The following is a 72089-nucleotide window of genomic DNA, read 5'->3' on the forward strand; positions in this document are numbered from 1 at the left end:
GGAGAGAAGCCTCAGCTGTGATCAGTGTGACCAGAGATAATCTGATAAAATACCTCTGATCAAACATCAGAAAATACATACATGAAGGAGTTGTTTCATGATATCAATGAATTAATGTCACAATGTAGAATGTTTTAACAATGTACGAAAAGTATTTTAACGATGTCACAATGTAGAATTTTTAAACATTTTAATAATGTCACAGTGTAGAACTCTAAACGTTTGCCCCCTGTTCTATTGATTTCAACTTGATAGGGATATTAGCCTCACGGAAAAATACAGGCTTTGAATTGAAAGAGTTACTATTTATGTACTATATATGTGATTTAACAAAAATTGACTAACAAAAAAAGAGTTGTGTTACAGTTACCACGTTGGTGACCCACTTGAATCAATATACAACACATCGAAATGTAGCAAGCTTTTTTCTACAAATTGTCCTCTAACCAGGGATGTACACATTATTCCCAGATTCCGTGTGGTTTTTGAGCTGTTAGTTTTAACAGGACATGCAACCTCATCTCCCTCCTCTCGCACAAATGATTTTAGCGATGAGTTATGACAAATAAGTGTTGTGTTCCTTTGTTTAGCGACCCCTACATTTAAATGCATCACTCCAAAATGTAGCTGACTGTCTTCTGCAGGTTGTCCTTTAATCTCCCATTTCCATGTGTTTTTTTAGTTGTGTTAGTTTCAACAGCACGTACAACCTGATTTCCCCCCTAATCGATATCAATGATTTATTGCCACTTGTCAAAACAACAGTGTTTCTGGTGCTCGTACAGTTTATCAGGAGCTTGTTTAAACAATACAAGTAATATGATTATTGTGGCAGATGTTTGTGTATATAGCCCATTTTATGTTTAGGTTTTCAATTTATCCCAAACTGTTTCTGCATATTGGTTATTGATTTGTACACGTTAAAACTGTGTTTTGACATTGGGGATATCTCACCTAGCAAAATGTAATTGAAAAGATGTTGAAAATAAGACTACGCAACCAGATATTTCATATTTACATTTCATGTAACATTTAGTAATCATAATTATTTATGTAACCAACTGACATTTTTTTTTTACATTGTTACAATTATAATATAATTGTTGCAGTTATATTGACATTGTTGCCCTGCTTTTAGAATATCAGGATTCATTCTCAGATGTGCCAACCCAAATGTACTAGAGCATGTGGTAAGGACAACTTGGTTGCTGATTGTCTCAAGGGTGGGCAGTCAAAATATTTGTGTTGTGCATTTAACCAGTGTTTTTAACCAGTGTGTTATCATGGATCACAATTAATTTTTTTCCGTGTTGGAGATGAGTTTTATCTCTTATTCTTATCCGTGTTTAAAAAAAACCTGAACTGTTGGTTAGGGGCTCATAAGTAAGCATTTCACTGTTAGGTCTACACATGTATTCTGCGCATGTGACTAATACAATTTGATTTGAGTTTTGTTTGGGCTCGTACCAAGGGGACGAGAGTTCTCGAAGCTAGTGAGTTTTAGGAAGATGAGAGAAATGTAAAGAGATGGGGTGAATGAGTGGGGAAAGTACATTTGACAGAAATTACCTTCATAATAACAAAGAACAAATGTGTGTCTGAGGGGAATTAACTTTCATACAGCTGATAGGGGTGAGAAATTACACCAATATCAGTGGTCAATTTGCACAAATGTAAATAAACATAGATGATGGAACATATTACCTCTTGCTGATGTGATGAAGCGCTAAGGGGACATAAATATTTACCATCTAAACCATGTGTGACCTCTCACCTCTCTGGCTATAGAAGTGCTCTTCCTAACCAGTCCCTCAACAGCTTTCTGACTGAGCTCCACCCTCACTGGGTCTTCAGAGGAGAGGAAGGCTGAGGAGGGATGGAAGGATGAATGGATCAGTCAGTCAATAAAGTGTAGAGCTGCTGTCTATGCTGTCTGACAAAATCACAATTTTAGTAGTTCATTCAAGTAATTAAGGCTCAATGACTGCTGAATACCAACTATCAATTACTTAGATCATGTATTTTCAGGTAGAGATACATCCTTGGGACGTCCCTAGCCCGTTGAAGTTGACATTTAAAATGGCTACGGTTAGGGTTTAGGGTAGGGATGTCCCAAGGAACCCAGATAGCTGGTGTCCCAAGGAACCCTGGTGTGCACCAGCTCATGTTTTTTAAGGGTAGGTAACAACACGCTGATCCCCACGCTGATCCTCAACGAAGGCACGACTCCAACACCATCATTAAGTTTGCCGATGACGCAACAGTGGTAGGCCTGATCACCAACAATGACAAGACAGCCTATAGGGAGGAGGTCAGAGATCTGGCCGTGTGGTGCCAGGAAAACAACCTCTCCCTCAATGTGATTAAGACAAAGGAGATGATTGTGGACTACAGGAAAAGGAAGACCGAGCACGCCCACATTCTCATCGACAGGGCTGTAGTGGAGCAGGTTGAGAGCTTCAAGTTCCTTGGTGTCCACATCACTAACAAACTATCATGGTCCAAGCACCAAGACAGTCATGAAGAGGGCATGACAAAACATATTCCCCCTCAGGAGACTAAAAAGATTTAGCATGGGTCCTCGGATCCTCAAAAGGTTCTACAGCTGCACCATCGAGAGCATCCTGACTGGTTGCATCACTTTCTGGTATAGCAACAGCTTGGCCTCCAACCACAAGGCACTACAGAGGGTAGTGCGTACAGCCCAGTACATCACTGGGGCCAAGCTTCCTGCCATCCAGGACCTATATAATAGGCGGTGTCAGAGGAAGCCCCCTCACTCTCTGTTATCATCTATGCATTGTCACTTTAATAACTCTACCTAAATGAACATATTACCTCAATTACCTCCGCTAACCGGTGCCCCCGCACATTGACTCTGTACCGGTACACCCTGTATATGGTCAAGATATTATTTAACTTCTGCTCTTTAATTACTTGTTCCTTTTATTTTCTATTCTTATTTGTACTTAAAAAAAACTGTATTGATTGTTGGTTAGGGGCTTGTAAGTAAGCATTTCCCTGTAAGATAACATTTGATTTGAATTGTTAGACTCATCGTACAGAATGAATGACTGACTGCCCAGTTCAACATCAGTTCACCGTCTCACCTCATACTGTATTGGAGCAGCAGCAGCTGACTGCCCAGTTCAACATCAGTTCACCGTCTCACCTCATGCTGTATTGGAGCAACAGCAGCTGACTGCCCTGTTCAACATCAGTTCACCGTCTTACCTCATACTGTATTGGAACAGCAGCAGCTGACTTGATCGTTGATGCTAATCAGCATGTTTTGAATCTGAGAGTAAATAGAGCCGACTACAACTATAAAAATGAAGGGTTCAACTGGAGTTGTTCTCAGATCCCTAAGAACCGTAGGGTTCTTGGTCAATGAAAAACAGCCCCAAAACTTGTTAGAAGGTGGGTGACAAGTTTGGATGCGACAACAGTTATTAAAAAGGTTAAGTTGGGTTGATGTTTGGCTCTGAATATGTCTAGAAATAATTTATTATAATAATATAACATACTAATAATGAATAACGAAGACAATGATGGTTTTCTGAGAATATCTTCCAAAACGTTACTATAGTTAATTACCGTAAATATTAGAAAGCCGGGTTTGACCGTCGGCATTGTATGAGCTACAGTACAGTAATCTAGCTAGATAACGTTATGTCCTAACTAGGCACAACTAGGTTTGGATTATTTCCCTGAACTATATTCTTTCCTATATATTGTATATCGTTTCCATAAAGCCAACTTGGCTTTACACTCATTAACGTAAGTTTCCAATCTAGAGCAGTTCTCACTTTTGTGATAATGAACTAGCTAACGTTAACTAACTAACTAACGAAGGACGGTGACCTGTCCAGACGAGATGTTACAACGAATTGAATCGTCAATGGAGGTCTTCCTCTTTATATAGCCTGCTACAGCATGCAATACTATTAACTCACAAGGGGGCATAACGTTACATGTACAATACTATCCCATTTTGGAAACGTTGCATGTACAATACTATCCCATTTTGGAAACGTTACATGGACAATACTATCCCATTTTGGAAACGTTACATGTACAATACTATCCCATTTTGGAAACGTTACATGGACAATACTATCCCATTTTGGAAATGTTACATGGACAATAACTATCCCATTTTGGAAACATTACATGTACAATACTATCCCATTTTAGAAACGTTACATGGACAATACTATCCCATTTTGGAAACGTTATGTAGTGTCTTAACACTTAGTACTTATTTATGTAATAAGAAAGGCTCTGAATACAAGCAATTGAACTGGAGTTTCACATTTACTCAAACGAGTTAGTACCAGAATAACATAGAACAACATTGCGCATGACCAAGGGTGCTCCATCCTTAAAGGCGACATCAGTAATTAACAGAACATAACATTCGTTCTCTTATACAATCAGAGTTACTTTTACCAAACCACAACTGAAACATTTCCCAGAACTTGTTGTAGTTATTTTGCATCTTATAATTTGAACTTGAACAGTTTGTTTATGTTTGTTTGTTTATAAGTCTAGTCTGTCTGGTGGATGGTGCCTTCGTTCTGGGTAGCGCCTCGGATTGTCTGGAGGCTCCTGAACATCCTCAGTGTGTGCTTGTTCCATTATAGCTTCTGCTATAGCAGCACCTTCATCAACACATTCCCTTCTTTCAGCCTGGGGTCTCTTTACTGCCCCACCGTCCTCTACAGTTCCCTGTGTGTCACTCTCAGGATCTCTCTGTGCCTGTTCTCTCTCGATTGTTGTGCTGTTTTCCATGGAATGCCTTTGGTTAATGTGACGCCGCCACATTATGTCTGGGCTCACTTGAACCTGGTAAGTTCTGGGTCCCGTTTGTGTGTGTACGGTCCCTCTTGTCCATTTCACTCCTCTTCTGTAGTCTCACATCATCACTTCCTGTCCTGTTTGGAGATGGCGCTCCCGGCCACCGGAGAGCATCTTGGCTTGTTTGTTCAGCACTTCATTACGCCTGTTTGGCTTCATGATGTCCAGCTGTGTGCGGAGAGGCCTCCCGAACATCAGTGCGGCTGGGCTTTCATTTGTCGTGGCATGTGGGGTGTTTCGGTAGGAGGCCAGGAACTTGGCCAGTTTTGTTTGCAAAGTCCCTTCGTCTCGTTTTGCTGCACGGAGTCCTTGCTTTAGGGTTGGCACAAAGCGTTCTGCCAGCCCATTGGTGGCAGGGTGGTACGGAGCTGAGGTTGAGTGTTTGATTCCATTTACTGACATGAATCTTGTAAACTCGTCACTTACAAAAGCTTGCGCGTTGTCTCTTACCAGCTGCAGTGGCAAACCGAAGCGTGCAAACGTTGTTCTGAGAAACTCTATCGTCTGAGCTGAGGTAGAGGAGTCAGTGCAAAACACCTCTGGCCATTTGGAATGGGCATCAACTATAACCAGAAACATGTGCTTTTCAAAGGGACCGGCGTAGTCTACATGAATTCTCTGCCATGGCTCAGCGGGCCATTCCCATGGGTGGACTGGGACAGGAGCAGGCATGTGAAGGGTTTCCAAACATCCGCTACAGTTCTTTGCCATATTTTCTATCTGTTGGTCCACACCTGGCCACCAGAAGTGGCTCCTTGCGAGCAGCTTCATTTTGACAATTCCAACATGACCTTCATGTAGTTGCTGCAAGACTAGATGTTGGCATTTCTGGGGTATCATGACTCTCATTCCCCAGATCAAACATCCTTGGTACGTTGTAATTTCGTTTTTCCGCTGGAAATACGGAGTCAGCTCCTTTCTGCCAGTAGCTGGCCATCCTGACATGGTGTAGGTGTACACTTTTCACAAGGTCACATCTTTCCCTGTCTCATGTTTGATAACTGTGCTTGTGACCGGTAGTGCCTCGAGCTGAGCGGTATGGAACATGTCCACTGCATCCACCCTCCTTTGTCTTTCTCTTGTACACTGCAGTCTGAATAATCCATCTGCATTTGTGTGGAGGGATGACGGCTTAAACTCAATGTCATACATATGACTGGCAAGGAACAGGGCATATCGCTGTAACCTGGCTGCTGTCATTGCCGGAATGCCTTTCTTTGGACTGAAAATGGAAAGCAACGGCTGGTGATCTGTAACCAGTGTGAAACGGTTGCCATATAGGTATGCGTGGAATTTCTTGACGCCCCACACTAGCTCCAGTGCTTCTTTGTCGATTTGTTAGTAGTTTTTCTCTGCATCATTCAATGTTCGTGACGCAAATGCAACTGGCCTCTCTGACCCATCTTTCAGTGTGTGTGAAAGGACTGCCCCTAATCCATAAGGGGACGCATCTCAAGCCAACTTCACTGGCATTTCAGGGTCGTAATGCATCAGGACCTGTTCAGATGTTATGAGCCGTTTTGCCTCCAGAAATGCATTTTCACACTGCTCTGTCCACCGCCATGTCCTATTATTTTCCAGGAGCTGATTTAGAGGCTGGAGTACTGCTGAAAGGTTTGGAAGGAATCTTCTGTAGTAATTGATCAGTCCCGTGAAAGATCTCACTTCTGTGATATCTTGTGGTCGTGGTGCCTGTACCACTGCCTCGATTTTGTCCTGTGTTTTGTGCAATCCATTGCAGTCAATCTCATGTCCACAGAAGACAATCTTGTCTTTGAAGAACTCACACTTCTGTAAGTTTGCCTGTAGACCATACTCTTTCAGTCTTTTCAGGACCTCTTCCAGGTTAGCCAGGTGCTCTTTGTTGGTGCATCCTGTTATGATCATGTCATCCAGGATACACTGGGTTCCTGGGATTCCTTGCCAAATCTGGTCAATAGTTCGTTGCCAAATGGCTGGGGCTGATGCAATGCCAAAAACCAGGCAGTTATACCTGTATAGACCTTTGTGTGTGTTTTATTGTCAGGTACTGTTTGGAACTCTCTTCAACCGGTAGCTGCAGGTAAGCCTGTTTCAGATCGATTTTACTGAAGTGTTTCCCACCAGCTAGTGCAGCAAAGATGTCATCCAGATGTGGTAGGGGGTATTGGTCCACATGCAACATTGAATTCACAGTTACCTTGAAGTCCCCACACATTCTAACAGACCCGTCTTGTCGTGGAAATTTCCTCTATTTACCAAATCATGGGAGCAAACCACACACACAAGTCAGAGCTTATAAAAGTCCATCTCTAATTATATAAGCTCTATAGCATTTTGACTTTCAACAGTTCAGTATCTCTAATGAAAAGTTGAGAGTCCCCCCACAATGGCAAAATGGGATCCTTTATAGCAAAGATCACATATAGTCAGACAGCATAGACATAATTCATCGTTCAGCTTTGTCTCCTTTCCCAAACCCCAAACCCCAGAACCATAAACAAATCCTCCAAATCAACAGGCATATATCAAATTGTCATTTAGATACAACCAACTCAAAATACAACCTCCTGGACAAACTCACGGAGAGGAGAATGAGGCTATAGGTTAAGATAGAAACAACATTAGAGGGAGCAGAGAATTATTCCAGACACTGCCACCCTTCTTTCCCCACTAGAAAAAGGTAGGGAGTAAAAGATATGTTTACACATGATGACACTTTGACCTCTCCCCTCTCAGCGGCCCATGCAACTTAGTCTTGACATAGAACAGATAACTGCAACCTCGCCACAGTATTATACAAAAATACAATTCTGATGAGAATTAACTTACACACATTTGATGAATATTAAACATCTTAAATATGTTACCAACAAATTCTGAATCTTCCCTAACATTCCCCTCTCAAGGGACTCAGTCCCTTTTGAAGAATCAGAATATTAATTACATACTCAATATTTTAAAATTCAAATCCCCCCCAATGTCAAATACCTTAACTTATATGTAAGCTTTCTCCCTTCTGAAACTAAGTTTACAACCTTTATTCTACAAGACAAACTTGCACATGTTTAATAACACAGAATAATCCATTTGAGGAAAAATAAAAACATAACATATAAATGCTCTTTAAATTACATGAGAATCAGTATCTAAACACAGGCCTCCTCACAACATATAGGACAGACATCCCTCTAAGTCCTCATGCTCAGAAATATACTCAGGAATAGAGAATAGGTCAGGGAAATCATTCATATTCCAAATCATAACTAACAACCCAACTATTTATCCAACATTCCTCAGTGATTCAAATGGGTCATTATCACAAAAACCTCAATTTAACACACATCAATATTAGCAGATGTACATACAGTATAATTATCCCATAATTCTACTACTAACTTTTTTAATCATGATTTTAATACAGATCAGTATCTCAATGCATTCTTAATCTAAATTACTACAATTTACATGGTGTAGACCTCTACAATCAATCTGATACCACAAAAGTATAAACAATTTTAATGGCACAGTTTGATTAAACCCCCCTTACACAGGCACGGCATCTTCTGGCATCTTCGTTTTTCTTCAGATAGCTTTACAGTTCAAAATGGACGGCCCATGATAATGTCCCAATTTCAATGTCTCATCTTTACCACTCATGTCTTGTCCATTCGTCAACCAATATACCAGCATCATAAGAAAATGTTAGAACAGATCTTTCTCCATGATCACTTCAAGTGGACTCATCACAGTATGACAGAACCATGAAAGAAAAGCAGTTGATAGCTTAGATCTGATACTGTACATCAATTTCTGGCTTGGTTCTTTTCTCTCGGTAGAAGTGGTTTGGAAAGCCTCCTTCAATGCCTTTGTCTCTCTTCTTCAGCCAGGTAGAGGGGGTTTTGAGGTACACACACCATTCGGTCCAAATTATCTCTTCCATGCATTAAAATACCGTCTGATGTCACTTTTCATGATAACCTCGAAAGAACAGATCAGAACAACAGTTTAGTTCAGTTCATTAACTACATGATAAATGATTACTTTTACCAATTATTCTTAATACACATATCTAAACATATTTCACAGAGAATATCAAAACATTCTATGGAAACTATTCTTTCAAATTGGTTTATACTCCCCATCTCACTGTCAACTCCATCGTAGAGCCAAGGATCAAGAAATTAGACCTACGGTGCCTTGCGAAAGTATTCGGCCCCCTTGAACTTTGCAACCTTTTGCCACATTTCAGGCTTCAAACATAAAGATATAAAACTGTATTTTTTTGTGAAGAATCAACAACAAGTGGGACACAATCATGAAGTGGAAGGACATTTATTGGATATTTCAAACTTTTTTAACAAATCAAAAACTGAAAAATTTGGCGTGCAAAATTATTCAGCCCCTTTACTTTCAGTGCAGCAAACTCTCTCCAGAAGTTCAGTGAGGATCTCTGAATGATCCAATGTTGACCTAAATGACTAATGATGATAAATACAATCCACCTGTGTGTAATCAAGTCTCCGTATAAATGCACCTGCACTGTGATAGTCTCAGAGGTCCGTTAAAAGCGCAGAGAGCATCATGAAGAACAAGGAACACACCAGGCGGGTCCGAGATACTGTTGTGAAGAAGTTTAAAGCCGGATTTGGATACAAAAAGATTTCCCAAGCTTTAAACATCCCAAGGAGCACTGTGCAAGCGATAATATTGAAATGGAAGGAGTATCAGACCACTGCAAATCTACCAAGACCTGGCCGTCCCTCTAAACTTTCAGCTCATACAAGGAGAAGACTGATCAGAGATGCAGCCAAGAGGCCCATGATCACTCTGGATGAACTGCAGAGATCTACAGCTGAGGTGGGAGACTCTGACCATAGGACAACAATCAGTCGTATATTGCACAAATCTGGCCTTTATGGAAGAGTGGCAAGAAGAAAGCCATTTCTTAAAGATATCCATAAAAAGTGTTGTTTAAAGTTTGCCACAAGCCACCTGGGAGACACACCAAACATGTGGAAGAAGGTGCTCTGGTCAGATGAAACCAAAATTGAACTTTTTGGCAACAATGCAAAACGTTATGTTTGGCGTAAAAGCAACACAGCTCATCACCCTGAACATACCATCCCCACTGTCAAACATGGTGGTGGCAGCATCATGGTTTGGGCCTGCTTTTCTTCAGCAGGGACAGGGAAGATGGTTAAAATTGATGGGAAGATGGATGGAGCCAAATACAGGACCATTCTGGAAGAAAACCTGATGGAGTCTGCAAAAGACCTGAGACTGGGACGGAGATTTGTCTTCCAACAAGACAATGATCCAAAACATAAAGCAAAATCTACAATGGAATGGTTCAAAAATAAACATATCCAGGTGTTAGAATGGCCAAGTAAAAGTCCAGACCTGAATCCAATCGAGAATCTGTGGAAAGAACTGAAAACTGCTGTTCACAAATGCTCTCCATCCAACCTCACTGAGCTCGAGCTGTTTTGCAAGGAGGAATGGGGAAAAAAATCAGTCTCTCGATGTGCAAAACTGATAGAGACATACCCCAAGCGACTTACAGCTGTAATCGCAGCAAAAGGTGGCGCTACAAAGTATTAACTTAAGGGGGCTGAATAATTTTGCACGCCCAATTTTTCAGTTTTTCATTTGTTAAAAAAGTTTGAAATATCCAATAAATGTCGTTCCACTTCATGATTGTGTCCCACTTGTTGTTGATTCCTCACAAAAAAATACAGTTTTATATCTTTATGTTTGAAGCCTGAAATGTGGCAAAAGGTCGCAAAGTTCAAGGGGGCCGAATACTTTCGCAAGGCACTGTATATCTCTCGGGAATAGAACAAAACAAACGCAACAATACAATACACTCAACAATACAATACACTCAACACATATCACTTAAGTTGTATAACTTCAATTCAAACCCTCAAAAAACTGAATCCTCCCCCATGTTTTACACACATCTCTCCGTATGAGAGTAATGTAAAACAAAACTGAAAACGAATATAAAACAACATTTCAGCTAATCCTAATCAAATTAAAATCACTAAACTGCAATTCTGATCTGTTCTTTCGAGGTACTTATTTTCGCTCGAAGTCTCGCAGTTTTATCTGGTAAAGCGAATGATTAGAGGTCTTGGGGCCGAAACGATCTCAACCTATTCTCAAACTTTAAATGGGTAAGAAGCCCGGCTCGCTGGCTTGGAGCCGGGCGTGGAATGCGAGCCGCCTAGTGGGCCACTTTTGGTAAGCAGAACTGGCGCTGCGGGATGAACCGAACGAACCGAAAATGTCTTATTTTCTTTCGAAATACTTATTTTCCACCATAATTTTCAAATAAATTCATAAAAAATCCTACAATGTGATTTTCTGGATTTTTTTTCTCATTTTGTCTGTCATAGTTGAAGTGTACCTATGATGAAAATTACAGGCCTCTCTCATCTTTTTAAGTGGGAGAACTTGCACAATTGGTGGCTGACTAAATACTTTTTTGCCCCACTGTATATAGTATATTCTAGAATTGCCAGTGTAGATTTCCTGTGGGGGTCAAATTATTAGAGCTGTTGATAAGTCATTGTATAATATTTTTTTTTAAATTCATGCCGTTACAGGCAAGACATACCTAGATTCAATTACATTCATGAATTGGTTTGAAACATTTGTTTTAAACCATTCTCAAAGTTGGTGCCTTGGCGGATTTGTAAAAAAATGGTTTGTCATGAATCACTATTTTTTATTTAATTTAAATGTAACCTTTATTTAACTAGGCAAGTCAGTTAAACACAAATTCTTATTTACAATGACTGCCTACCCCGGCCAAACCCTGTTGGTCTGGTTGTGTGGCGCCCTATGATACTCACCAATCACTGCCTGTTATGATACAGCCTGGATTTGAACCAGGGTCTGTAGTGACGCCTCCAGTACTGAGATGCAGTGCCCTAGACCGCTGCGCCGCTTGTGTGATAAAGGTATGGGATTCTGGGTAATCCACAGCAGATTTATGGAGAACTTGAACATTTAGTGGTCCTGGGATAGAAATGTATAAAATTGACATTACATCATAAAATCCACGTTTTAGATCATACATTAGCAATTTATGTTTAGTAACTACTGTTGTTGGTTTGGTGTCAAGTTAGCCTCTCTTTATATGTTATTTGCCAAATCTCAGTTTTCCATGTGGGTTTTATGCTAAAGATTCCTCTTTCAATTTGGTATCTAACTGGAAAATGCATCTTCTTTAGGACTGCTATTTTTACCCTGTCGACTACTGATCGTTCATCCACACTGTGTTTCTCATCAATGCAGCTAATTTATGACAAATGTATAAAGTATATGTTTTATAAAATCATGAACACCAGCCGGTTTATTAGCCCGGTATTGTTAGTTTAGGTGTATTGTACTTCTTCGCCACCAGAGGGGGACATTGAATAAATTTCCAGATTAATTTGATATATTTTTGATACTAAAATGGATGACAGGTTATTCTGATGTAGTGAATATGAGACACGTGGAAACAATGTATTTATTTTTATTATAGTAAATTAGGAATTAGTAGGAATTGTTAAATCCACTATACGATCACACTAACTTTGATAGACATTATAACTGTTTTTTTTGTTCGTATATTTATAGGGCAGATTGATTTAGAATTGCTGTGTGTGTCCCATCATTGCAGCTTTGAAATAAATTAACTATCCATCCATTGCACCTTCCCGTGTTGACTCACTAACTTGAGAGACGGGACCAGGAAGGTCACACTAGGTCGATATCTAGCTCAAGCTTGCAAACGTTAAACACACCTCCATCTCCATTAACTTCATCACACCTGCCCAGAACCACGAGAACACACCTCCATTCCCATTAACTACATCACACCTGCACAGACCCACTAGAACACACCTCCATCTCCATTAACAACATCACACCTGCCCAGACCCACTAGAATACACCCCCATCTCCATTAACTACATCAAACCTGCCCATACCCACTAGAACACAGCCCCATCTCCATGAACTACATCACACCTGCACAGACCCACTAGAACACACCTCCATCTCCATTAACTTCATCACACCTGCCCAGAACCACGAGAACACACCTCCATTCCCATTAACTACATCACACCTGCACAGAGCCACTAGAACACACCTCCATCTCCATTAACTACATCACACCTGCCCAGACCCACTAGAACACACCTCCATCTCCAGCGCCCGCATCAGCACCATTTTATTTCTCTCCGTCGCCCACTCACTTTCAACTTTTAGATAATAAAGCATTTTACCATTCTATTGAATTAACAACAGAGGATTGGCTGATTTCCAGGTTTTAACTATAATATTTAAGATGATTGATTAGAAAAGTATCATCCAACCATCGGGTATCTCATTGCATCCTCATATGCCATGTTTTGAAATATACAGACAGACGGATTAAAAGTAATTTTACATTGTATAACTGTACTTCTGACAGCCAACTTTCTAACTCCTCCCATAACCTTATGATGTCATAACATTCCCAGAAGGATTATTGAGTCATTGTTAGTTTTACACTTAAGACATGACTCTGCCGTAGTGCTGTAGAATTTGTGAATTTTGTCTCTTGTATAATAAGGGACTATCATTTGTCCCAACATCACAGGCCACAGACATTGATACAGTTAAAGACTTCCAAAAGTGTTTTAATGGGGGTTCTCCCTGTGCACCTGCCAATTTAAATCCATTAAATGAGACAAGTTACCAGACAGGACATATTGCTGATGCTCTTCTCATTGATAACCTGAATGACAATTAACTTGTGGTCGTGACGACGGCCTATTCGATGACGTCGTCCATCTGGATTCCCCCCCAAAAAGAAGACGCTCTGGATTGATCACTGGAGTCAGATGTGAAGGAGGAGGTTGATCAATCAGGAGACAGATGTGAAGGAGGTTGATCATCAGTAGTCAGAAGTGAAGAAGGAGGTTGATCATCAGGAGTCAGATGTGAAGGAGGAGGTTGATCATCAGGAGTCAGATGTGAAGGAGGAGGTTGATCATCAGGAGTCAGATGTGAAGGGGGAGGTTGATCATCAGGAGTCAGATGTGAAGGAGGAGGTTGATCATCAGGAGTCAGATGTGAAGGAGGAGGTTGATCATCAGTGAACCTCTAGGATTGTGGCTGGGCTGGCGTTTCCACTTCCAGCTTGGTCATATATTTTGAATGTTGATATTTTGAACCTATGTTATATATTTGTACCTCCTGTTTCATGAAGTGATGTCACTGAGTACTGCCCTTATATATACAGTGTATTCGGAAAGTATTCAGAACCCTTCACTCTTTCTACATTTTGTTACGTTACAGCCTTATTCTGACATGGATTAAATAATTTTTCCCCCCTCATCAATCTACACACAATACCCAATAATGACATGACAATACCCCACAATGACATCACAATACCCAATAATGACATCACAATACCCCATAATGACATCACAATACCCCATAATGAAAAAGCAAAGGTTTTTATAAATGATTTTATAAATGATAAATGAAAAAAATACGATTTTCTTTCAAAAACAAGGACATTTCTAAGTGACCCCAAACTTTTGAACGGTAGTGTACCTCTACATGATGTATTGTTACACCATGTAGGAGCAGTATAGACCTAGTCTGTTCATTATATACATCTACATGATGTATTGGTACACCATGTAGGAGTAGTATAGACCTAGTCTGTTCATTATATACATCTACATGATGTATTGGTACACCATGTAGGAGCAGTATAGACCTAGTCTGTTCATTATATACATCTACATGATGTATTGTTAAACCATGTAGGAGCAGTATAGAGGTAGTGGGGGACACCCTTGATAAAGATGAGATAAACAACTCTATAAAATAAAGAATTCAAATACTGAGCTATATTGTATGTAAAAAAATAAATAAGGGGGAATGATCTATGTTTACTGATACAATTGCTCAGAGGAAGAGATTACGTTTAACATGTAATTCTCAAAAGGTAGTGTTGATATAATATTCTTATTTAATGGGGAGGGAAAAAACGTTTCCCTAAACTGCTTTATAATATTATAATTCAATGAAGAAGAGAAATAGTTTTCCCTCCTCAACTGCGTTTCCCCCCTCCAGACAGCAGATGGCGATATGTTTATTTCAGGCGATGTTTCTACTGTGATGTATAATCTAGTGGACGGAACGCCTCTTCAACAACTGCAGCCACATCGGTAGCTCGCTAGACAACAAAGTCGGAACATTCACGTTCTTTAGGACAATTTAGTGGTTTATTTGCCACTATGATTTAAACATACGTATGTGGAAACAAGTAGCTACCCCATTTAATTTAATATTTACGTTGTAAATCAACTAGCTGGCTGGTTAAGTTAGCACTAGCCTAGTCGCTAATGCTAACTAGCTATTATCTCTGACCATGAGTTCAATAAGCTACTCTCCTACTGCTGAAGAAGATATGGTCTGCTGGACGGAGAAGGAAGCTCTCGTCAAAGAGGAGGCGGAAGAGAAAGATGTTACAATACAAAAACAAGTAGAGGGTGAGGCTGTTACCGTGAAAGAAGAGGAAGACGCCTTCAGAGTGAAAGAGGAGGAGGATGTTACTGTAAAAGAAAAGGAGGAAGATGCAGTTTTTAGAGTGGAGGATGAAGTGAAAGAAGATGAAGACGTTTTTGGAATGAAGGCTGAAGAGGGGGAGATTACTGTCACATTAGAGGAGGACGAAGAAGAGAAGACTGGAGAACTGATTAACAACAGTAAATACAGTGAGTACTATCTTATAAAACAGGGACATTGATCTGATTAACACCAGTAAATACCGTGAGTACTATCTTATAAAACAGGGACATTGATCTGATTAACACCAGTAAATACAGTGAGTACTATCTTATAAAACAGGGACATTGATCTGATTAACACCAGTAAATACAGTGAGTACTATCTTACAAAACAGGGACACAAAACTCTGCAATTGTTAAACTAATGTGTGATTTTTAAAAGGGCACTACACTTGAATATGTTTTTGTACTGTCGGAATTGTTGATGACGTCCTCCAGTGATTTAAAAAAACGTTTCCTGTTGAAAAGTGATATATAAAATACAGTAAAGTAAAAACACACTAAAGGCAAAGAAATAAATGTTGTGTTTTTTGAGAGAACTGCTAACTAGAAGGAGTGAGTGATGTCATGGTAATGCATTCAAGGAGTTGGCTTGATGGGAAGTCGTGATGTCAACCAAATAGAGACCGATCTTTATGTGAATATTCATTATTATTTTTAAAAACCTTCTTGTTCTGTCAAGTTGGTTGTTGATCATTGCTAGAAAGCTATTTTTAAATCCTTGCTATAGACTTTCAAGACAATTTATGTCCAAACTGTAAATAGGCCACTCAGGAACATTCAATGTCATCTTGGTAAGCTCCTCCAGTGTAGATTTGACCTTCTGGTTTAGGTTATTGTCCTATTTGTACAGTTTTTTTTGTATTCAGATCTCTGAAATGCACTCTACCTACGTAACATTTAGTGCCTCCTTATATTACACTGGGAAAACAGTTTTCATGGGTACAGAAATCCTAAATAATTTCAGAGTATGCAAAATCCAATGGTTCTAACCGAGAGTCACCTTAACTTTATTGACATCACCCAAATCGATACTGTCATTAACATGGTTCTTCAATAATGACATATAATGACTGTTTAGATACAGTCACATGTTCAACTATCATCAGCTGATCCAGGAAATCCTTTTGGAGAACTGTTCCTTGATGGATAGGGTATTGTATAACACACAGAGCTATTTTCCTTTATTCAGGACATTTAGAATGACAACACATTACAGAGTAGCCTAGTGGGATTATTCACAAAATTATCTGGTGATCAGGTTATGAAATGTCATGACAAAGACATTTTAGATTCCATGTTTCACCTGAAATATTAAATGATTTATAGTCCTACATCTAGGTAGGCCTATGTTGTTGTTATGTGACGTTATGGGCCTACATTAGGTGTATGTTATTGTTAGGTGAAGTTAGGGGTCCTACAGTCGGTCTATGTTGTTGTTAGGTGAAGTTATGGGTACTACAGTAGGTCTATGTTATTGTTAGGTGAAGTTGTGGGTCATACAGTAGGTCTGTGTTGTTGTTAGGGGAAGTTAAAAACAGTGTACAAACCCTCATTGTCCGGCTGATGGCAAAGCTATCTTAAAGAGAATTTTACTGGTTGAAGTGTTTTTTAAGTGTAAAGCAGTTAATTTGCGACAATAACACAAACATATTAAGCAGGACATTCAAACAAGCCTTACAATTATAATCCAAAAGTAATGTGAAATTCACTCATATTCAACCTTGAAATGGAGGCAATTTTTGCTCTCAGCCTATGAGTTTTCCCCCACGTTGGTGAATTAGTGAATAGACACAGAGCTTTATGTGATCTTGCGCTGTAATATTCAGAATACATTGTGAAAAACTAAAATGTTTGCTCACCATTTTTGTTCCAGGCAGATATACTACATCCATAACTAGTGGTTTCCTCATTACCAGATATACTACATCCATAACTAGCGGTTTCCTCATTACCAGATATACTACATCCATAACTAGTGGTTTCCTCATTAGCAGGGAGGAGTTTCTGCAATCAAATTGTATGCGCTTTGCCCTCGTGTCGCAATTTGAGCAAACACAGAAAGGAGCCTATATTTCTGGTTACTACTAATGTGAAAACAAGACAAATATGATTGTTGCTCACTTGACTGTCTTAATTGTCAAATAATTGAACAGGCGTCAATCATTGTACAACTTCATGGGTATGCTCTGGGCATCACCTTTTACCTCAAAAGAACAGTGGATTTCTGCTGTTGTGGGCCTTAAGGGCCTTAACCGTCTGTCTGAATTTGTCATTCACACAGGAGAGAGACGGGACAATCGTGGATCCTTTGTGGAGCCTCAACATGTTGCTGATGAGGCAGAGAAAAGTCTCTCCGCATCAGAACAACTCAAGAAACACCAGCAGAGACCTACCGGGAAGAAATCTCACTGCTGCTCTGACTGTGGGAAAATATTAAACTCTTCAGTAAAACTTAAAATACATCAAAGAATTCACACTGGAGAGAAACCATTTGGCTGTACTCAATGTGGGAAGAGTTTTTTTCGGCTACAAACCCTGAAATCACACCAGAGAATACACACTGGGGAGAAACCTTATAGCTGTGATCAATGTGGGAAGAGTTTTACTCAGCTAAACAGCCTGATTGTACACCAGCGGACACACACAGGAGAAAAATCTTATAGCTGTAGTCAATGTGGTAAGAGTTTTTCTACATCTAGCTATCTAACCATACACCAGAGAACACACACAGGAGAGAAACCATATAGCTGTAATCAATGTAGGAAGAGTTTTACTCAGCTAAACAGCCTGGTAGTACACAAGCGGACACACACAGGAGAGAAACCTTTTGGCTGTGATCAATGTGGAAAGAGTTTTGGTACATCTGGCTGCCTGAATACACACCAGAGAACACACACAGGAGAGAAACCTTATACCTGTGATCAATGTGGGAAGAGTTTTGGTACATCTGGCTCCCTGAATACACACCAGAGAACACACACAGGAGAGAAATCGTATAGCTGTATTCAGTGTGGGAAGAGTTTTACTCAGCTAAACAGCCTGATAGTACACCAGCGGACACACACAGGAGAGAAACCTTATAGCTGTGAACAATGTGGGAAGGGTTTTACTACATCTAGCCAGCTGACTTTACACCAGAGAATACATACAGGAGAGAAACCTTATAGCTGTGATCAATGTGGGAAGAGTTTTACGACATCTAGCCAGCTAACTATACACCAGAGAACACACACAGGACATACTCTTTATAGCTGTACTCAATGTGGGAAGAGTTTTTCTACATCTAGTTATCTAACTATACACCAGAGAACACACACAGGAGAGAAACCATTTAGCTGTAATCAATGTGGGAGGAATTTTACTTGGCTCAACAGCCTGGTATCACACCAGAGAACACACACAGGAGAAAAACCTCATAGCTGTAATCAATGTGGGAAGAGATACTCTGATAAGAGATCTCTGACTAAACATCAGAAAATACATGTTGTTTCATGATATCAATTAAATGATGTCACAATGTAGAATGTTTTAACATTGTAGGAGCAGTATTTTAATGAATGTCAGAATATAGAACCGTTAACATTTGCCCCCTGGGTTCAATGATTTTAGCTCTGAATTGAAGCTAAAATCAATGATTCAAGCTCTGAATTGAAAGAGTACTAAATATGAGATTTGACAAAAAGTGACTAACAAAGAAAGAGTTGTGTTACACTTACCACGTTGGTGACCCACTTGAACCAAAATGCAACACTTCAAAATGTTGCTAGCTGTTTTCTACAAATTGTCCTCTAACCAGTGATGTACACATTACTTCCAGATTCCGTGTGGGTTCTAAGCTGTTAGTTTTAACAGGATGTGCAACCTCATCTCCCTCCTGTCAAACAATTGATTTCAACATGATATCGATGAGTGATGACAAATAAGTGTTGTGTTCCTTTGTTTAGCGACCCCTACATTTAAATGCATCACTCCAAAATGTAGCTGACTGTCTTCTGCAAGTTGTCCTCTAATCAGCGAGGTAAAATATATCTTCCATTTCCATATGTTTTTTTAGCTGTGTTAGTTTCAACATCACGTACAACCTGATCCCCCCCCCCCCACCCCCCTAATCGATATCAGTGATTTATTGCTACTTGTCAAAACAACAGCGTTTTTGGTGCTTGTGCAGTTTATAAGGAGCTTGTTGAACAATATTTAATTATAAGCTGATTGTTTAAAAAAAATACAAGTAATGTATTATTGCAGATGTTTGTGTATATAGCACATTTTATGTCTAGGATTTCAATTAATAACACACTTCTTCTGCATGTTATTGATTTGGACACGTTAAAACTGTGACATTGGGGATATCCTACCCAGCAAAATGTCACTGAAAATAAGACTATGCCCAATATAAGTTTGGTTTTGGTTGAAAGTTGAAAATAAATGTTTTTTTATTTCAACATACTTGAATCCTATACAAATGGACGCAGTATAATAAATTGGTCTATAATCAATTTTATTAACAATCGTCATAAATTGAGTCATAAATGTAGGATATATTTGTTGTCCTAAGGGGAAGGTGTTACAGGCTTTGGTTTTTCCATTTATGTTGAGGTTGGACTTTAGCACGTAGGACGCACTGATTGGTGTCACCTCGTTAGTCAGTATGTGTTACACCTGTGCTGGCTTGTCCATCTCGTTAGTGGGAAGGTGTTTCACCTGAGCTGGTCCAGGTTCTATTTAAGAGTGTCTGGCCCATTGCTAAAATTGTCTTGATAGATGTGGAGAGTCAACACCTTTAGTTGCGCCACCTTTTTGGATTTTTTTCCTGTTTATAAGTTTGAGGTGGTGGGACGGGTGCGCCATCGTCCGTGAGGAGATGGCGCAAAGTACATCTGGTCAGTCGGTTCCGGGGATTGGACTGGCCAACACGGTGCGCTTTTCTTGGCGGGAAAAAGAGATGGAGCCTTGGGGGAGAGAAACCTTCGGGAGGAACATCATAATGGGGCACCTAAAATTGAAGGTTAAAGATGTTCTCTGCCTTCAGGGGAACCCAATGGAGAAGGGGTTTGATGTAACCCTATATTTGGAAGAAAAACACAATGAGATTATGAAGACGGTGACGGAAGGGAAAGAAGATGGTCCCCTGTGTCTTTACACGGTGACCAGCCTGGCAAGAAACAACTTAAGGGTGGTCACCGTAACCATGTACAATCCGCACGTGAAGGACGAAGAAGTGAGGGCCTTTCTGGGGAGGTACATGGACAATGTCTCCTCAGCGAGGTACCTCAGGGACTCCCTGGGTTTCTGGAATGGGAAGAGAGGCTTCCAGGCGTTACTCAGGGAGTCCCCGAAGAGTGTGGATGGCTACCTCCATCCTCCGGCAATGTTCTCCCTGGGGGCTGACAGGGGAACCCTATACTATGCACGTCAGCCCCCGTTCTGCAGGCGTTGTATGGCCTACGGCCATACCCTGGCCTCGTGCAGTAACAAGAAATGTCGCTTTTGTGGGTCGGAAGAGCACGAGGCCAGGGAGTGTGACGAGCCCAAGGCTTGCCACGGGTGTGGCTCCAGAGAACACCTGTGGCGTGATTGCCCGGATCGTCACAGGTCATACGCGTCTGCAGCTGGGGTGGGGAGCGGGGGATGGGGGGAGGAAAGAAAGGACGTGTGCGGATTGTACGGATGGCACAGGGGAAAAGAAGGCAAGAGAAGAGGATGGAAAGAAGGAAGAAATGAGAAGAAAGAGGCGGGAAGAAGGAAAGAGTGGAAAAGAAGAGGAGAAGGAAAAGAAGGCAGAAGAACATAAAGGAGCGGTGCAGGGGACAGTGGTGCGAGAAGGAGTGGAAGAGGGAACAGGGACAGTGACGGAGAAGGAGGGAGGAGGGAGGTGGAGGGGGGGGTGGGAGGGGGGAGATGGGGGGAAGGAGTGGGGGGACAGCCTGCCAGGCTTCCTCGAGGTCGAAATGAGGGATTTGGTGGAGGAGTTAGCGGGGATGGGACGTTGTGTCTCCCCGCTACCTCCTTCACCAAAGAAGAAAGGGATGAAGAGGGGGAGCTTGGCAGGAAGTGAGAGGGAGGGGGTGTGGAGGGGGAGGGGGAGGCTAAGAGAGTGGCGGGGGATGGTAATTTGTCCTCCCGGTTTGCCTCAGCCCCTTGCATTTTAGTGGATGACTCCAGTGAGGGGTCGGTGGGCTGTTTGCTAGAGGGATCCCAACTCCTGTTTGAGGAGGTGGGGTCCCCTACATGCAGCCCCGAGGCAAACAGGGAGGGGGGGATGGTGGGTGGGGAGGGAGGACCCAACACACTGCCTGGGTCATGGGTTGGGATGGAGGACGGGGGGGCGTCAGGAGAGGAGAGGACGTCCCCGCCGGTGGAGATGGACCAGGGGAGCATCGGGTGAGTCTCCTGTTTTTTCTTTGTTTTTTTTATTTTTTATTTGTTGTTAATAATTAAATGAATAGTTCTGTTTCTTTTTTTAGTCTAAATGTTAGGGGGTTAAGGAATAATGTTAAAAGGAGGGCGGTTTTTTGTTATTTAGAGGGGGTGGGGTTTGATTTCTGTTTTTTACAGGAGGTTCACCTGAGGGATGGTGGGGATGTGTGTAGATTTAAGAGGGAGTGGGATAAGGGGGAATCTTTTTGGGGCATAGGAGTGGTGCACTCAACAGGAGTAGGGATTTTGTGTGGGCATAGAGAGGTTAAAATAGAGAACACTTTTGTAATAATGCAGGGTAGAGTTTTGGGGATAGATGTTAAGTTTAGAGAAGCTAGATATAGGTTAATTGGGGTGTATGGGCCACAGGTGGCGGCAGACAGGAGGGAGATGGTGGACTGTCTGGCGCCCCTGTGTGTTACAAACAGGCACTTGGTGATAGGAGGAGACTTTAATATAGATTTAGGGGTAGGCGGTGATAGCAGTGCAGGTGCCATCTCTGGGCTAATGGCTTGCCATGGTCTGGTTGATGGTGGCCTGCACACTACTCCGGCAATGGTCGGTCCTACATGGCGCAGCGTTGCGCGGAGGCTCGACTACATTTTTTTATCCAGGTCTTTGGGTCAGTTGTCTGGGCGGCTGTTGCTTGTTTTCTTCACCGATCACGACGGGGTGTTCCTGCAGGTGGGGTCGCCAGTCTGCCTCTTTGGTAGGGGGTACTGGAAGTTAGATCGGGATATACTGGAGGAGCAGGCTTTCGTTGACGCATTTTTTTGTTTCTTTCGGAGGCTTGACGGCCTCCGGTCCATGTGCGAGGGGGTGTTAGAGTGGTGGGATTTAGTTAAGGTGAGGATTAGGGCTTTTATAATAGGATATTGTAGAAGGAAAAAAAGGGAGGAAAGGAGGGAGGTGGATCGTATCCAAAGGTTAATTGAACTCGAGTACGAGGCAGGCAACCTCGGAGTGTCGATTGACTGGGAGAGATTCGCAGCCCTAAAGGCGCAGCTCAGGGAGCTGCAGGAGCAGAAGGCTCGAGCTTTCCTGGAGCGTGCGCATGGTGGCTTTCTAGAACATAATGAGACTTGTTCCGCTATGTTCTTTAAGTCTGTTAGGGCCAGGCAGAGTAGGAAGGTAATGCATGGAGTTAGGGAAGAAAATGGTAGTATAGTAAGTAAACCAGAGGAAATGGTCAGGGTGACAACTGATCATTTCCAAGGTTTATTTAAGGAAAGGGAAATAGATGTAGAGCAGGGAAACGTGTTTTTTAGAACACTTGTCCCGGCGGTTGCCAGAGGACATTAGAGACGTGATGGAGGCCCAGATCTCACTAGAAGAGGTTGAGAGCGCTCTTAGGAGGATGGGAAAAGGGAAGGTGCCTGGGATGGATGGGCTGCCGGCTGAGTTTTACCTCAAGTTTTGGGGTATACTTGGACCAGTGGTTCTCGAAGTCTTGAAGGCCATCCTTGAGACAGGGGTCCCGGGGGGATCAATGGCTGTTGGTGTGCTGTCACTTCTTTATAAGAAGGGGGAAGCAACTGACCTTGGCAACTGGCGGCCATTGACCATGCTGTGCGTAGATTACAAGATTCTTGCAAAGGTTTTAGCAGACCGGTTGCGCAGACAGCCCTTCCCCTACGTCGTCCACGAGGATCAGACGTGCGGGGTAGAGGGCCGCTCTATAAGATGGAACCTACAGTTGATCAGGGATTCCATCGCTTGGGTTGAAGATAGAGGGCTGCCTTTAATGGTAGCAGCTAGATCAGGCGAAAGCTTTTGATCGCGTGAATAGATCTTTTCTATTCAGGGTGTTAGGTAGATTAGGATTTGGGGAGAAGTTTATAGGATGGATCCGTACTTTATATGTCGGAGCGGGGTGTCGAGTTAGTGTAAATAGTCACTTAGGTGACGTTTTTGACCTCTCGTCTGGGGTCAGGCAGGGATGCCCACTCTCGCTCTCCTCTTCGTTCTGTACATGGAGCCTCTGGGGGCTGCCATTAGGGCAGACACAGGGGTGGAAGGCTTGTTGATCCCTGGAAGTGGTGGGCTGCGTGTTAAGATGACGCAGTACGCCGACGACACTTCCTTGCTGTTGTGCAAGGACTCATGCCTGACAAGGTCCCTTGCCATCTTTGGGGATTTCACCCGAGCGTCGGGAGCAGTTCTGAACCATGCAAAGTCTTCCGTCATGTTTTTCGGAAGATGGCGCGGTAGAACGGATGTGCCTGGGGGGTTATCTCTCTGTGAAGGGGCCCTGAGGATTCTCGGGGTTCATTTTGAGACCTCCGGCTCAGCGACGCTAAACTGGAACATGCGTATCGCAGTGGTACAGAGGAAGCTAGCAATGTGGAAGGCTAGGTATTTGTCTTTTATGGGCAAAGTCCTGGTCCTAAAGGTGGATGTGTTGCCGTCTCTTTTGTATTTGGCGTACATCTACCCATTGCCGGCTTGTCTGAGGAGGCCTCTAGTGAGGCTTGTGTTTCAGTTTATGTGGAGTGGCAGGTGCGAGTGGGTCGCCAGGGCACGCATGATCTGTCCCATCGGGGAGGGAGGTAGGGGGGTACCACATTTCCCCCTCAAGCTGGACTCAATTTTTGTTTCTTTCTTGTTAGCGGAGCTTGCTCAGCCAGTGATACACCCGTCCGGTTACCTCCTGCGGGTGTTCTTCTCGTATCAGGCGAGAAGCGTAATGGTGTGGTCTAACACGGGTTCTCGGGCGGAACAGCTGCCGTGGCACTTTGGTCGTGCGGCCAAGTGGCTGAGTGCGCACCCCGAGGTTGAAGTTGCCCGAGTAGGTTTAGACCACAGGCACCTGTACGAGGAGGTCAGGCAGGCAGGGAGTCCTGCGCCCGTAGCGGGCATCTCGTCAGTGGTCTGGGAGGGAGTGCAGGCGCGGGGCCTGGACAACGGGCTCAAGGACCTGAATTGGTTGAGCCTTCATAAGCGTTTGCCGGTACTTTCCATCTTGTACCGGTATAGTGTGGTGCGATCCCCCACCTGTCCAAGATCCTCTTGTGGCAGGGAGGAGACTGTGCGCCATGCCTTCTGGGACTGTGCCTTTGCCGGACTAGTCTGGGCTAGGGCACGGGTGATGCTAGGTGTGGTTAGGAGTGATTTTGTTTTGACATGGGCTAGGCTAGAGAGAGGCGTAGGGAGAGCAAAGGGAACGGATAGGGACAGGTTTCTGCTCTGGCTTCTCATGAGTCTCTTTAAAAAGGGACTGTGGGAAGCCAGGAAGAATTTTGTCAAGACAGGGAGAGATTGGGGGGTGGAAGGGATAGTGAGAAGGGTGGAAGGTGATTTGAGGGGGAGGATGAAGAGGGAGGAGAGGAAGTGGGGGAAGCATGCGGCACGGGAGAGGTGGAAAGGGGGTTTAGGGCTGGGAGTGTTAGAGTGAGTTTGGTAAGGGGATAGATTAGGGAAGGGGAGATAGGGAAAGGGTTAGGTATTGGTTAGGTATGACGGGGGAGGGACGATGCTCCCCTGAGGTTTGTTTTTGTTTGGTGTTTGGTGATTTGGTTTTGTAAATATAAGTAATTAAGAATGAATGAGAGATATGATTTTGTAAAGTGTGAATGGTATTGATTGTAAATAAATTATTTTAACCACCACCTTTTTGGTTTTGCTTCCTGTCTTTTACTTTGTTATGGGTTTTTCTTTTGATTGCATGTTCTTGGGCAGATTTAGTGGGTCTCATGGTGGGTGTCTTTTTTGTCCCAGTTGTTGTTACTAGTCAACTTCCAGTGGACACCCCTATAGTGTCTTTCAGAGCCCCTCCTAAAAAAACAAGCTTATATTTTGGGTTGGATATTGCATCCAATTAATATTTTAATCAATGGAATTATCTTAGAATGTTCATTAGTCTTTCAGTTGTTAGTCTTCTGTTTGTTGTGTACTAAATATTTCTGTTTTCATTTTTTTCTTCTTCTGTGAAGCCATTGTGTTGCATCCATGTCTGAAATGTGCTGTATAAATAAAGCTTGATTTGATTTCAACAAATGAGCCCAATCAACAGACTCTTGGTCCCTCTTAGTATGAAAAACAGTATCATTTTTCTGGAGTGGTAAACACCACCCCCGGCTCTACCAGGGGCTTGAGGTAGTCTCCAACAGCTCTGCTTATGTCATGTTCTGTGGCCTTGCTGTTCCATTTGTTGACTGCCCCTGCAACACAGAAAGAAACACATTTAGTCATATATAAAACACTCAAAGTAATGGATATGGAGCATCTACAGCTTCAGTTACACCTGGCACCTAAATGTGACGTATGCCATCCGATCACGCCAAGCTGCATTAGGTTCAGATCTACCAGGATGGGCCTTTGACATAGTCTGGACAGTCAGGACACTGAATATAAAAAGGCAATGTAAAGAGGTGGGGTGAATGAGTGGGGAAAGTACATTCTACACAAATGACCTTCATAATAGCAAAGAACAAATGTGTGTCTGAGGGGAAAATAACTGTCATACAGGTGGAAGGGGTGATAAATTACACCAATATCAGTGGCCAATTTGCACTAATGTAAATAAACATAGATGATGGACCATATTCCCTTTAGCTGACGTGATGAACCACTAAGGAGAAGAGAGAATAAAGTAGACGGCACGGGTCAAAATGTTGATTTATGACCCTGTGTCCATGATGACGTATACATGTCCAAATATGGGCCTTCGGCCAGGACATCCTGTTCCTGTGGTCACGTGTTAGAGGTGTGTTATTTTATATCTATATTGCATCCTTTGAAGTTGTCATGCTGATTGATGTCTAGGGACCTGGTTGAACTGGGGGTGTTCTGTGTTTGAACTTTTGAAAGAGTATGGCCCCACACCCCCCAGTTTTATTGTCCTTGTGGTTGCTATCTATGAAGCAGAGGTAGGTGTGTGTGTGTGCGCGCGTGCGTGTGTGTGTGTGTTAGAAACAAGGTCCCTTGGCATTGTGTCCATTTCAAGCTTTCAACAACAATTAAACAGCCATCTAAATAATGTTTCTCAGCCTAACACACTGTTGAGTTCCCTATTTAGTTATGTTTATATGTACATGCACAGAGCTAAGCGACTTTGCGATGGTGAATTTGAAACGGATAATGGTCAGGGCTATCCGGACCCTTTATCTGTAAGAAATAGTAAAAATGTTGAATTATAACGTGTGTTAAAATGTATGTACTAAATATTTTGAATTAAATCTTTGGTTTTAAAAATGTATCTCACCCTTTAACGAAAGGGGAAGCTGTCTTTTCTCTCACGCCAGGGTCTGTCGCAGAGAAATGTCATGTCTGAAAAAAACGTATTATTTTATAATATAGAATGCAGAGGTGTGTACTGAACATGTACCCTTTATAAAACAAAATGGTCTACGGTCAAATGCATCTATAGTTTTTAATGAAGTGGTCGTTGCATTCATTTAGATTATTTCAACATAGTCTAGAACCAGTAAGAACATAGATTGAATGATCTGCTTTGTGCTATTGAGCAAGAGGCCTGACCCATTTATATGTAAGAAGCCACACTTTTATATTCATATCCATTAGGAGGGAGGGCTTCCTAATGTTATCTGTCCTGGGACTGCTGCCTGGTGTCTTACGAAGTTGTTCAGAGTGCACACTTTTCGTTTTTTAAGAAATAAATATTCTTGGGTATGTGATTATTTGGATTTACGTCGAAAATTGTGTGATCGCGAAGGGCTACGTAAAGGACAGGGTGCAGTTTGCTTCTGAGAATCCCCGTCTAACAGTCGCTTCCCAATCACTTATGTCCAGTAGCCTTCAGAAATATCCATTAGGAGGGATTCAGAATATATTTTTTAATCTGTCCTGGCAGCTAAATATTCTGGGCCTGTGGGTTTGCGCTAAAGCTGTGTTAACATAGTGTTAAAGTATATGCTCCACTAGACTCGTTCCGCGTTCTGTCCCTAACTAGCGAAAGTACGGAATGAGTTTACAGGGCCGTGGTGCCATTTTTTCGGGAAATATCATATATGCAACACCCTGTATATTTGGGTTAGAGAACAAATGCGGTGAATTCAAACAGCAGGAGGGGATGTCGAGACATTTTGTCTACAACCAGGGTGGGGGGCACCGGGCACTGATTGGAGATATCAATGTTTAACCCCGGAGGGGGGCTGCTCGGCAGATATCTGGACATGCCGTATGCATGATAGTACAAACCTTGGTTTCAAACGATTCTCTACAGAGATAAAGTGCATATGCCTGGGCCCCTGTTGAACACACACCCGCCCCTTTTTGTTTTTGAAACGCACACACACTCCTGCTGCTCCGTCACACGCACACTCACCCTGATTTTCCGTGTCTTTTTCCTTCGCGACAGACCGGGGTGATGGATGGAAAGGACATTTTCCTGTCGTTAAAGGGTGAGATATTGTGTATTCTATAATAATTTAAGGTCCATAAATATTTTATGCAAAATAATGAAAGCATAATGTAGTTCAGATAGAGCACGATCATCAGGGCGGGCGATAGAGTACACACTGTATCAACGGCTTGAATTTCTGACAAAATAATATTGTCAATGTATACAATATATTTGTTTATTAGACCTACCAACATATAACACAATATTGAGATAGTAAAAAATGTATATGCAACATTTTCTTAAATGTCATCCCCGTGCTTTTTGCTTTATAGGTATGCTCTGATAGTCCTAAATCCAGACATAATCCACACATATGTGATTGTTATAACTGTTCTACGTTGTGGGGGAACAAATTTATGTTTTCCTGGAAGGGTGAGCTTTCATAAATGGGGTCAAAATAAAATATGCTAGAAGCGATAGAAACAAGGATGTATTAGATAGAAACTAATAGTGTATATCATGGGTAACTCCCGTTATCATGGTTAATTGATAGGTGTTCCATTCTGTGGACTGATCTAGACTATGTTGAAATAATCTAAATGAATGCAGCGACCACTTCATTAAAAACTATAGATGCATTTGACCATAGACCATTTTGTTTTATAAAGGGTACATGTTCAGTACACACCTCTGCATTCTATATTATAAAGTAGGCTGTTGGTCTTTGAGGTCAGTTATGTCAATTTGCCTTTCTACATCTCATTGACCTACTGTCAACTCCCTCAGTTGTAAACATCTACAATAATCATTAGTGTTTTATGTAAAAACATTGGGAGGCCTGCAGTTGGAGGCCTACAATGTTTATAACATACCATTGTAGGAAAGACTATAAAATAATACATGTTTTTTTCAGACATTACATTTCTCTGCGACAGACCCTGGCGTGAGAGAAAAGACAGCTTCCCCTTTCGTTAAAGGGTGAGATACATTTTTAAAACCAATGATTTAATTCAAAATATTTAGTACATACATTTTAACACACATTATAATTCAACATTGTTACTATTTCTTACAGATAAAGGGTCCGGTTAGCCCTGACCATTATCCGTTTCCAATTCACCATCGCCAAAAGTCGCTTGCCCGCTCCATTGAAGTCCGGACGTTTTCACTCCAGGGAAATATCCTCCTTCGGCCTTGTGAGTCCTGGGTATGCCCACAGCATTAATTAATAAGCTTGGTAGAAACTGTTTTAGCCATAAGTAAAGGCCTTTCATGAAGAGGCTGTCTTCATTGACTGTGACACATATTTAACACGTATTGCTTGTTACCTAAGGCTCTCTATCACTGTACATATTGTGAAATGTGGTTTCTCTAAAGTTATTACACCCTAAACCTGAATCTGAAATTACCTTTAGGATCTTTTCTTTGGGGGGTTCTAATCTCCCCGGTGTACATGCACCGAACATCCATAGGCTGGAGCCATCTGGAAGCTCTGTGCATGTACATATAAAGATAACTAAATAAGGAACTCAACAGTGTGTTAGGCTGAGAAACATTATTTAGATGGCTGTTTAATTGTTGATGAAAGCTTGAAATGGACACAATGCCAAGGTACCTTGTTTCTAACACACACACACACACACACACACACACACACACACACACACACACACACACACACACACACACACACACACACAACAATATAACAAATAATGAGCTCTGGTTCCTTCAGAAATGTCCTGTTCCTCGGGCCTAAAAGAGTCTAGCCCGGTAAAGGAGTTCGGGGAACTCAAGTGACCTTTGTCACGCAAAGTTTGTCCGTTCATTCAAGTGCAGTGTAAACCCAGTATTAATCATACAATCAAAATAACAGTTATTTTACCACACAACTATAAAGCATATCAAATACTAATACGTCCTCACTTACAGCTAACTACATAAATCATCACGGTCTACATCACATCAAAAACAGATGAAATACCGTATACAAAAAGGTGGTTGTCAGTCCGTCAGACAATCCGCCAACAGATCTCCAGCGGGGAAAGGCCACGAAGAACAACGGAGAGGTGTAGTCCACGGACGCCCAGAGTGGATCCGATCCTGGTAAAACTCTATTTGGCTACTGTTACAGGAATTAAATTCCTCTATGTTTTAATACCCAATTAAAATTAAACACTCTGTCAATTCATAAGAATTTGTAAGACTCTTATTTGTATAAAATGGACAGAGACCGGTCTTTAAAATCAACCAGCAGCGTTTATTCTCGAGAGTACTGCCCATGATACATTTTACCACAGGTTATAAGCTGAAAATGACGTCAGCGTTTTCTAACTGTTCCGTCTCTTCTTGACACTGGTACAAAGGCTGTATAGTTCTCAAGCCATCCCACATCGTCTAGAGCCAAGGCCAGCCTGTGTAGATAAGCATTCTAGCCAGTCTGGCTATAAGTTCATTAATTTCTACCAAGGAACAGACAGTCATTATTCTAATTCTTGATTATATTTACACACATTATATTCAGGACAAGGATTATAAAGAAAATTCATACATCTATACAGTAACATAATAGTATTCTGATTAGTCAGTCCTGATTGAAATGTATACATAATTAGTCATTATTGATAAAAAAATTCCCTTAACAGCTACCAAACACACTTTTTAAAGGCAACAAAACAAACGGAATAGAGATGCTTCGGAACTGAGGGTTGAACACATCCTCATTCACGTCTCCATCACAACCCCCTTTTTGCACAGTTGATGCTGGCAATTTAATTGGGAATTAAAGGGGAAGCGCCCTATTGGAAGGAGAAGCACTGAGACAGTTCAGAAAAATTCAGGGCCGTCACAATATATATATATGAGATGAGTAATACATAGACTAAGATACAGTAGAATAGGATATAATACAGCATATACATATGAGATGAGTAATGCATAGACTAAGATACAGTAGAATAGGATAGAATACAGTATATACATATGAGATGAGTAATACATAGACTAAGATACAGTGGAATAGGATAGGATACAGTATATTCATATGAGATGAGTAATGCATAGACTAAGATACAGTAGAATAGGATAGAATACAGTATATACATATGAGATGAGTAATACATAGACTAAGATACAGTAGAGTAGGATAGAACCTAGTCTGTTCATTATATACATCTACATGATGTATTGTTACACCATCTAGGAGCAGTATAGACCTAGTCTGCTCATTATATACATCTACATGATGTATTGTTACACCACGTAGGAGCAGTATAGACCTAGTATGTTCATTATAGACATCTACATGATGTATTGTTACACCACGTAGGAGCAGTATAGACCTAGTCTGTTCATTATATACATCTACATGGTGTATTGTTACACCACGTAGGAGCAGTATAGACCTAGTCTGTTCATTATATACATCTACATGGTGTAACAATACATCATGTAGGAACAGTATAGACCTAGTCTGTTCTGGCGCCGACAGAGATTGCCGCATCGCTTCGCGTTCCTAGGAAACTATGCAGTTTTTTGTTTTTTTTACGTGTTATTTCTTACATTAGTACCCCAGGTCATCTTAGGTTTCATTACATACAGTCGAGAAGAACTACTGAATATAAGAGCAGCGTCAACTCACCATCAGTACGACCAAGAATATGACTTTCGCGAAGCGGATCCTGTGTTCTGCCTTTCACCCAGGACAACGGAATGGATCCCAGCCGGCGACCCAAAAAAACGACTTCGTAAAAGAGGGAAACGTAGCGGTCTTCTGGTCAGACTCCGGAGACGGGCTCATCGTGCACCACTCCCCAGTATCCTTCTCGCCAATGTCCAGTCTCTTGACAACAAGGTTGATGAAATCCGAGCAAGGGTAGCATTCCAGAGGGACATCAGAGACTGTCACGTTCTTTGCTTCACGGAAACATGGCTCACTGGAGAGACGCTATCGGAGTCGGTGCAGCCAGCTGGTTTCTCCACGCATCGCGCCGACAGAAACAAACATCATTCTGGTAAGAAGAGGGGCGGGGGCGTATGCCTTATGGCTAACGAGACGTGGTGTGGTCACAAAAGCATACAGGAACTCAAGTCCTTCTGTTCACCTGATTTAGAATTCCTCACAATCAAATGTCGACCGCATTATCTACCAAGGGAATTCCCTTCGATTATAATCACAGCCGTATCTATTCCCCCCCAAGCAGACACATCGATGGCTCTGAACAAACTTTATTTGACTCGTTGCAAACTGGAATCCATACATCCTGAGGCTGCATTCATTGTAGCTGGGGATTTTAACAAGGCTAATCTGAAAACAAGACTCCCTAAATTGTATCAGCATATCGATTGCGCAACCAGAGCTGGCAAAACCTTGGATCACTGCTATTCTAACTTCCGCAACGCATATAAGGCCCTGCCCCGCCCTCCTTTCGGAAAAGCTGACCACGACTCCATTTTGTTGATCCCTGCCTACAGACAGAAACTAAAACAAGAAGCTCCCACGCTGAGGTCTGTTCAACGCTGGTCCGACCAATCTGATTCCACACTCCAAGACTGCTTCCATCACGTGGACTGGGATATGTTTCGTATTGCGTCAGACAACAACATTGACGAATATGCTGATTCGGTGTGCGAGTTCATTAGAACGTGCGTTGAAGATGTCGTTCCCATAGCAACGATTAAAACATTCCCAAACCAGAAACCGTGGATTGATGGCAGCATTCGCGTGAAACTGAAAGCGCGAACCACTGCTTTTAATCAGGGCAAGGTGACCGGAAATATGACCGAATACAAACAGTGTAGCTATTCCCTCCGCAAGGCAATCAAACAAGCTAAGCGTCAGTATAGAGACAAAGTAGAATCTCAATTCAACGGCTCAGACACAAGAGGTATGTGGCAGGGTCTACAGTCAATCACGGATTACAAAATGAAAATCAGCCCCGTCACGGACCAGGATGTCTTGCTCCCAGGCAGACTAAATAACTTTTTTGCCCGCTTTGAGGACAATACAGTGCCACTGACATGGCCTGCAACCAAAACATGCGGCCTCTCCTTCACTGCAGCCGAGGTGAGTAAAACATTTAAACGTGTTAACCCTCGCAAGGCTGCAGGCCCAGACGGCATCCCCAGCCGCGCCCTCAGAGCATGCGCAGACCAGCTGGCTGGTGTGTTTACGGACATATTCAATCAATCCCTATCCCAGTCTGCTGTTCCCACATGCTTCAAGAGGGCCACCATTGTTCCTGTTCCCAAGAACGCTAAGGTAACTGAGCTAAACGACTACCGCCCCGTAGCACTCACTTCCGTCATCATGAAGTGCTTTGAGAGACTAGTCAAGGACCATATCACCTCCACCCTACCTGACACCCTAGACCCACTCCAATTTGCTTACCGCCCAAATAGGTCCACAGACGATGCAATCTCAACCACACTGCACACTGCCCTAACCCATCTGGACAAGAGGAATACCTATGTGAGAATGCTGTTCATCGACTACAGCTCGGCATTTAACACCATAGTACCCTCCAAGCTCGTCATCAAGCTCGAGACCCTGGGTCTCGACCCCGCCCTGTGCAACTGGGTACTGGACTTCCTGACGGGCCGCCCCCAGGTGGTGAGGGTAGGCAACAACATCTCCACCCCGCTGATCCTCAACACTGGGGCCCCACAAGGGTGCGTTCTGAGCCCTCTGCTGTACTCCCTGTTCACCCACGACTGCGTGGCCACGCACGCCTCCAACTCAATCATCAAGTTTGCGGACGACACAACAGTGGTAGGCTTGATTACCAACAACGACGAGACGGCCTACAGGGAGGAGGTGAGGGCCCTCGAAGTGTGGTGTCAGGAAAATAACCTCACACTCAACGTCAACAAAACTAAGGAGATGATTGTGGACTTCAGGAAACAGCAGAGGGAACACCCCCCTATCCACATCGATGGAACAGTAGTGGAGAGGGTAGCAAGTTATAAGTTCCTCGGCATACACATCACAGACAAACTGAATTGGTCCACCCACACAGACAGCATCGTGAAGAAGGCGCAGCAGCGCCTCTTCAACCTCAGGAGGCTGAAGAAATTCGACTTGTCACCAAAATAACTCACAAACTTCTACAGATGCACAATCGAGAGCATCCTGGCGGGCTGTATCACCGCCTGGTACGGCAACTGCTCCGCCCACAACCGTAAGGCTCTCCAGAGGGTAGTGAGGTCTGCACAACGCATCACCGGGGGCAAACTACCTGCCCTCCAGGACACCTACACCACCCGATGTTACAGGAAGCCCATAAAGATCATCAAGGACAACAACCACCCGAGCCACTGCCTGTCCACCCCGCTATCATCCAGAAGGCGAGGTCAGTACAGGTGCATCAAAGCTGGGACCGAGAGACTGAAAAACAGCTTCTATCTCAAGGCCATCAGACTGTTAAACAGCCACCACTAACATTGAGTGGCTGCTGCCAACACACTGACTCAACTCCAGCCACTTTAATAATGGGAATTGATGGAAAATGATGTAAAATATATCACTAGCCACTTTAAACAATGCTACCTAATATAATGTTTACATACCCTACATTATTCATCTCATATGTATACGTATATACTGTACTCTATATCATCTACTGCATCTTTATGTAATACATGTATCACTAGCCACTTTAACTATGCCACTTTGTTTACATACTCATCTCATATGTATATACTGTACTCGATACCATCTACTGCATCTTGCCTATGCCGCTCTGTACCATCACTCATTCATATATCTTTATGTACATATTCTTTATCCCCTTACACTTGTGTGTATAAGACAGTAGTTTTGGAATTGTTATTTAGATTACTTGTTGGTTATTACTGCATTGTCGGAACTAGAAGCACAAGCATTTCGCTACACTCACATTAACATCTGCTAACCATGTGTATGTGACAAATAAAATTGGATTTGATTTGATATACATCTACATGATGTATTGTTACATTGTCACACAAAAGGGAAAAAAATAAATGTTTTGAGCAAAATAGTTTTTTTTTTAGACAACTGTAAACTTGAAGGAGTGAGTGATGTCATTGTAAGGCCTTCAAGGAGTTGGCTTCATGGGAAGTCGTGATGTCATCCAATAGGCGACTGATCTTCATGTGAATATTCATTATTCTTTTTCAAATCCTTCCTGTTCTGTCACGTTGGTTGTTGATCATTGCCAGAAAGCCATTTTCAATTCTTTCCATAGACTTTCAAGATGATTTAAGTCCAAACTGTAACTAGGCCACTCAGGAACATTCATGTCATCTTGGTAAGCTCCTCCAGTGTAGATTTGGCCTTGTGGTTTAGGTTATTGTCTTGTTAGTACAGTTTTTTGTATTCAGATCTCTGAAATGCACTCTAACTACGTAACATTTAGTTTCCTTATATTACGCTGGGAAAACAGTTTTCATGGGCACAGAAATCCTAAATCATTTCAGAGTTTGCAACATCCAATGGTTCTAACCGAGTGTCACCTTAACTTTATTGACAACACCCAAATCAATACTGTCGTTAACACAGTTCTTCAATAATTACACATAATTCTTAATTCTGTAGCTGTTAAGTTACATGTTCAACTATCATCAGCTGATCCAGGAAATCATTTTCTGAATGACAGTCACATGACAAACTTTACAACATGCAACAACAACCAAAGTGCTTCTTCATTCATTATTCTGGTAAAGACAGTTATGCCGTGCTCCATGTTTAATCCAACATCCCTAACAAATGTATGTTTATGATGTGTTATTGTCTGCTTGATTTACAGTATCGTCTCGTTAGTCTGTTTGGAAACAGAGATACTTAGCTCATAATGTGTAGAGAACTGTTCCTTGATGGATAGGCTATTGTACAACACACAGAGCTATTTTCCTTTATTCAGGACATTTAGAATGACAACACATTACAGAGTAGCCTAGTGGGATTATTCACAAAATTATCTGGTGATCAGGTTATGAAATGTCATGAAAGACATTTTAGTTTCCATGTTTCACCTGAAATATAAAATTATATTTGTCCTAGGTCTATGTTATTGTTAGTTGAAGTTATGGGTCCTACAGTAGGTCTATGTTGTTGTTAGGTGAAGTTATGGGTCCTACAGTAGGTCTGTGTTGTTGTTAGGTGAAGTTATGTGTCCTACAGACCGATAGTGTGCTGTAATGTTCAGAATACATCGTGAAAAATGAAAACTTCCGCATTAAATGGAGGAGTTTCTACAACCAAATTTCGTGTGCATCGCCCTCCTGCCACAATTTTATTAAACACAGAGAGGGGCTGTGTTGGAGACCAAAAGTCGTCTGGCACACTGCTTAGTATTTCAACAACTTTAATAATTTATTTCTAGCTAACAATCATCGACGTTACTACTAATGTGAAAGGACAATTGTAAATAATTGAACAGACTTCAGTTGTTGTATAACTTCATGGCTCTGGGCTTTTAACCTAAAACAAACAATGGATTTCTGCTGTTGTGGGCCATTAACCATCTGACTTTGTTGTTCACACAGGAGAGAGACGGGACTATCGTAGATCCTCTGGAGAGCCACAACAACATTATGATGCTGACGAGGCAAAGCAGAGTCTCTCCACATCAGAACACCTCAAGAAACACCAGCAGAGACCCACAGGAAAGAAACCTCACTGCTGCTCTGACTGTGGGAAAGATTGCAAATTTTCATCAGAACTTAAAATACACCAGCGAGTACACACTGGAGAGAAATCTTACTGCTGCTCCGACTGCGGGAAACTTTTCTCAAGATCAAATTCACTAAAAGTACACCTGAAAATTCACACTGGAGAGAAATCTCACTGCTGCTCTGACTGTGGGAAACGTTGCAAAGATTCATCAGTACTTAAAATACATCAGTGAATACACACAGGGGAGAAGCCTCACCACTGTTCAGATTGTGGGAAAAGCTTTTCAACATCACAGACTCTGAAGCTGCACCAGAGAACACACACAGGAGAGAAACCTCATACCTGTGATCAATGTGGGAAGTGTTTTACTCAGTCAAGCTGCCTGAAATCACACCAGAAAATACACACTGGAGAGAAACCTTATAGCTGTGCTCAATGTGGGAATTGTTTTGTTACATCTAGCAACCTGATATCACACCAAAGAACACACACAGGAGAGAAATCTTATAGCTGTGATCAATGTAGGAAGAGTTTTGGTACATCTCAAAATTTGATGATACACCAGAGAACACACACGGGAAAGAAGCCTTATAGCTGTGATCAATGTGGGAAGAGTTTTACTACATCTAGCCATTTGACTGTTCACCAGAGAAGACACACAGGAGAGAAATCGTATAGCTGTGATCAATGTGGGAAGAGTTTTGTTTCATCTGGCCCTCTCGCTAAACATCAGAGAACACACACAGGAAATAAATCGTATAGCTGTGATGAATGTGGGAAGAGTTATACTACATCTAGCAATCTGACTATACACCAGAGAACACACACAGGAGAGAATCCTCATAGCTGTGATCAATGTGGGAAGAGATACTCTGATAAAATATCTCTGATCAAACATCAGAAAATACATGGAGTTGTTTCATGATATCAATGAAATAATGTCACAATATAGAATTGTTTAACATTGTAGAAGGAGTATTTTAATGTACAATGTAGAACCCTAAACGTTTGCCACCTATTCTATTGATTTCAACGTGATATGGATATTAGCCTCAGTGGGAAAATCTTTGTCTTTGAAATGGAATAGTACTATTTATGTGATTTAACAAAAAGTGACTAACCTAAAAAAGAGCTGTGTTACACTTACCACGTTGGTGACCCACTTGAATCAAAATGCAACACTTCAAAATGTAGCTAGCTGTTTTCTACAAATTGTCCTCTAACCAGTGATGTACACATTATTCCCAGATTCCTTGTGGTTTTTGAGCTGTTAGTTTTAACAGGACGTGCAGCCTCATCTTCCTCCTGTCACACAAATCATTTTAACATGATATTGATGAGTTATGACAAATAAGTGTTGTGTTCCTTTGTTTAGCGATCCCTACATTTAAATGCATCACTCCAAAATGTAGCTGACGGTCTTCTGCAGGTTGTCCTCTAACCAGTGAGATAAAATATATATCCCGTTTCCAGGTGTTTTGTTTAGTTGTGTTAGTTTCAACATCACGTACAACCTGATTTCCCCCCTAATCGATATCCGTGATTTATTGTTACTTGTCAAAACAACAGCGTTTTTGGTGCTTGTGCAGTTTATAAGGAGCTTGTATAAAAAAAAGAAGTAATGTGATTATTGTGGTAGATGTTTGTGTATATAGCACATTTTATTTCAATTTATCACAAACTGTTTCTGCATTTGGACTATTGATTTGGACACGTTAAAGCTGTGACATTGGGGCTATCCCACTTAGCAAAATGTCGTTGAAAATAAGACTATGCCCGAAGTACAATATACGTTTTAGTTGAAAGTTGAAAAGAAGACCATTTCATTTCAACGTACTTGCAGCCTATACACATGCACGCAGTATAATAAATCTATAATCAGTTTTAGGGACAGGAGTCCCGGTCGTCATGGTAATAACGGATCCGCTAGCAGGACAACTTCCTGTTGGAATAAATAACTGAAATATTATGGATTTTAATAATTTATGAACATACAAGTGTCTAAAGCTATTACAGCTATTACAGCGAAAACATGTCATGTGATTGTTTGAGGATGGCGCCCCACATGAACATTTCCACCGGCACAGGCTTCATACACAATTAACGATTAAATATTCACCTACTTTTTGAAAATCTTCCTCTGATTTGTCATCCAAAGGGTCCCAGCTATAACATGTAGTGTTCTTTTGTTAGATAAAATCCTTCTTTATATCCCAAAAATTCTGTTTAGTTGGCACAATCGATTTGAGTAATCCATTCTTTCAACATGCAGATAAAGGAATCCGAAAATCTACCCCTAAACTTTGTTTCAAAAAGTCAAAATACATTTCTATTTACTCGTCAAATACCCTAAAATGTAATCAAACTATAATAATTATTTTGGAAAGAAGTATGTTCAAGAGCAAACCGATTTGAGCAGGTGTGAAATGTCTTTATGGCGTGTGCAAACACGAATTTCCAAGACTGTCCCTCTACTAAAACTGATGTTTCTTATTCATTTTTAAAGTTACACGCCTGAAACCTTGAATATAGACTGCTGACACCCTGTGGAAGCCATAGGAACTGCATCCAGGGATGGTTGGTTTTTCTTTGGATTTTCTCCTACCATATCTATTGTGTTATATTCTCCTTCATTATTTTAACATTTCTACAAACTTCAGTGTTTCCTTTCCAATGCTATGAATTATATGCATATTCTGTCTTCAGGGCCTGAGATACAGGCAGTTTACTTTGGACACATCATTCAGAGAGGAAGTGGAGAGAAAAAAGGGGCCTAAGAAGTTTTAACAATCTGACATCACTCCAGTATTTCTTTATATTCCAAGTGCTAATTGTCTTTATTCCACTACTGAAGAAGCATGACTCAAATCACCTACTCACATTTCAAACATTCAGCCTGACAAAAGATACATGTTTTATTATTCCATGCCTCACCATTATGTGAATTATTGCCAATACATATTAACAAAGGGGTGTACATTTGGTTTTTATACTTCTTATTTACAATTCATGTAACATTTAGTAATCATAATTATTTATGCAACCAACTGACAATTTTGGGGTACAATAATATTGACATTGTTACCCTGCTTTTATAATATCAGGGTTCATTCTCAAATGTACTAGAGCATGACATTGGGGACTGGGCCCCGATCCAACAACATGCCTATCTAGTGAACCCTGAAAAGAGAGAGAAGCTCCGCAGTGAGGTGGAAAGTTACTACGGATATTGCAGGAGTTTCCTCTTGAAATCAGACATGTCCGTGGTAAGGACAACTTGGTGGCTGATCGTCTCAAGGGTGGGCAGTCAAAACGTTTTGTGTTTTGCGTTTAGCCAGTATGTTACCATGGATTACAATTTATTTTGACTGCACGTTTTTCTGTATTGGACATGAGTTTTGTTTGGGCTCATTCCAACGGGACGAGAGTTCTAGAAGCTAGTGAGTTTTAGGTAGACGAGAGTTCTAGAAGCTAGTGAGATATAGGAAGACGAGAGTTCTAGAAGCTAGTGAGTTTTAGGAAGACGAGAGTTCTAGAAGCTATTGAGTTTTAGGAAGACGAGAGTTCTAGAAGCTAGTGTGTTTTAGGAAGACGAGAGTTCTAGAAGCTAGTGAGTTTTAGGAAGACGAGAGTTCTAGAAGCTAGTGAGTTTTAGGAAGACGAGAGTTCTAGAAGCTAGTGGGGGAAAAAAGTTGTTTTAATTGTTGTATTGTAGGTGAAGCATTGTAGTTGATTATAATGTTAAATGGAAGTTGTTTTCTGTTGGTGGTAAGCAAACTTGTCCAACAAAAATATAGGATATATTTGTTGTCTTAAAGGGGAAGGTGTTACAGAGTTTGGTTTTTCCATTTATGTTTTGAGGTTGGACTTTAGCACGTTAGCATGTAGGGAGAACCGATTGGTGTCACCTTGTTAGTCAGTATGTGTTACACTTGTGCTGGCTTGTCCATCTCGTTATGGTTGAATATTTCATCCAATTGTTAATATTTTAATCAATGGATTTTTCTTAGGATGCTCATTAGTCTTTCAGTTGTTAACCTTGTTTTTTTATCCTCTTATGTTTGTTGTGTAATAAATATTGTTTGTTTTTCATTGTTTTTTTGCTGTGAAGCCATTGTGTTGCATCCATGTCTGAGATGTGCTGTATAAATAAAGCTAGATTTGATTTTAACATATTTCAAAACAAATTAAGCTCATGACTGACAATCAACAGACTTAATTATTTTATTTAACCTTTATTTAACTAGGCAAGTCAGTTAAGAACAAATTCTTATTTACAATGATTGCCTACCAGGAAACAGTGGGTTAATTGCCTTGTTCAGGGGCAGAGCAACATACAATGGGGCAAAAAAGTATTTAGTCAGCCACCAATTGTGCAAGTTCTCCCACTTAAAAAGATGAGAGAGGCCTGTAATTGTCATCATAGGTACACTTCAACTATGACAGACCAAATTAGAAAATAAAATCCAGAAAATTACATTGTAGGATTTTTAATGAATTTATTTGCAAATTATGGTGGAAAATAAGTATTGATGGGGCTGTAGTGGAGCAGGTTGAGAGCTTCCTTGGTGTCCACATCAACAACAAACTAGATTGGTCCAAACACACCAAGACAGTCGTGAAGAGGGCACGACAAAGCCTATTCCCCCTCAGGAGACTGAAAAGATTTGGCATGGGTCCTGAGATCCTCAAAAGGTTCTACTGCTGCAACATTGAAAGCATCCCTGACTGGTTGCATCACTGCCTGGTACGGCAATTGCTCGGCCTCCGACCGCAAGGCACTTCAGAGGGTAGTGCATACGGCCCAGTACATCACTGGGGCAAAGCTGCCTGCCATCCAGGACCTCTACACCAGGCGGTGTCAGAGGAAGGACCGAAAATTTGTCAAAGACCCCAGCCATCCCAGTCATAGACTGTTCTCTCTACTACCGCAAAGTAAGCGGTACCGGAGTGCCAAGTCTAGGACAAAAAGGCTTATAAACAGTTTTTACCCATAAGACTCCAAATGGTTACCCGGACTATTTGCATTGTGTGCCACCCCCCAACCCCTCTTTTACGCTGCTGCTACTCTCTGTTTATCTTATATGCATAGTCACTTTGACGATACCTACATGTACATACTACCTCAATAAGCCTGACTAACAGGTGTCTGTATATAGCCTTGCTACTCTTTTTTCAAATGTCTTTCTACTGTTGTTTAATTTCTTTACTTACCTTCACACACACACACCTTTTCTTTTGGCAAGCAGACAATAACATTATAAACACAAATTTGTTAGGGATGTTGGATCCAACATGGAGCACGGCATAACTGTCTTTACCAGACCAATGAATGAAGAAGCACTTTGGTTGTTGTTGCAATATACAGAAAATCCGACAATGGTGTTCACTATTACTGTGAACAAAGAACTCATGCTGTAAATACGACAATCTCCATTCCATTAAAAGGCAAAAAATACAAATACATTTTTTTAAAAGAACTCCATCATAGAAGTATATGTTGATCTAAGGGTGAAAGAGAAATAATGAAATCCACTTGAATTCCAATGGAACTTGCCAAGCTTGCTTTTTTTGTGTGGGATTTGTTTAGGGCAAATCCCACACAAAAAAAGCAAGCTTGGCAAGTGAGCCATGGCTTGGTATTCCGCAAAGAAGCAAGAAGAAATAAAAGAGAGCAACTGTAACAACTGTAAACTTTTTGGAGGAGGATATCAAGCGTGTTGAGGAAATGTGTGGACTGTACTCGCCAGTGAGTCAACATCATGTGACTGGAATTCAGAAAATGATTTCCTGGATCAGCTGATGATAGTTGATTATGTGACTATAACTAAATAGCTACAGTATTAAGAATGATGTGTAATTATTGAAGAACTGCGTTAATGACAGTATCCATTTGGGTGTTGTCAAGAAATGTAAGGTGACTCTCGATTAGAACCATTGGATTTAGCAAACTGAAATTAACTGAAATTATTTAGGATTTCTGGAAAACTGTTTTCCCAGCGTAACATAAGAAGACACTAAATGTTACGTACTTAGAGTGCATTTCAGATATCTGAATACAAAAGACTGTCCGACAGCAAGATCCAGTATTTAAGTTGAAGTTCATCATATGACAAGCTTAACATTATGACTATAACTAATGTTCCCCGAAGGAGGTAAACTAGGTACAACCTACTATTAAATCCGTGCCTCGCTGGAAGCCCCGCCATCCACAGGTGATGAGCGTGAGGACCCAGGAAGGGGTGGGGCCAAACAGGCGTTGTAACTCGTTTCCCTCCTTCAGGGAAGAGTAATTATAATCAAAGTTACACTCCCTTTCAGTCGGTCAACTTCGGTACAACATACTATTGGGGAATACAATCATTCCCCATGCCGACCCAAACGGATACTAACTGAAACGGCCCATGGCAGACCACTCAGACCTTACCCCGTAGGATGCGTCAGTTTTGTCAATTTATTCATTGTCTTTGGTTTGAAAAACTCCTATTAATGTTAAGGCCTGCGGGTCTAGACCTGTAGGTCTATAAAATGTGCCCATTTGGGGATGACTGATCGTATTTCTGATTGTCTTAACGCACCACCACTAATGAGTTGTGGAGCTTCTCAAAGTCATTTTTTCTTCACATGAAACACGTAACCAAAGTCTTACTAAAATTAATTGGCGAATGACAATAGTTCCTCAAGGTATTTGTAAAATATTTCCAGCTCTCACTCTTTATAACCACTCGACATGAAAGGGAAAAATGTAAAGCTCTGATCCAGTGGAAATGTCATAAAATACCTGATTACTTCTTATCCCTTACACAAATAGCCGACAGCTGTGTCTGTCCCAAACTCACTGGTGCAGGAAACTGAGAGCCCAGAATATTTTATACAATGTTGCTCTCACGTTTTGGACAGAGCTAGGTTATAGTTGATACACTGTTTAAAGTTCTATGGTACTAGTACAATAACAAGGTGTGGAGACCATCATAGTATAGTAGTGGAGCTAGTATAATAACAAGGTGGAGGCCATCATAGTATAGTAGTGGAGCTAGTACAATAACAAGGTGGAGACCATCATAGTATAGTAGTGGTACTAGTACAATAACAAGGTGTGGAGACCATCATAGTATAGTAGTGGTACTACAAGTGGAGCAAGTACAATAACAAGGTGTGGAGACCATCATAGTATAGTAGTGGTACTAGTAGTGGAGCTAGTACAATAACAAGGTGGAGACCATCATAGTATAGTAGTGTTACTAGACCACCATCAATTTCAACTGATTTGAGAAGAGTGTAAGGGTGCCAATATATTTGGCTGCAGCTGTATCCAATCAAAGTAATTTAGCAATATCCAAATCATATATCAAATCAAATTCAAGGTTGGAGTGAAGAATAGCAAAATTCAATTAATATATATAATAATAGACTAGAGTCCTGTCCAGGGGAAGTACTTGTACATCAAGCTGCCTCACATTACAGAAACAGCTACAAGCCAAGGCTACTTACTTCCTTATATAATAATTTACATTTAGCAATATCCAAATCATATCATGAACAACATCAGAGGGTTTATACTTGTATACAATCAATCAAAGTTCATAATGAAAACGAAATACACATTTTTAAATATTTAATTTGATTATAGACATGATCCAGATAAATAAAAAAAACAGGCCTATTTTTTTTGGGTCAGATTTTCATTTAAACAATATGATTTAGTGTGACAAACAAAAACACAAATTCTCAGTCAAAAACACAACTCAGAACACAGTCTCTCTTTTCTCTCATGTGATTTCAGGTCCTCTGACTGGGAAAATATCTTTCCACATTGAGAGCAGTGGTATGTCTTCTCCTGTGTGTATATTATTTCATGCTTATTCAGATGCCTTAACCTGTTAAATTTAACTGGGTAAATTTCTTTCCAAGTATGGTGCATTGGTAAGGCTTATTTCCTGTGCGTGTCCTCTCATGCTGTTTCAGGCTCACTAAACCCCTAAAACTCTTTCCACACTGGGAACAGTGATAAGGCTTCTCTCCTGTGTGTGTCCTCTTGTGACGATTTAGGTTCCCTAACTGGGTAAAATTCTTTCCACAGTGGGAACATAAAGGATTTTCTCCCGTGTGTTTTCAGGCTCCCTAACCAGGCAAAAGTCATTACACATTTGGAGCAGTGGTAAGGCCTCTCTCCAGAGTGTATTCTCTTATGTATTAATAGGTACCCTAATTTGTTAAAACTCTTTCCACACTAGGAGCATTGGAAAGGTTTTTCTCTTGTGTGTGTCCTCTCATGCCTATTCAGGTTCCCTAACTGGGTAAAACTCTTTCCACAGTGGGAGCAGTGATGTCCTCCTTTTGCTTTGGGCGTCTCTGGGTCTGATTCCCCTGAAGGACTCTTTCCGTTGTCAGAGGGAGAGTCTGGTTTCTCTCCTGTCAAAGACAAACAGATGATCTAGTTACTTAGTTGTCTACTGTGCTGTACTGTGTGGCCAAACTTGTGAAACATATAAGTCTATGATTGGTTCAGATTTGGTCTTGTTTGGGGGAGTTCATTAAAATAATAGCCAGTGTAAAAAACAGTGGACACCAAGATATTCCTAGTCAATCATCAAACATTTCTGTAAAAACCCAATGTGTTTTCTATCTGCTCCAGCAGTATTCTTAAAGTGTATGTGAATTTAGCAGTAAAAATATATATATTTTTAAATATTAGTTTGATGAGCCCGGCCTACAAGACCCAGTTTCATCACCGCCCTCTCCTGAGACTGAAAGCCCAGAGAATTCCACTTTGCCTGGGTGTGCGGTTTTGTCTGGGGGTCGCTAAAATTAACATGAGGCCATCAAGCTACTATCCTGAGACTGATATTACATTTTTGGCCGATACTGATATCCAATATTTTCCTTGCTCCAAAAAACGATACCGATATTTACAATTTTAGCGGCCTTTAAAGCATTCTAGTACAGTTAAATAGTTAACACACACCCGGATGCAGCGGTCTAAGCCACTGCATCTCAGTGCAAGAGGCGTCACTACAGTCCCTGGTTCGAATCCAGGCTGTATGATTGGTATGAGTCCCACAGTAGTTGTCTGTTATTGGTGTAGAGTGGACAACAAAGGAGAGAGATCCCACATGTGGATAGGAAGATACAAAAAAAATCATTATTACTGGGAAATATTAACGTTTTAAAATTCCTGGATTTTAAATTATCTCTCTAGGTCACATATGTCAGAGTCAAGGCCCGCGGGCCACATCCGGCCCGCAAGAAGGTTTTTTACGGCCCCTGGGATGATCTTGATTTATTATTAGAACCGGCCCGCAGCAAGCCGGCAGCCCGCAGATCTTTTACACGCACCAATACTACATTTCCCACAATGCAAAGGTGACGCACCGAGCAGTAGGCTGCTTCATTTCAATATTTATTGGCACAGCAGTCGTCAGCATCACAGTAAAATTAACTTTCAGATACCCATCAAAAATGGCAAAACGGAAGGTGGATACTGAGAACCGGGGGTTTCAAACAAGGTGGGAGTCGGAGTATATGTTCACGAAGGTAGCTGGAAAACCTGTGTGTCTTCTGTGTGGAGAAAGTGTGGCGGTACTGAAAGAGTATAATCTGAGACGACATTATGAAACGAAACACGCGGACAAAAACAAGAATATGGACATGGAACAAAGGCTACAAAAGGCAGAGGAATTAAAACGAGGCCTCAAATCTCGACAGGCTCTGTTCAAAAAAGCCAAATCACAAGGCCAGGCTGCTGTCAAGGCCAGTTTTATTTTGGCAGAAGAGATCGCTAAATCAGCCCGGCCATTTACGGAGGGGGATTTCATCAAAAACTGCATGATTAAAGTTTGTGACGAAGTTTGCCCAGAAAAAAGGCAACTCTTTTTAAATGTGAGTCTGAGCAGAAACACCATTGCCGAGAGAGTAGACCAGTTGTCCATCAATCTAAAAGAGCAGCTTGTGAAAAAGGGAAAAGATTTTATTGCATATTCCTTGGCTGTGGATGAGAGCACCGACATTTCTGACATTGCCCAGTTGTCAATTTTCATCCGCGGAGTGGACTCCAACCTAAGCGTGACAGAGGAGTTTTTGGCTTTACGTCCTATGCATGGCACAACTACGGGGCATGATTTGTATGAAGAGGTGTCAAGATGTGTAAATGAGATGGAGCTGCCTTGGGAAAAACTCGTGGGTTTGACAACCGACGGAGCACCTGCGATGTGTGGACACAGGAGCGGACTGGTGGCGAAGATACGGGAAAAGATGCAAGAGGAAAACGCGACAGGTGAGCTGACAGCTTATCATTGTATCATACACCAGGAAGCGTTGTGCGGTAAAGCCTTGAAAATGGAGCATGTAATGAGCATCATCACGCGCACAGTTAACTTTATCAGAGCCAAAGGTTTGAATCACCGCCAGTTCAAGGCATTTCTGACGGAGTTAGAAACGGAGCATGGTGATTTGCCTTATCACACAGAGGTGCGATGGCTAAGCCAGGGAAAGGTGCTTCAAAGATGTTTCGAGCTTCGTGAGGAGATTTGTCTGTTCTTGGACAGCAAAGGGAAAGACACAACACAACTCCGAGACGAAATGTTTCTGTGTGAAATGGCTTTTCTGTGTGACATTACGAGTCATCTGAATGCAATAAACTTGCAGCTGCAGGGTCGGGATCGTGTCATCTCTGATATGTACAGTACAGTGAAGGCATTTAAAACCAAACTGACTCTGTGGGAGACGCAGATGCGGAAAGAAAATTTGAGCCACTTTCCCAGCTGCCAGACCATGAAAGAGAAGCTCTCTACCAGTGCGTTCCCGAGCACACAGTTGGCTGATAAAATAGGTATGCTTGCCGCTGACTTTCGACGCCGATTTGCTGACTTTGAAGCACAAAAAAGCAGGTTGGAACTGCTCGGTAACCCATTTGCTGTTGACGTGGAAAGCTCACCACCAAACCTCCAAATGGAGTTGATTGACCTCCAATGCAATGATGCACTGAGGGCAAAATATGCGGCAGTGGGTGCTGCGGAGTTCGCCCGTTTCCTCCCGGCACAATGCCCCAGCTGCGCATCCAGGCTGCTCAAACGTTGTCTATGTTTGGCAGCACATACCTGTGTGAACAACTGTTTTCTTTGATGAACCTGAACAAAACATCACACAGAAGTCGACTTACTGCTGAACACCTCCACTCAATTCTGAGGATTTCTTCAGCTCAGAGCCTTACCCCGAACATTGATGAACTTGTGGAAAAGATGGGACACCACCAAGTATCACCCTCAACCTCAAACAAGTGAACATTACTGTGCAATCACATATTTAGAGTTTTTACTCAGTTCAAGTTTAAAAGTTAAAATTTAATATTTGTTTTCACTGCATGTTACTTCTCCTTAAACAAAGTGTTGTTTTTGATTAATAGATTTTTGCACTTTATTTTTTTGTATTTCAATCCAATTATATTTTAAAAATATTTCAGTTGAGTGGATGATAGAAAATTGCTATTATTGTTTTTTCTTTGAAGTAAATTTAGCCCACTTTTGCTAAAATAGAAAATATAGTCTACTGATGGTGCCTTGAATACCGGTTTCTTTCATTTAATGTTCATGTTATGGGGATATTTATATAAAGGAAATTTGTCTTTTGTGTCTGTTGAAAATTAAAGATTACTGACAGAGCCATAAGAAAATATTGCTTTATTTATCTGATCATATTGTAATATATTTGTTAGGTTTTCAGTAGGTTCAATTAGGTTCACTAGACTATATGCGTCATTTAAAAATTTTTCAATGAACATTCGAACAGTCCGGCCCTCGTCTTGTAGCTGATTTTTTTATTTGGCCCTCCGTCCATTTGACTTTGACACCCCTGCTCTAGGTCAAGCCAGTAGGGTACAGTAGGTTGTATCTCTCTAGGTCATGCCAGTAGGTTACAGTAGGTTGTATCTCTCTAGGTCATGCCAGTAGGGTACAGTAGGTTGTATCTCTCTAGGTCATGCCAGTAGGTTACAGTAGGTTGTATCTCTCTAGGTCATGCCAGTAGGATACAGTAGGTTGAATCCAAGTGGAAACAATTATCAACCCAGTGTGGAAAGTGTCGAATTTGGTCAACAACAAAATGAATGGCTTATTTGCTGGTGAGGATTACTTGACCCAACAGAAGTTTATGCTTAAGTTGTTATGTGACATACCGACAACTTTGATAAAAACACTATAGGAGTTGTCTCCAGATCGCTATGCATATTCATGCTAGTAGCTTAGTATCTCTCTCCATTGAATACAAGCGGTGGACATCAACAACCCTCATAGAATATAAACAATAGATTACAACAATAAGATGAATCCACCAATCCAAAGAAAGGATAGGCGGGAGCTAGACAACCCACAGTGCCGCTTTGTGGACAATGACTCCCATTGTTAGGGAGGAGAGACATCTTGTCAGTATATCCATAATCTTTGGTGTGGTCAACCAAACTCTCACATGGCACTATTGGGGGGCACGGTGTGTAGTAAAACATCACTACACGAAAATCACAACATGCCGTGCCCCCCAGTCTGCGGTCAGCAGATAGACGCTTCTCAAATATATATGTTAAGTCACTTTTTGGAAACGGAACGGAGAAAACAAGGGGTAGCTTGCTCTCTACGTCGTCTGATTCTAGCCATATCAGTCATCATCCTAGGGTCCTCCGTTGGAAGAGGTATTGACGAGCCAACTCCGAATATCGAAAGTAAAAAAACGAATTTAAGGCGGTACATACGGGTGTTAATCAGATCTCCTATCTCACCTCTTCATCTTTCAATGTGACAGTAATCTCCCCTTCCTTCTTCACTCCAAAAACTGCATCCTCCTCCTCTTTCACTCTGAACGCGTCTTCCTCCTCTTTCACTGAAACGTTTTTATCTTCTTCTTTGACAGTAACAGCCTCACCCTCTACTTCTTGTTTTACTGTAACAACTCCTCTTCCTTCTCCTCTTTCACAACAATGTTCAGCCTCAGAGCTTCTTTCTCCGTCCAGCAGACCACCTCTTCTTTAGCAGGAGGGGAGTAGTTTAGAGCTCATGGTCGGGGGTGTTAGCTAGCTATCATTAGCGACTAGTGCTAACTTAACCAGCCAGCTACTATAGCTGACTAATACAAAATAACGTAATATTAAATAGGTTAACAAGTAGATACGACAAAAGTATGTCTAAAAGACAGTAGCTAATATACATCGAAAGCATCTAAATAGCTTAAATCTTTCGGCTGTATTGGCTAGCAAGCTACAAAGGTGGTTGACGAGCTGTTTCTGAAGAACCGTCCACTAGATTATACGTCACGCTGGCAGCGTCGCCTGAAAGACGCACATCGCCGTCTGTTGATTGGAGGGGAAACGCAGTTGAGGATCATATTTTATTTTCAGACAAAGATTATTTTAAATGGATTTAATTAAATAATACTATTATATTGAGACATACAAAGACCTGAATGTGTTGATTGATTAGTGCGAATAATTTTTTTTTTACTACAGAACATTTAAGGCAGTTTCATTAAGTCATACTAAATCTAAATTAGCAGCTAGCTACTGTCGGTCTATACTGCTCCTACATGGTGTAACAATAGATCATGTAGATGTATATAATGAACAGACTAGGTCTATACTGCTCCTACATGGAGTAACAATACATCATGGGGTATTGTGATGTCATTATGGGTTATTGTGTGTAGATGGTGAGGGGAAAAAACAATTTCATACATTTTAGAATAAGGCTGTAACGTAACAAAATGTGTAAAAAGTGAAGGGGTCTGAATACTTTCCGAATGCACTGTATGTGTAGGGGCAGTACTCAGTGACATCACTTCATGAAACAGGAGGTACAAATATATAAATAGGTTCACAATATTAACATTCAATGTATCAAAATATATGACCAAGCTGGAAGTGGAAACGCCAGCCCAGCCACAATCCTAGAGGTTCACTGATGATCAACCTCCTTCACATCTGACACCTGATGAGCAACCTCCTCCTTCACATCTGACTCCTGATAATCAATCTCCTCCTTCACATCTGACTCTCACTCACTGCCCCTACTCGGATGGTATCGCGCCGTCCCAATCTTCGCTCTCTCTCCCCCGCTACTCTCTCCTCTTCCATCCTATCATCTCTTCCCTCTGCTCAAACCTTCTCCAACCTATCTCCTGATTCTGCCTCCTCAACCCTCCTCTCCTCCCTTTCTGCATCCCTTGATTCTCTATGTCCCCTATCCTCCAGGCCGGCTCGGTCCTCCCCTCCTGCTCCGTGGCTCGACGACTCATTGCGAGCTCACAGAACAGGGCTCCGGGCAGCCGAGCGGAAATGGAGGAAAACTCGCCTCCCTGCGGACCTGGCATCCTTTCACTCCCTTCCTCTCTACATTTTCCTCTTCTGTCTCTGCTGCTAAAGCCACTTTCTACCACTCTAAATTCCAAACATCTGCCTCTAACCCTAGGAAGCTCTTTGCCACCTTCTCCTCCCTCCTGAATCCTCCTCCCCCTCCCCCCCACTCCTCCCTCTCTGCAGATGACTTCGTCAACCATTTTGAAAAGAAGGTCGACGACATCCGATCCTCGTTTGCTAAGTCAAACGACACCGCTGGTTCTGCTCACACTGCCCTACCCTGTGCTCTGACCTCTTTCTCCCCTCTCTCTCCAGATGAAATCTCGCGTCTTGTGACGGCCGGCCGCCCAACAACCTGCCCGCTTGACCCTATTCCCTCCTCTCTTCTCCAGACCATTTCCGGAGACCTTATCCCTTACCTCACCTCGCTCATCAACTCATCCCTGACCGCTGGCTACGTCCCTTCTGTCTTCAAGAGAGCGAGAGTTGCACCCCTTCTGAAAAAACCTACACTCGATCCCTCCGATGTCAACAACTACAGACCAGTATCCCTTCTTTCTTTTCTCTCCAAAACTCTTGAACGTGCCGTCCTTGGCCAGCTCTCCCGCTATCTCTCTCAGAATGACCTTCTTGATCCAAATCAGTCAGGTTTCAAGACTAGTCATTCAACTGAGACTGCTCTTCTCTGTATCACGGAGGCCCTCCGCACTGCTAAAGCTAACTCTCTCTCCTCTGCTCTCATCCTTCTAGATCTATCGGCTGCCTTCGATACTGTGAACCATCAGATCCTCCTCTCCACCCTCTCCGAGTTGGGAATCTCCGGCGCGGCCCACGCTTGGATTGCGTCCTACCTGACAGGTCGCTCCTACCAGGTGGCGTGGCGAGAATCTGTCTCCTCACCACGCGCTCTCACCACTGGCGTCCCCTAGGGCTCTGTTCTAGGCCCTCTCCTATTCTCGCTATACACCAAGTCACTTGGCTCTGTCATAACCTCACATGGTCTCTCCTATCATTGCTATGCAGACGACACACAATTAATCTTCTCCTTTCCCCCTTCTGATGACCAGGTGGCGAATCGCATCTCTGCATGTCTGGCAGACATATCAGTGTGGATGACGGATCACCACCTCAAGCTGAACCTCGGCAAGACGGAGCTGCTCTTCCTCCCGGGGAAGGACTGCCCATTCCATGATCTCGTCATCACGGTTGACAACTCCATTGTGTCCTCCTCCCAGAGCGCTAAGAACCTTGGCGTGATCCTGGACAACACCCTGTCGTTCTCAACTAACATCAAGGCGGTGGCCCGTTCTTGTAGGTTCATGCTCTACAACATCCGCAGAGTACGACCCTGCCTCACACAGGAAGCAGCGCAGGTCCTAATCCAGGCACTTGTCATCTCCCGTCTGGATTACTGCAACTCGCTGTTGGCTGGGCTCCCTGCCTGTGCCATTAAACCCCTACAACTCATCCAGAATGCCGCAGCCCGTCTGGTGTTCAACCTTCCCAAGTTCTCTCACGTCACCCCGCTCCTCCGCTCTCTCCACTGGCTTCCAGTTGAAGCTCGCATCCGCTACAAGACCATGGTGCTTGCCTACGGAGCTGTGAGGGGAACGGCACCTCAGTACCTCCAGGCTCTGATCAGGCTCTACACCCAAACAAGGGCACTGCGTTCATCCACCTCTGGCCTGCTCGCCTCCCTACCACTGAGGAAGTACAGTTCCCGCGCAGCCCAGTCAAAACTGTTCGCTGCTCTGGCCCCCCAATGGTGGAACAAACTCCCTCACGACGCCAGGACAGCGGAGTCAATCACCACCTTCCGGAGACACCTGAAACCCCACCTCTTTCAGGAATACCTAGGATAGGATAAAGTAATCCTTCTCACCCCCCCTTAAAAGATTTAGATGCACTATTGTAAAGTGGCTGTTCCACTGGATGTCTTAAGGTGAACGCACCAATTTGTAAGTCGCTCTGGATAAGAGCGTCTGCTAAATGACTTAAATGTAAATGTAAATGACTCCAGTCATCAATCCAGAGCGTCTTCTTTCTTGGGGGAATCCCGATGGACGACGTCATCCAATAGGCCGTCATCACCACCACCGCCCACAAGTTAATAGTCATTCAGGTTATCAATAGGAAGAACATTATCAATATGTCCTGTCTGGTAACTTGTCTCGTTCAATGGATTTACATTGGCAGGTGTATAAAAAACTTTTGGAAGTCTTTAACTGCATCAAAGTCTGTGGCCTGTGATGTTGGGACAAATAATAGTCCCTTATTATACAAGGGACATAATTCACAAATTCTACAGCACAACGGCAGAATCATGTCTTAAGTGTAAAACTAGCAATGACTCAATAATCCTTCTGGGAATGTTATGACATCATAAAGTTATGGGAGGAGTTAGAATGTTGGCTGTCAGAAGTACAGTTATACAATGTAAAATGACTTTTAATCCGTCTGTCTGTATATTTCAAAACATGGCATATGAGGATGCAGTGAGATACCCGATGGTTGGATGATACTTTTCTAATCAGTCATCTTAAATATTATACTTAATTAAAACCTGGAAATCAACCAATCCTCTGTTGTTAATTCATTAGAAAGGTAAAATGCTTTATTATCTAAAAGTTGAAAATTAGTGTGCAACGGAGAGAAATAAAATGGTGCTGATGCGGGCACTGGCGATGGGTGTGTGTTCTAGTGGGTCTGGGCAGGTGTGATGTAGTTAATGGAGACGGGTGTGTGTTCTAGTGGGTCTGGGCAGGTGTGATGTAGTTAATGGAAATGGAGGTGTGTTCTAGTGGGTCTTAATATATATATATCTCTAGCTCTCTAACTTTAAACCAGAGAACACACACAGGAGATAATCTGCGCTGTGATCAATGTGGGAAGAGTTTCTCTACTTCAAGCTATCTAACTATACACCGGAGAACACACACAGGAGAGAAACCTTATAGCTGTGATCAATGTGGGAAGAGTTTTACTTGGCCAAACAGCCTGAATATACACAAGCGGACACACACAGGGGAAGAGATACTCTGATTAAACATAAAATACATGAAGGAGTTGTTTCATGATATCAATGAAATATCAATGAATTAATGTCACAATGTAGAATGTTTTAACATTGTAGTTGGAGTATTTTAATGATGTCACAATGTAGAATGTTTTAACAATGTAGTAGGAGTAATTTAATGATGTCACAATGTAGAACCCTAAACGTTTGTCCCCTGTTCTATTGATTTCAGCTTGATATGGATATTAGCCTCTGGGGAAAAAAATCCAGGCGCTGAATTTAAAGAGTACTATTTATGAGATTTATCAAAAAGTGACTAACAAAAAGAGTTCTGTTACATTTAACATGTTGGTGAGCCACTTGAATCAAAATGCAACACTTCAAAATGTTTAGGTTTTCAATATATCCCAAACTGTTTCTACATATTGGTTATTGATTTGGAAACGTTAAACATGTGTTTTGTTTTGACATTGACAATCCTACATCACTCCAGCATTTCTTGACAACATTCAAGTGCTAATTGTCTTTATTCCACAACCGAAGAAGCACGTTTCAAATCACCTCATATTTCAAACAATCAGCCTGACAAAAGATACATGTTTTATTATTCCATGCCTCACCATTCAGTTAATTGGTGGTGAGCAGGTCCAGGTTCTATTTAAGAGTGTCTGGCCCAGTGCTCCAGTTGTCTTAATAGATGTGGAGAGTCAACACCTTTAGTTGCTCCACCTTTTTGGTTTGCTTCCTTTCTTTAAGTTTGGTGTGGGTTTTTCTTTTGTTTGCCTCTTCTTGGGCAGATTTAGTGGGTCTCATGGTGGGTGTCTTTTATGTCCCAGTTGTTGTTACTAGTCAACCTTCCGTGGACACCCCCATAGTGTCTTTCAGAGCTCCTCCTAAAAAAACATCTGTTTAGTTGTTTTAATTTTTTATTTCACCTTTATTTATTTAACCATTAGCAGCAGAGAACTGGAAGGAAAAGTGAAGTAATTACAATTTAACAAATTAACACTGGAGTGGTAGATGTGCAGATGATGATGTGCAAGTAGAAATACTGGTGTGCAAAAGAGCAAAAAAAGTCAAAAACATGGGGATGAGGTAGGCAGTTGGATGGGCTATTTACAGATGGGCTGTGTACAGCTGCAGCGATCGGTAAGCTGCTCAGATAGCTGATGCTTAAAGTTAGTGAGGGAGATAAGTCTCCAACTTCAGTGATTTTTGCAATTCCTTACAGTCATTGGCAGCAGAGAACTGGAAGGAAAGACGGCCAAAGAGGTGTTGGCTTTGGGGATGACCAGTGAGATATACCTCCTAGAGCGTGTGCTATGGGTGGGTGTTGCTATGGTGACCAGTGCGCTGAGTTAAGGTGGCCTAGCAAAGACTTATAGATTACCTGGAGCCAGTGGGTTTGGCAACGAATATGTAGCGAGAGCCAGCCGACGAGAGCATACTGGTCGCAGTGGTGTGTAGGATATGGGGCATTGGTGACAAAACGGATGGCACTGTGATAGACTGCATCCAGTTTGCTGAGTAGTGTTGGAGGCTATTTTGTAAATGACACCGCCAAAGTCAAGGATCGGTAGGATATTCAGTTTTACGAGGGTATGTTTGGCAGCGTGAGTGAAGGAGGCTTTGTTCCTAGATAGGAAGCCGATTCTAGATTTAATGTTGGATTGAATATGCTTAAAATGAGTCTGGAAGGAGAGTTTACAGTCTAACCAGACACCTAGGTATTTGTAGTTGTCCACATATTCTAAGTCAGAACCGTCCAGAGTAGTGATGCTAGTCGGGCTGGCGGGTGCAGGCAGCCGTCCGACATTCGGCGCGACCTGAATTTGGATTTGTTTACCAAACTCCCTAACAAAAGAAGATATTTGGACATAACTGATGGACATTATCAAACAAATCAAACATTTATGGTGGAATTGGGATTCCTGGGAGGGCATTCTGATGAAGATCAAAGGTAAGTGAATATTTATAACGCTATTTCTGACTAATGTTGACTACCCAATATGGCGGATATCTTTTTGGCTGCTTTGGTGTCTGAATGCTGTACTCAGATTATTGCATGGTTTGCTTTTTCCATAAATTTTATTTTTATTTTTTATTTGACACCGTGGTTGCATTAAAGAGAAGTATATCTATAATTCCATTTGTAACACTTGTATTTTCATCAACATTTATGATGAGTATTTCTGTAACTTGATGTGGCGCTCTGCAAAATCACTGCATGTTTTAGAACTACAGAACATATGTAAAATGAGATGTTTTGATATATGCACTTTAGCGAACAAAACATACATGTATTGTGTAACATGAAGTCCTATGAGTGTCATCTGATGAAAATCATCAAAGGTTAGTGATTCATTTTCATCTCTATTTGTGCTTTTTGTGACTCCTCTCTTTGGCTGGAAAAATGGCTGTGTTTTTCTGTGACTTGGTGGTGACCTAACAATAATTTGTGGTGCTTTCGCTGTAAAGCCTTTTTGAAATCAGACACTGTGGATTAAAGATAATTTTATCTTTAAAATGGTGTATAATACTTGTATGTTTGGGGAATTTTAATTTTGGGATTTCTGTTGTTTTGAATTTGGCGCCCTGCACTTTCACTTGCTGTTGCCAGACAGGTTAAAGCATCAGACAAGTTCAGTACGTATATTTGATTTTATAAAAACACATGGGGCGATTGGTAGAAAGAACAGATGACTACTCTTGGTTGACCAAGATGTATTTTAGTTGGGGACAGCACTAGAACATGATTTTGGGGCTCCCAGGTGGCGCAGAGGACACTGCATCTCAGTGCTTGAGGCACCACTACAGACAATTGAGTGGTTCTGGGATGGAAATGTATAAAGTTGACATTACATCATACATTAGCAATTTATGTTTCAGTAACTACTGTTGTTGGTTTGTCGTCAAATAAGCCTCTTTATATGTTATCACTGTAGGCAATTTATGACAAATGTATCATGTATATGTTTTATAAACTCGTGAACACAAGCCAGTTTATTAGCCCGGTATTGTTAGTTTAGGTGTATTATACTTCTTCGCCACCAGGGGGGACATTAAGTAATTTTCAGGTTTATTTGATATATTTTGATACTAAAATGGATGACAGTTTATTCTGATGTAGTGAATATGAGACACATGGAAACAATTGATGAATTTATTATAGTAAAGTAGAAATTAGTATGAATAGTTAAATCCACTATACGATCACAATGACTTTGATAGACATTTCAATTGTTTTTTTGTTAGTATATTATAGGGCAGATTAATGGAGAATTGCTGTGGGAGGGCTATTTATATCCCGTCACTACTGATCATTCATCCATACTGTGTGTGTCCCATCATTGCAGCTTTGGAAATAAATGAACTATCCATCCATTGCTCCTTCCTGTGTTGACTCACTGACTTGAGGGAACGGACTAGGAACTAGCTCGATATCTAGGAAGGTCATGCTAGGTTGATATCTAGCTCAAGCTTCACCTCATGCTTTTCATGAACTGTGTGGTTGTGTTATCTAGTGGGAACCCATTAGCACGGTAGGCTCTGGTGCCTTCTTGCCATGGGTTCAAATCAAAAGAGAAAATCAACACACAATAGAACACACCTTCATCTCCATTAACTACATCACACCAGCCCAGACCCACTAGAACACACCTCCATCTCCATTAACTACATCACACCTGTCCAGACCCACTAGAACCCACCTCCATCTCCATTACCTACATCACACCTGTCCAGACCCACTAGAACACACCTCCATCTCCATTAACTACATCACACCTGTCCAGACCCACTAGAACCCACCTCCATCTCCATTAACTACATCACACCTGCCCAGACCCACTAGAACACACCTTCATCTTCATTAACCACATCACACCTGCCCAGACCCACTAGAACACACCTCAATCTCCATTAACTACATCACACCTGCCCAAACCCACTAGAACTCACCTCCATCTCCATTAACTACATCACACTACTTTGATACAGTTAAAGACTTACAAAAAGGTTTTCTGCAGTTTGAGATCGACTGAGTTTTGTTTTTTTACACCTGCCAATGTAAATCCTTTCAACGAGACAAGTTACCAGACAGGACATATTGCTAATGCTCTTCCCAACAATAATCTGAATGACAATTAACTTGTGGGCAGTGGTGGTGATGACGTCCTATTCGATGACGTCGTCCATCGGGATTCCCCAAAAAAGAAGACGCTCTGGATTGATCACTGGAGTCAGATGTGAAGGAGGAGGTTGATCATCAGGAGTCAGATGTGAAGGAGGAGGTTGATCATCAGGAATCAGATGTGAAGGAGGAGGTTGATCATCAGGAGTCAGATGTGAAGGAGGAGGCTGATCATCAGTGAACCTCTAGGATTATGGCTGGGCTGGTGTTTCCACTTCCAGCTTGGTCATATGTTTTGACACATTGAATGTTTATATTGTGAACCTATGTTATATATTTGTGCCTCTTGTTTCAGGAAGTGATGTCACTAAGTACTGCCTATGTATACAATGTATTCAGAAATTAATCAGACCCCTTCACCATTTCCACATTTTGTTACATTACAGCCTTATTCTAAAATGGATTAAATCATTTTTTCCCTCATCAATCTACACACAATACCCAATAATGATATCACAATATCCCATAAGACATCACATTGCCCCATAATGACATCACAATAATCCATAATGACATCACAATACCCCATCAAAGCAAAAACAGGCAAATACATGAAAACATTTGATTTTCTTTCAAAAACAAGGACATTTCTAATTGATTCCAAACTTTTGAATGGTAGTGTACATCTACATGATGTATTGTTACACCATGTAGGAGCAGTATAGATCTAGTCTGTTCATTATGTACATCTACATGATGTATTGTTACACCATGTAGGAGCAGTATAGACCTAGTCTGTTCATTATATACATCTACATGATGTATTGTTACACCATGTAGGAGCAGTATGGACCTACAGTAGACATTTACACATTTAAGTCATTTAGCAGACGCTCTTATCCAGAGCGACTTACAAATTGGTGCGTTCACCTTAAGACATCCAGTGGAACAGCCACTTTACAATAGTGCATCTAAATCTTTTAAGGGGGGAGGGGGGTGAGAAGGATTACTTTATCCTATCCTAGGTATTCCTGAAAGAGGTGGGGTTTCAGGTGTCTCCGGAAGGTGGTGATTGACTCCGCTGTCCTGGCGTCGTGAGGGAGTTTGTTCCACCATTGGGGGGCCAGAGCAGCGAACAGTTTTGACTGGGCTGCGCGGGAACTGTACTTCCTCAGTGGTAGGGAGGCGAGCAGGCCAGAGGTGGATGAACGCAGTGCCCTTGTTTGGGTGTAGGGCCTGACCAGAGCCTGGAGGTAGATAGATCTAGTCTGTTCATTATGTACATCTACATGATGTATTGTTAGACCATGTAGGAGCAGTATAGACCTACAGTAGCTGGCTACTTACTTAGATTTAGTATGAGTTATTAATAAAACTGCCTTAAATGTGCTGTAGTAAACATTTTTTATTCTCACTAATCAATCAACACTTTCCTGTCTTTGTATGTCTCAATATAATAGTATTATTTAATTAATTAAAAATTAAATAATCTTTGTCTGAAAATAAAATATGATCCTCACCTGCGTTTTCTCTCCAGTCAGCATACGGTGATGTGCGTCTTTCAAAATAAAATATGATCCTCACCTGCGTTTTCTCTCCAGTCAGCATACGGTGATGTGCGTCTTTCATCAGAGCCTGCGACAGCTGCCAGCGTGACGGTCTTGTAGCGGAATCTGGAGTGGACGGTTCTTCAGAAACATCTGCGTTCAAGTTGTACCTCAGCCAACAGCTAGTTGCAGTAACATGAGCCCTGCACTGAAAGATTCAAGCTATTTATACGCTTTCGGTGTATATTAGGAGGACACAATGGAGTTGTCAACGTATCTACTTGTTAAGCCTATTTAATGTTCAGCTTGAGGTTATTTTGTATTAGTCAGCTCAGAGGGGGAGCTGGCTTAATTGGTTAAATTAGCACCATGTGAGTTATGACAGAGCCTAGTCACTAATGATTGCTGAGAGCTAACACCCCCTGTCAGGTACCATGAGCTCCCTAAACTACTCTCCTCCTGTTAAAGAGGAGAGGAGGTCTGCTTCATAAACATCTCAAACCACCTCAGCTTGAGAAAGCCGAAGATTCTGGCGCTGAACATTGTCGTGAAAGAGGAGGAGGAGGAAGAAGAGGATATCACAGTAAAAATAGAAGTAGAGGGTGAGGCTGTTACAGTGAAAGAAGAAGAGAAAGACGTTTCAGTGAAATAAGAGGAAGATGCGTTCAGAGTGAAAGAGGAGGATGTTACAGTAAAAGAAGAGGAGGTTTTTGGAGTGACAGAGGAGGAGGAGATGACTGTCACATTGGAGGAAGGAGAGGAGGTTGGAGATCTAGTTAACACCCGTAAGTACCGTCTCTGCAGTCGTTGAACCAATATGCAGTAAAGGGGTTCTACACTTTAACGTTGTTCTGTAGGAATGGCTGAAGCTACACTGTAACGTGTAGAACATCAAGAGTGGACCATCAACAAAACGTTAACAATTGATCAAATGCATCCAATGACAATGCCTGAAATACTGTAGTCCTCAATATCTCCTATTAGCTTAGCCCAATATGTACTCTTAAAGGTGCAATCAGCAGTTGTTACATCCATTTTTGGACTTGTACATGAATGATATGTACCCATTGTTTCTTTAAGAATTCACTTATAAATGCCTCATGAGCTTAGTTCAACTGTTGTACCCCATCAGAACGCAAAATATGAGCTGTTTATTTTACTCCAATCTTTGCCCGTAAATGTAAACATTGTATATCCTCAAAACATGGTTAAAACTATAATGTTGATATCATGGATGGTTGCATTTCTCCAGCACCATTCCTCAGCTTTTTACCGAAACGGGCAGGGAGTATGCTTTGTTATTGTTTCTACTGCTGATTGCTGCCCCCGTTACTCCTCAATGTCCAAGGACGGTATGTTATTTTCAGACTGGCTCTGGCAGCTAAAATAGTCAAATATTCCATCTAAATGTGAATCCATTCTCAATTGCGATACATTTCTAGAAACATAAATCGCTGTACTTTCATATCAATTCAGAATAATTTCACTCAATACTTAAATATTATATCAAAATAATTTCACAAAATCGTTTCCGGACTACTCTCCCAGTCCCTGCTGCTGAAAAACATCCCCACAGCATGATGCTGCCACCACCATGCATCACCTTAGGGATGGTGCCAGGTTTCCTCCAGACGTGACTCTTGGCATTCAGGATAAGGAGTTCAATCTTGGTTTCATCAAGCCAGAGAATCTTGTTTCTCATGGTCTTAGAGTCTTAAGGTGCCTTTTATCAAACTCCAAGCAGGCTGTCATATGCTTTATACTGAGGAGTGGCTTCTCTCTGGCGACTCTACCTTAAACGTCTGATTGGTGGAGTGCTGCAGAGATGGTTGTCCTTCTGGAAGGTTCTCCCATCTCCACAGAGGAACTCTGGAGCTCTGTCAGAGTGACCAATCAGGTTTTTTTTCACCTCCCTGACCAAGGCCCTTCTCCCCCAATCGCTCAGTTTGGCCGGTTGACCAGCTCTAGGAAGAGTATTCCATTTATGAATGATGGAGGCCACTGTGTTCTTGGGGACCTTCAATGCTGCAGAATAATTTTTGGTACCCATCCCCAGATCTGTGCCTCGGAGCTCTACGGACAATTCCTTTGACCTCATGGCTTGGTTTTTGCTCTGACATGCACTGTCAACTCTGGGACCTTATATAGACAGGTGTGTGCCTTAAGCTAAACAATGCTAACATTGCAGCCTGCATGTATAAAATATCCTGATAAATAAATATCATATAAATCTCATTGGCTACACATGGCCTGTCTGCAACGAACTGGAAACATTGGATCAACCATCAACCGGGTCGGCCCAAAACTCGAGATGGCAAGCTTGCAACATTGTATAAACTATTCTGGGCCCTCATTTCCACTGGATGAGCGCATTACGTTTTTCTCTTTCGTGCCGAGTGGTTATCAAAGGGCGCGACCTGGAAATATTTTTCAAATACTTTGAGGAACTATTCTCATTTGCAATTGATTTGGATTAGACTTTGTTTATTTGCTGTTTGAGGTGATTAAAGCATTACTTTGAGAAGCTTCAGAACTCATTAGTGGTGGTGCGTTAAGACAATCAGAAATACTATCAGACATCCCCAAATGGGCACATTTATAGGCCTACATTTGCGCTCAAGCCAGGTAGACTAGTCCTACTACTATATGCGTAATTGGGTGTGTGTCCTTACTCAACATTGACAGGAGTGTTTCAAACAAAACACAATTAATAAATTGACAAATCTTGCAAAGTAAGGTCTGGGTGGTCTGCCAGGGGCCGTTTAATTTAGTATCCGTTTAGGTCGGCATGGGGAATGATTGTATTTTCCCATAGTATGTTTTACCGAAGTTGACCGACTGAAAGGGAGTGTAACTTTCACTGGATTCGTGCTAAACTTTGAACATTGAGATATTAAATACATGATAAATCAGACGCAGAGTATATAAAGGAGTGAGATCTTTAGAAAGACAGAGGGACTGTGGAATGTACTGGGTGGACGGGAGGAGATCACAGGATTGCTATAAGGGAAGCGGATGGGCATCTGTGGATTAGGCGAAGGAGGGTTTGAGGTCAGGTCAGATCCCCTGAAGGGAGCAATAAGAGTTTAGTTTAATTCATTCATTCATTGCCATTTTACATGTTGTCTTACCTGTTGTTGTCTTAGCTAGCTCTCCCAATCATCACCTGTGATTGCTTTATGCCTCGCTTTATATCTCTCTAATGTCAATATGCCTTGTATACTGTTGTTTAGGGTAGTTATCATTGTTTTATTTTACTGCGGAGCCCCTAGTCCCACTCAACGGACCAGCATCCAAGATGGCATAGCAGTCAGACGTCCTTTGTTCTCGTCTTGTCGTGTCCCGTATATATACACTGCTCAAAAAAATTAAGGGAACACTGAAACAACACAATGTAACTCCAAGTCTATCACACTTCTGTGAAATCAAACTGTCCACTTAGGAAGCAACACTGATTGACAATACATTTCACATGCTGTTGTGCAAATGGAATAGATAACAGGTGTAAATTATAGGCAATTAGCAAGACACCCCCAATAAAGGAGTGGTTCTGCAGGTGGTGACCACAGACCACTTCTCAGTTCCTATGCTTCCTGGCTGATGTTTTGGTCACTTTTGAATGCTGGCGGTGCTTTCACTTTAGTGGTAGCATGAGATGGAGTCTACAACCCACACAAGTGGCTCAGGTAGTGCAGCTCATCCAGGATGGAACATCAATGCGAGCTGTGGCAAGGTTTGCTGTGTCTGTCAGCGTAGTGTCCAGAGCATGGAGGCGCTACCAGGAGACAGGCCAGTACATCAGGAGACGTGGAGGAGGCCGTAGGAGGGCAACAACCCAGCAGCAGGACCGCTACCTCCACCTTTGTGCAAGCAGGAGCAGGAGGAGCACTGCCAGAGCCCTGCAAAATTACCTCCAGCAGGCCACAAATGTGAATGTGTCTGCTCAAACGGTCAGAAACAGACTCCATGAGGGTGGTATGAGGGCCCGACGTCCACAGGTGGGGGTTGTGCTTACAACCCAACACCGTGCAGGCCGTTTGGCATTTGCCAGAGAACACACCAAGATTGGCCACTGGCGCCCTGTGCTCTTCACAGATGAAATGTGACAAAAGTCTGGAGATGCCGTGGAGAACGTTCTGCTGCCTGCAACATCCCCCAGCATGACTGGTTTGGCGGTGGGTCAGTCATGGTGTGGGGTGACATTTCTTTTGGGGGCCGCACAGCCCTCCACCAACGCCACGTTGCACCACAGACCGTCCAGGAGTTGGCGGATGCTTTAGTCCAGGTCTGGGAGGAGATCCCTCAGGAGACCATCCGCCACCTCATCAGGAGCATGTCCAGGCATTGTAGGGAGGTCATACAGGCATGTGGAGGCCACACACACTACTGAGCCTTATTTTGACTCGTTTTAAGGACATTACATCAAAGTTGGATTAGCCTGTAGTGTGGTTTTGGACCGGAAGGTTGCGAGTTCAAACCCCCGAGCTGACAAGGTCTGTCGTTCTGCCCCTGAACAGGCAGTTAACCCACTGTTCCCAGGCCGTCATTGAAAATAAGAATGTGTTCTTAACTGACTTGCCTGGTTAAATAAAGGTAAAAATAAAAAAATACCTTGAAGCTATTTTATCGCCCCCAGAAACCTCCTTTTACTCTCTGTTCCAGACGTTCTAGACGACCAATTCTCATAGCTTTTAGCCGTACCCTTATCCTACTCCTCCTCTTTCCCTCTGGTGATGTAGAGGTGAATCCAGGCCCTGCAGTGCCTAGCTACACTCCTATTCCCCAGGCACACTCTTTTGATGACTTCTGTAACCGTAATAGCATTGGTTTCATGCATGTTAACATTAGAAGCCTCCTCCCTAAGTCACTGCTTTAGCACACTCTGCCAACCTGGATGTTCTAGCTGTGTCTGAATCCTGGCTTGGGAAGACCACCAAAAATTCTGAAATTTTCATCCCTAACTACAACATTTTCAGACAAGATAGAACGACCGAAGGGGGCGGTGTTGCAATCTACTGCAACAGATAGCCTGCAGAGTTCTGTCCTACTTTCCAGGTCTGAATCCAAACAATTTGAACTTCTACTTTTAAAAAATCTACCTCTCTAAAAACAAGTCTCTCACTGTTGCCGCCTGCTATAGACCACCCTCTGTCCCCAGCTGTGCTCTGGACACCATATGTGAACTGATTTCCCCCCATCTATCTTCAGAGCTCGTGCTGCTAGGCGACCTAAACTGGAACATGCTTGACACCCCAGCCATCCTACAATCTAAGCTTGATGCCCTCAATCTCACACAAATGATCAATGAACCTACCAGGTACCACCCCAAAGCCCTTAACACGGGAACCCTCATAGATATCATCCTAACCAACTTGCACTCTAAATACACCTCTGCTGTTTTCAACCAAGATCTCGGCGATCACTGCCTCATTGCCTGCATCCGTAATTGGTCAGCGGTCAAACGACCTTCACTCATCACTGTCAAACGCTCCGTGAAACACTTCAGCGAGCAGGCCTTTCTAATTGACCTGGCCGGGGTATCCTGGAAGGATATTGATCTCATCCCGTCAGTAGAGGATGCCTGGTTATTTTTTTTAAATGCCTTCCTCACCATCTTAAATAAGCATGCCCCATTCAAGATATGGCCCTTGGTTCTCTCCAGACCTGACTGCCCTTAACTAACACAAAAACATCCTATGGCGTTCTGCATTAGCATCGAACAGCCCCCGTGACATGCAACTTTTCAGGGAAGCTAGAAAACAATATAAATCAAATCAAATCAAATTGTATTTGTCACATACACATGGTAAGTAATCTAACTAACAAGTAATCTAACTAACAATTCCAAAACTACTGTCTTATACACAGTGTAAGGGGATAAAGAATATGTACATAAGGATATATGAATGAGTGATGGTACAGAGCAGCATACAGTAGATGGTATCGAGTACAGTATATACATATGAGAAGAGTATGTAAACAAAGTGGCATAGTTAAAGTGGCTAGTGATACATGTATTACATAAGGATGCAGTCGATGATGTAGAGTACAGTATATACGTATGCATATGAGATGAATAATGTAGGGTAAGTAACATTATATAAGGTAGCATTGTTTAAAGTGGCTAGTGATATATTTACATCATTTCCCATCAATTCCCATTATTAAAGTGGCTGGAGTTGGGTCAGTGTCAATGACAGTGTGTTGGCAGCAGCCACTCAATGTTAGTGGTGGCTGTTTAACAGTCTGATGGCCTTGAGATAGAAGCTGTTTTTCAGTCTCTCAGTCCCAGCTTTGATGCACCTGTACTGACCTCGCCTTCTGGATGATAGCGGGGTGAACAGGCAGTGGTTCGGGTGGTTGATGTCCTTGATGATCTTTATGGCCTTCCTGTAACATCGGGTGGTGTAGGTGTCCTGGAGGGCAGGTAGTTTGCCCCCGGTGATGCCCCCGGTTGAGGGCGGAGCAGTTGCCGTACCAGGCGGTGATACAGCCCGCCAGGATGCTCTCGATTGTGCATCTGTAGAAGTTTGTGAGTGCTTTTGGTGACAAGCCGAATTTCTTCAGCCTCCTGCGGTTGAAGAGGCGCTGCTGCGCCTTCTTCACGACGCTGTCAGTGTGAGTGGACCAATTCAGTTTGTCTGTGATGTGTATGCCGAGGAACTTAAAACTTGCTACCCTCTCCACTACTGTTCCATCGATGTGGATAGGGGGGTGTTCCCTCTGCTGTTTCCTGAAGTCCACAATCATCTCCTTAGTTTTGTTGACATTGAGTGTGAGGTTATTTTCCTGACACCACACTCCGAGGGCCCTCACCTCCTCCCTGTAGGCCGTCTCGTCGTTGTTGGTAATCAAGCCTACCACTGTTGTGTCGTCCGCAAACTTGATGATTGAGTTGGAGGCGTGCGTGGCCACGCAGTCGTGGGTGAACAGGGAGTACAGGAGAGGGCTCAGAACGCACCCTTGTGGGGCCCCGTGTTGAGGATCAGCGGGAGGAGATGTTGTTGCCTACCCTCACCACCTGGGGGCGGCCCGTCAGGAAGTCCAGTACCCAGTTGCACAGGGCGGGGTCGAGACCCAGGGTCTCGAGCTTGATGACGAGCTTGGAGGGTACTATGGTGTTAAATGCCGAGCTGTAGTCGATGAACAGCATTCTCACATAGGTATTCCTCTTGTCCAGGTGGGTTAGGGCAGTGTGGTTGAGATTGCATCGTCTGTGGACCTATTTGGGCGGTAAGCAAATTGGAGTGGGTCTAGGGTGTCAGGTAGGGTGGAGGTGATATTGTCCTTGACTAGTCTCTCAAAGCACTTCATGATGACGGAAGTGAGTGCTACGGGGCGGTAGTCGTTTAGCTCAGTTACCTTAGCTTTCTTAGGAACAATGGTGGCCCTCTTGAAGCATGTGGGAACAGCAGACTGGTATACACAGGCAGTTAGAAAAGCCAATGCTAGCTTTTTCAAGCAGAAATTTGCTTCCTGCAACACAAACTCAAAAAAGTTCTGGGACACTGTAAAGTCCATGGAGAATAAGAACACCTCCTCCCAGCTGCCCACTGCACTGAAGATAGGAAACACTGTCACCACTGATAAATCCACGATAATCGAGAATTTCAAGAAGCATTTCTCTACGGCTGGCCATACTTTCCTCCTGGCTACCCCAACCCCGGCCACAGCTCCCCACCCCCCGAAGCTGCTTGCCCAAGCCTCCCAGCTTTTACTTCACCCACATCCAGATAGCTGCTGTTCTGAATGAGCTGCAAAACCTGGACCCGTACAAATCAGCTGGGCTAGACAATCTGGACCCTCTCTTTCTAAAAATGATCACTGACCATTTAGAATCCCACCGTACCTTCTACGCTGTGCAATCCGGTTTCCGAGCTGGTCACGGGTGCACCTCAGCCACGCTCCAGGTACTAAACGATATCATAACCGCCACTGTGCAGCCGTCTTCATCGACCTGGCCTGTTGTCCGGACCTCTGGCAGTCTATGGGGTACCACAGGGTTCAATTCTCGGGCCGACTCTCTTCTCTGAATATGTCAACGATGTCGCTCTTGCTGCGGGTGATTCCTTGATCCACCTCTACGCAGATGACACCATTCTGTATACATCTGGCCCTTCTTTGGGTTGTGTTAACAACCCTCGAAACGAGCTTCAATGCCATACAACATTCCTTCTGTGGCCTCCAACTGCTCTTAAACACTAGTAAAACTAAATGCATGCGCTTCAACCGATCTTTGCCCGCACCCGCCCGCCCGACTAGCATCACTACTCTGGACGGTTCTGACTTAGAATATGTGGACAACTACAAATACCTAGGTGTCTGGTTAGACTGTAAACTCTCCTTCCAGACTCACATTAAACATCTCTAATCCAAAATGAAATCTAGAATTAGCTTCCTATTTAGAAACAAAGCCTCCTTCACTCACGCTGCCAAACATACCTTTTTAAAACTGAATATCCTACTGATCCTTGACTTACCAATGCCCCATATACCACCCACCACTGAAACCTATATGCTCTCGTCGGCTGGCTTTCGCTACATATCCGTCACCAAACCCACTGGCTCCAGGTCATCTATAAGTCTTTGCTAGGTAAAGCTCCGTCTTAACTCAGCTCACTGGTCACCATAGCAACGCCCACCCATAGCACGCGCTCTAGGAGGTATATCTCACTGGTCATCCCCAAAGCCAAAACCTCTTTGGCCGCCTTTCCTTCCAGTTATCTGGATACTTATCTCCCTCACTAACTTTAAGCATCAGCTATCTGAGCAGCTTACCAATCGCCGCAGCTGTACACAGCCCATCTGTAAATAGCCCATCCAACTAGCTACCTCATCACCATTTTTTAATTGACTTTTTTTGCTCTTTTGCACACCAGTATTTCTACATTTACATTTACATTTAAGTCATTTAGCAGACGCTCTTATCCAGAGCGACTTACAAATTGGTGCGTTCACCTTATGACATCCAGTGGAACAGCCACTTTACAATAGTGCATCTAAATCTTTTAAGGGGGGGTGAGAAGGATTACTTTATCCTATCCTAGGTATTCCTTGAAGAGGTGGGGTTTCAGGTGTCTCCGGAAGGTGGTGATTGACTCCGCTGTCCTGGCGTCGTGAGGGAGTTTGTTCCACCATTGGGGGGCCAGAGCAGCGAACAGTTTTGACTGGGCTGAGCGGGAACTGTACTTCCTCAGTGGTAGGGAGGCGAGCAGGCCAGAGGTGGATGAACGCAGTGCCCTTGTTTGGGTGTAGGGCCTGATCAGAGCCTGGAGGTACTGAGGTGCCGTTCCCCTCACAGCTCCGTAGGCAAGCACCATGGTCTTGTAGCGGATGCGAGCTTCAACTGGAAGCCAGTGGAGGGAGCGGAGGAGCGGGGTGACGTGAGAGAACTTGGGAAGGTTGAACACCAGACGGGCTGCGGCATTCTGGATGAGTTGTAGGGGTTTAATGGCACAGGCAGGGAGCCCAGCCAACAGCGAGTTGCAGTAATCCAGACGGGAGATGACAAGTGCCTGGATTAGGACCTGCGCTGCTTCCTGTGTGAGGCAGGGTCGTACTCTGCGGATGTTGTAGAGCATGAACCTACAGGAACGGGCCACCGCCTTGATGTTAGTTGAGAACGACAGGGTGTTGTCCAGGATCACGCCAAGGTTCTTAGCGCTCTGGGAGGAGGACACAATGGAGTTGTCAACCGTGATGGCGAGATCATGGAACGGGCAGTCCTTCCCGGGAGGAAGAGCAGCTCCGTCTTGCCGAGGTTCAGCTTGAGGTGGTGATCTGTCATCCACACTGATATGTCTGCCAGTCATGCAGAGATGCGATTCGCCACCTGGTCATCAGAAGGGGGAAAGGAGAAGATTAATTGTGTGTCGTCTGCATAGCAATGATAGGAGAGACCATGTGAGGTTATGACAGAGCCAAGTGACTTGGTGTATAGCGAGAATAGGAGAGGGCCTAGAACAGAGCCCTGGGGGACGCCAGTGGTGAGAGCGCGTGGTGAGGAGACAGATTCTCGCCACGCCACCTGGTAGGAGCGACCTGTCAGGTAGGACGCAATCCAAGCGTGGGCCGCGCCGGAGATGCCCAACTCGGAGAGGGTGGAGAGGAGGATCTGATGGTTCACAGTATCGAAGGCAGCCGATAGGTCTAGAAGGATGAGAGCAGAGGAGAGAGAGTTAGCTTTAGCAGTGCGGAGGGCCTCCGTGATACAGAGAAGAGCAGTCTCAGTTGAATGACTAGTCTTGAAACCTGACTGATTTGGATCAAGAAGGTCATTCTGAGAGAGATAGCGGGAGAGCTGGCCAAGGACGGCACGTTCAAGAGTTTTGGAGAGAAAAGAAAGAAGGGATACTGGTCTGTAGTTGTTGACATCGGAGGGATCGAGTGTAGGTTTTTTCAGAAGGGGTGCAACTCTCGCTCTCTTGAAGACGGAAGGGACGTAGCCAGCGGTCAGGGATGAGTTGATGAGCGAGGTGAGGTAAGGGAGAAGGTCTCCGGAAATGGTCTGGAGAAGAGAGGAGGGGATAGGGTCAAGCGGGCAGGTTGTTGGGCGGCCGGCCGTCACAAGACGCGAGATTTCATCTGGAGAGAGAGGGGAGAAAGAGGTCAGAGCACAGGGTAGGGCAGTGTGAGCAGAACCAGCGGTGTCGTTTGACTTAGCAAACGAGGATCGGATGTCGTCGACCTTCTTTTTCAAAATGGTTGACGAAGTCATCTGCAGAGAGGGAGGAGGGGGAGGATTCAGGAGGGAGGAGAAGGTGGCAAAGAGCTTCCTAGGGTTAGAGGCAGATGCTTGGAATTTAGAGTGGTAGAAAGTGGCTTTAGCAGCAGAGACAGAAGAGGAAAATGTAGAGAGGAGGGAGTGAAAGGATGCCAGGTCCGCAGGGAGGCGGTTTTCCTCCATTTCCGCTCGGCTGCCCGGAGCCCTGTTCTGTGAGCTCGCAATGAGTCGTCGAGCCACGGAGCGGGAGGGGAGGACCGAGCCGGCCTGGAGGATAGGGGACATAAAGAGTCAAAGGATGCAGAAAGGGAGGAGAGGAGGGTTGAGGAGGCAGAATCAGGAGATAGGTTGGAGAAGGTTTGAGCAGAGGGAAGAGATGATAGGATGGAAGAGGAGAGAGTAGCGGGGGAGAGAGAGCGAAGGTTGGGACGGCGCGATACCATCCGAGTAGGGGCAATGTGGGAAGTGATGGATGAGAGCGAGAGGGAAAAGGATACAAGGTAGTGGTCGGAGACTTGGAGGGGAGTTTCAATGAGGTTAGTGGAAGAACGGCATCTAGTAAAGATGAGGTCGAGCGTATTGCCTGCCTTGTGAGTAGGGGGGGAAGGTGAGAGGGTGAGGTCAAAAGAGGAGAGGAGTGGAAAGAAGGAGGCAGAGAGGAATGAGTCAAAGGTAGACGTGGGGAGGTTAAAGTCGCCCAGAACTGTGAGAGGTGAGCCGTCCTCAGGAAAGGAGCTTATCAAGGCATCAAGCTCATTGATGAACTCTCCGAGGGAACCTGGAGGGCGATAAATGATAAGGATGTTAAGCTTGAAAGGGCTGGTAACTGTGACAGCATGGAATTCAAAGGAGGCGATAGACAGATGGGTAAGGGGAGAATGACCACTTGGGAGAGATGAGGATCCCGGTGCCACCACCCCGCTGACCAGAAGCTCTCGGGGTGTGCGAGAACACGTGGGCGGACGAAGAGAGAGCAGTAGGAGTAGCAGTGTTATCTGTGTTGATCCATGTTTCCGTCAGTGCCAAGAAGTCGAGGGACTGGAGGGAGGCATAGGCTGAGATGAACTCTGCCTTGTTGGCCGCAGATCGGCAGTTCCAGAGGCTACCGGAGACCTGGAACTCCACGTGGGTCGTGCACGCTGGGACCACCAGATTAGGGTGGCCACGGCCACGCGGTGTGGAGCGTTTGTATGGTCTGTGCAGAGAGGAGAGAACAGGGATAGACAGACACATAGTTGACAGGCTACAGAAGAGGCTACGCTAATGCAAAGGAGATTGGAATGACAAGTGGACTACACCTCTCGAATGTTCAGAAAGTTAAGCTTACGTAGCAAGAATCTTATTGACTAAAATGATTAAAATGATACAGTACTGCTGAAGTAGGCTAGCTGGCAGTGGCTGCGTTGTTGACTTTGTAGGCTAGCTGGCAGTGGCTGCGTTGTTGACACTACACTAATCAAGTCGTTCCGTTGAGTGTGATAGT

General features: G+C 42.8%; 1 protein-coding gene, 1 long non-coding RNA gene and 1 pseudogene across 2 annotated transcripts; 2 read left to right on the forward strand and 1 right to left on the reverse strand.

Annotated features, from left to right (window-relative positions):
* Positions 1-15049: 15049 nt before the first annotated feature.
* On the forward strand, positions 15050-21085 carry LOC115103942 (zinc finger protein OZF-like). The gene is made up of 2 exons (XM_065006347.1): positions 15050-15620; positions 17758-21085. Exons 1-2 carry the CDS (start codon positions 15275-15277, stop codon positions 18969-18971), a joined length of 1560 nt encoding a protein of 519 aa, XP_064862419.1. The 5' UTR covers positions 15050-15274; the 3' UTR covers positions 18972-21085.
* Positions 20338-41028, forward strand: LOC115103477 (zinc finger protein ZFP2-like; annotated as a pseudogene).
* Positions 41029-44453: 3425 nt separating this feature from the next.
* On the reverse strand, positions 44454-50160 carry LOC115103954 (uncharacterized). Its single transcript, XR_003859675.2, has 2 exons — positions 49620-50160; positions 44454-45265 (listed from the first exon to the last, which is right to left on the reverse strand). It is a non-coding gene; the product is annotated as an uncharacterized LOC115103954 (long non-coding RNA).
* Positions 50161-72089: the final 21929 nt, after the last annotated feature.

Source organism: Oncorhynchus nerka, linkage group LG21, assembly GCF_034236695.1.
Source record: "Oncorhynchus nerka isolate Pitt River linkage group LG21, Oner_Uvic_2.0, whole genome shotgun sequence".
NCBI classification, from domain to species: domain Eukaryota; kingdom Metazoa; phylum Chordata; class Actinopteri; order Salmoniformes; family Salmonidae; genus Oncorhynchus; species Oncorhynchus nerka.

Coding starts and splice junctions, on each gene's coding strand:
- LOC115103942 (XM_065006347.1), top strand. CDS start 15,275: ATGAGTTCAATAAGCTACTCTCCTACTGCTGAAGAAGATATGGTCTGC. Junction 15,621..17,757: donor GATTAACAACAGTAAATACA/GTGAGTACTATC, acceptor TCATTCACACAG/GAGAGAGACGGGACAATCGT.